Source organism: Ursus maritimus, unplaced genomic scaffold (genome assembly GCF_017311325.1).
Source record: "Ursus maritimus isolate PB19 unplaced genomic scaffold, ASM1731132v1 scaffold_9, whole genome shotgun sequence".
NCBI lineage: Eukaryota > Metazoa > Chordata > Mammalia > Carnivora > Ursidae > Ursus > Ursus maritimus.
The window spans coordinates 54,354,102-54,426,190 of NW_024427107.1; positions in this window are offsets into that span (position 1 = coordinate 54,354,102).

A 72,089-nucleotide genomic window follows, 5' to 3' on the forward strand; every position below is an offset into this window, starting at 1 on the left:
TAAATGCTATTAGTGTATATATATACATATATGCATACACACACACACAGAGACACACATACACACACACACTGTTATGCTGGTACCGCATTGTTTTGATTACTATAGCTTTGTAATAATTTTGGAATTGGGAAGTGTGAAGCTTCCAACTTTTTCCCCCCAAGGATATTTTTCCTATTTGATGTTGCTTGCAATTTCATGTGAGTGTCAGAATTAGCTTTCTATTTCTGTAAAAATGGCCACTAGGATTTTGCTAGGGATGTCATTGAATTTATAGATTGTTCTGGGAAGTACTGTTACCTTAACGTCTTTGAACACAAATATCTTTCTATTTACTTAGGACTTTACTAAATACTTTAGTTACTTTCAGCAGTATTTCCTAGTTTTTAGTACACATGTTTTGCATCTTCTTGGTTATTTTTATTGCTACATGTCTTATTCTTTTTGTAGCAACTGTAAATAAATTGTTTTCTTAATTTTCTGTTCAGGTTATTTATTGGGAGGGCATAGAAATACAACTCATTTTTATATATTGATCTTCTATCCTACAACCTTGCTGAATTAGTTTTTTAACTCTAATATTTTATACATTTTTTATGATTTTATATCAATCTATTATCTATCTATCTATCTGTCTACCTACTTACCTACCTACCTGCATACCTACTATATCTTCTTTATCCATTCACCCATCAATAACCATTAAATGTTTTGGTTGTTTCCATATCTTGGCTATTATAAATAATGCTGAAATGAACATGAGAATGCAGATATCTCTCTGAGATTCTGGTCTTCATAAAAAGAGAAAATGTGAAAGTACTGAGGTAGGGGAAACAGGGACTATTGTGTGAGGTGGCTGTGTGTAAGAGGGCTAGAAATGTCATTTTTCCTATGAAGACTCCAAGAGCACTCTTCTCCCTTCCAAGAAGAAAAAATTTCCTGTTGTATGTGAGAGCTATGAGATGGAGCTTGGGCTAGAACTCCCTGCGTTTTTATAATGGACTATGCACCCACATTTTAGCCCTTATCACAGTTTACTATTCCTGGCACATAATGAACATGTAACAATTATTTGGAGGATGCATGAATGAATGAATAAAGATGAAGACTGATTTATTTTGCCATATAACAACATAATTATGGGTGTGACATTCCACCACCTTTGCCATATTCTATTGGTCAGAAGCAAGTTGCACATACCGTTCACAGCCTCAAGGGAAGAGATTAAATAGGATGTTACACTAGGGTCCGGAGATCAAGAGGCCATCAAATGTATCTGCCTACCACTCCCTGTCTCATTTTCTGTACTTCCTCTTTTTGTGCTTCCTAGGAAGACTTTCCACATAAACTTCTACATTTACATCTTTTGTCAGAATCTCCTTTTCTGAAAATCCTAACTAAAACAATGTATTCACTTTAGAATACAGTAGTAACTTCATGCTCCTCTTATTCATTATTTTTCTAGAAAAATTTTAACTATATATTATTTGCCTGATCATATCATTAATTTGGCAAATGTTTGTTATAGGCCTACTTTATACTAGACTTTAGGTTTGTGATTTCAGTGAACCAGGTAAAGTTGATGCCACTAGATCTACTCTCTTAAACTATATACACCTCAATTTATTGTATCCCGTCTTTCAATTTAATCATGCCAACGTAGCACTCAAATTTTACAGTTCCTTCATATTTGACAAGTAACATGGTCACCTATTACTCATCATCTTATGGGATGTAATGGTATTTGCAATTACTACTATGCTCTCTTTTCAAAATTTTTATAAAATCTATTTTCTCCTGGTATTTCATACTACACATACATCTCCATGTTTGTTTGTTTTTTACTATTTTAAAATATTTTGGTAAAAATCTATACATATTCTTGCAGAAATCAATTAGAAGTAAAGCACAAATATAATTCATATTTCCAATGCTTGTACATAAATTAGAAACAAGATACCCGTATTATTTTGCCATTTTTTTCCTTTAAAAATATATTGTAAATATTTTATTGCCAATAAAATTATTTTATATTTGCTATATTGTATGCATAATATTCCACTCTATGAATATACTATAACTTAAATACTCTCTTAATATTGGTCATTAATGTTTTTGAAGTTTATTTTATTATAAAAATGAAATGGTGCCATTGTATATGAAGATTTATAAGTATCTTATTTCTATTCTGATATTTATTTAAATTAGTAGAGTGAATTGTTTTCAACATCTGTGGTGCTCAATTGTTTTTCTTCATATATAAATTTCATATCGGAATGTCAGTCTTTTTTGTGTTTCACTTATTGACTGCTAAATTCTGTTAATGATTATTGCATTTATTTTTGACCAGGCTCATACTTCACTTTAAATTTTGTTTATGATGATTTTTTATTGAAGTATAATTGACAATACAACATTATATTAGCTTCAGATGTACAACATAACAATGCAAATTTGTATGCATTATGAAATGATCACCACAATAAGTCTAGTTACCATCTGTCACCAGAGTTACAAATTGTTTTTTTTTCTTGTGATGGAAACTTTTAAGATTTACTTTCTTCACATCCTTCAAATTTGCAATACAATATATTGACTAAGCCAGTCTGGGTGGGAGTCCTTTAAGAGCTATATTTCAGTTCCTCCAGTCCTTCGTTCTCCTGGATATACCCCATTGGTTTTCAAAGCCCAACATTTTTGGGGCTCATCTCTTTGGGGCAGGTCTCATGGAATGACGTTCCTTATGTGGAGCATAAACCCCTTGCTCCTCGGGGAGAAACTCCATATTTGTGAAATCCTTCCCAACAGGGGGGGCCACTGCACCGGGTATGGGGTTTTTGGTGAGACCTTGTTTCTGCCTTTTCTACCTGTCTGAATATGGTCCTTTTCCTCTTTGTTTTGGTGGCACTGTTCAGCTAGTTTTCAGATCTTTTCAGAAGGAATTATTTCACATGTAGCTGTAGATTTGCTGTGTCTCTGGGAAGGCATGAGTTTAGGATCTTCTATGCTGCCATCTTCAAGTTGGAATTTCATGACAACTTTGATTTCTAGCAGTTTTTTAAAAATATATATAGAATGATTTATACTTTTGTTTGTAGCATCGAGAAAATTCCCAAATTAGAAAGTTACCTATACCAACATAATTATTTCTCTTTTATGGTTACATTCTTTTATGGTTACATTTTTATATTGAGGTAGAATTCCAAATCATTAATACCCATTCCAAATAATTTTCTTGTTGAAAAATTTATTTTCTTAATATTTGTACTATAACAATATTTTTAAATTATATTGTTTTGTGTAATTTGATCTTTTTCAACATTCTAATATTCTTATAGGACCTGAAGCAGATGTTGAATTAGAAAGGCAGGAATATAGCTTGAAGGAATAACTTGAAACAGTTTCTATAGTGATTACAGTATTTCTCCAATCACTATGTGGTCATTGTTCCTAACCATGTGTCTCCAAAGTAGACTGCTTCTGAGATCCAGATCTACAAATTCCGTAGCCTAACAGTCATTCACCTCGATGATACTCAAGAAAGAGATATTAAATATGTCGCACTAAGACCATCTTCTTTCTCCAGAATTGCTTATCCTTCTGTATTTTCTAGAATGGTGAAAGGCACTACCAAAGATTCTTGCATATGGCACCTATTTGTTATTTCCAAGGTACAATTGATTCTTAAATAATTTTAATTTAGATTTTGAATATAGTTTATATTCATTCCTTCTACTATATTCACACTGCTCTGGACTGACTTTCAGACATCTTCCTTTCTCAACTAGATAATGACCTTTTTATATTCTCCTGCCATCTACCCCCAGCTCCTTTCCTCCTTTTAATGCATTGTTGCCAGAGTAATATTTTTAGATATCCAAGTTAGTCCCTGTAAAATATGGAATGAAATCTAAAGGTCTGTGTATTCCTCATCACTTAAAGAATAAATTTTACATGTCTCTGCATTGTTTTCTGGAACCTTAATGATTTAGAACTTTCTTTATACTGCAACAATAAGAAACTGCTGATGGTCTTCAGAATAAATGTTCTTTTTTTGCCTTGTTGCCTTTATGTTATTAAATTTACTAGAAAAAGTCTCCAGTTGATTGCCTACTTAGCAAATTCATTTTTGTTGTTTAAGTCTCAGCAAAATATTACCTCCTCTAGGCAATCTCAGTTATTCTTTCCCTTATGCTTCCACTGCAGTTTTTAGAAACATCCATTAAACAATTATTTTATTGTATTTAGATTTTTTTTATTATTTCTTAGGAATGCAGACTTCATGAGAACAAAAATAATGAATTTTCGTCTTTAAATCTCTAACTCCTAAGATAGTGCCTGGCCATAAGAAGTACTTCATATATACATTTGAAATGAATAGCCTGTGGATACTTAAATCAAATTGTAATTTCTCCAAGTAATGAGTATCAGTGAACAAAACCAGAGCTTCATGTTTCTAAATTAAGTGTCTTCATATTTCACACACAGATTCACTGACTCCAGAAGTCAAGTAATTCTGTTTAGCTACAAACCATGGTAACTAAATTTCCCCAAGATCTAAGCATGGTGGGATTTAATGACTGTTTGATACATTATCAGCTAATTTCTTCCATCAAATATTATTAAAATAGACAAACTTTCTGGAATGGAAATATATGCCCCCACAGATACTTGTACATAAATGTTTATAGTAGCATTATTCATAATAGCCAAGAGTTGCAATCAACCCAAATGTCCATCAGTGGAGGAGCATATAAAGTATGGGATATGTATACAATGGAATATTACTCAGGCATAAAAAGTAATTTAAAACTGCTACATGCTACAACTCGAATTAATCTCAAAAATATTAAGTGAAGGAAGACAGACACAAAAATTGCATATTATATGATTCCTTTTGTATGGCATATCTAGATTAGGCAAATACTTAGAGACAAAAAGGAACATTTGTGATTTATAGACATTGGGGGGACAATGAGGAGTAAAACATACAGGGTGTTCTGAGATGATAAATAGTTTTAAAACTGAAGAGGGGTGGTGGTAGCACAATGGTATAAATGCACTAAAAGCCACTTTAAAATACAGTTTAAAATGGTCAATTATAAGTTAAGTGAATTTCACATTTAAAAAAAAAAGGAAGAAGGAAAAGGAAAGAAAAACTGCCTGGACTCTTCTAGTACATGCTTATGTATTTCTTTCTGTGTGACCTCAGTTACTTAACTTCCCTGCATTTACTATTATAAAGAATAATGAGATTTATGAAGTCATTTTAATACTTAAATAAGAGCATGTATATATGCCTACAACTGTGGGTAGAGAATTATCACCCAAAAGTATTTAAATAATTAGTAATAATACAATAATGGCAGATTATTTTTCATTAAAATAAGAAATCTGAAGGTCTGTCATGTGCTGGCAACTGAAGGCAAGGGTCATATTCTGAGAATATAATGGGGGAGGTTCTGTTTCACTTTAAACTAATTACAATAATTAAATCCCTCCAACAATCTGCCTTCATGTGTTTACTACTCCACATGCTCATATCAATGCTTTCTGTATTTTATCTTAAGCATATAGTTGTTATCAGTGGATGAGCTGGACTGTTGTAGACCTACACAGATATACTAAAAATAGAAACCCTGATAAATGAATTTATTGATTGAGTCCCTGAACCTGTCTGAAAATTTTATTAGATTTATAATGAAATAAGCAAAAACTTCTTAAACCAAAAATGATTTAATTAAAGAAATTTAAATTATACGAAACCAACGTCTTTAGGTTTAGCATACAGTTATGCAGGCTACAGACCTAATTGTCTTGATTGCTGCTTACATAGTCAGCTCACTGGAAAACCTGATGCCCAGTAAATATATATTTGTTATTTCAATGAAAATGTCAAATACATGTTATAATGAATTGCACTAATAAAATTTTGGATAGTAATTCCTTTATGGCAAATTCTGCTATTTCAGTAACCATGCTAGTAAACATATTTATGGATCAATATATAGAAGCCCAAACTCTTTGATATTATGCAGACAACCAAGTTATATTTGAGGTATATGTATATTTTGGTCTGTTTGTTGCTATATCTGTTAACTGCTATCATACGGGATAGATTCCAGAAACATAATTCAAGTATCCTAGAGACATATTGGGACTCCTTAGAATGTACTCCCTTAAGAATGAAAAATTATGGGAATTTCTATGCTCTTACAAGAGTGGTAGCCCATAAAAGTGCTATACCCATGTTTGTGTTGAATTTATACTCAATAGAATAAGAGAGAGTGACTATATATTGAAGCAGAACATGTTACCCTAGCCTCTCCACATGTGCCTATTAAAAAATGAAAAATGGGGCACCTGGGTGGCTCAGTCGTTAAGTGTCTGCCTTTGGAGCAGGTCATGATCCCTGAGTTCTGGAACTGAGGCCCACATAGGGCTCCCTGCCTAGCGGGAAGCCTGCTTCTCCCTCTCCCACTCCGCCTGCTTGTGTTCCCTGTCTCGCTGTCTGTCTCTGTCAATTAAATAAATAAAATCTTTTTTAAAAAAATGAAAAAGCGAAGAATGAATTTTCAAGTGAGTATACGTACTGGTAATTATGACAGCATTCTTCCGTCCCACAATTGGCAAGTAGTCTATTTTGAACATCAGTGTAATTGGTTCTTTTATTCAACATTTGCTTTCAGAGCAGTCTCTATGCATCAGACTTTATGCTAGATGTTACAGATAAAAAGATCCATGCTCTTTTTCACAGAAATGTGTAACAAATATGTGCAAATTAAAATTATTTCTAGATGTTACAATTATCATTGCTTTAATATATGGAAATTTATTAGATATTTATAAAAAATAGTCCCCTCTTTTTTTTCTTTTTACTGATGATCTATTATCTCCTTTTCTCCCTCTTTCCATTTCTTTATCATTAGTTTCACTGTTCAGTGAAACTCTTTTCATCTGGTGGCCTATGACAATCCCAAACCTTAAAATTGTGAAGCAATATCAAAAAGAAAGAAATTTCCTATCAGTCCTAAAGTTCACCTCTCAAATTTCAGGAGTGGACTCTGAATGGCCATGAAAATGCAATTACTGTGATTGAAAATAATGCTAATATAATTGATACAATGTGAGTCATTTTTACTCCTGTGGTGAATTTGGGGATAAGGGAGGGACACTGAGATCAAGAACTCAAGGAATTGGGAATTATTGAATTTCCTGAGGAAAAAAATCTTCAAAAAATCAAGCAAACAGCCAAATAAAATATAGCACTTTGTGTTAATAATGGAGTATTGAGATAAATTGTTTGCTGAGAACTTAATTTCTCTGGGTTTTTTAGAGTGTTTGTTGATCATCAAAGTATTTCCTCCATATTCATCAGTCAGTGCCACTGTGGTAGAGGAGGATACATATACATTTTTAAAACTATTTTTTTATTTCAGTAATGTTGGCAAAATTAGGCAGAGGATAACTTCTCTGTTCTCTTAGGTTTTTCCTACTCCTGCTTCCAAATTGATCAAAATTTAAGGCATGGATTGCTATGTGACTGAGACATGCCTTATGCCCTAGGGCTCACATGATAGAAAGACTATTCTTCAAGAAGCTGTACTTCATGAGTTAGACTCTTTTTATTTCCTTGATCAACTTTATTAAGAAATAATTTACATAAATACCATGTATTTAAAGTGTACAAATGAATTTTGATAGTTAATACATCAGTGAAACCAGTAGCACATTTAGGATAAAATATATTTACCACTCCTCAAAAATTCCTCATATCCTCATCCTTTCCTCCTTTTGTGCTCTGATGTGCTTTGTTTCAATGTGCCAGTCAGGATTCTCCAGATAAATAGAAATTTAAATAGATATAGAATAGAAAATCTAAATAGAAATTTATATATATTTATTATTTGTATTATATGACTGTTTATTATATATCATATAACATAAGTATGTTATATAAAAATAGATAAAATATATATACTATATATAGCAAACATATTGCATAACAATATATAAATGTGTATTTATTATATAATATGTTAATTTAATATTTTATATGTAATATATTAAATAGAATTCTGATGGCTCATACTTTTCTGTGATGTTTGGGCCCATTTTATGTAGGAAGATAAATTTCCAACTTGCACATTTGCCCAATATAACTTACCATAATTTTTCATTAGCATTTTTATGTCTTTCTCACAATGAAGTTGTATGTAATTTTTTTTTGCTTTCTGAAAATCTGTCTTTCTGGAATCTTGTTTGTGGTAATGATAGGTAGGGACTTTAGATAAATCTCAATTAGATCAGTGAGAAAAAAATACCATATTGATAACGAACTACATGCAATCTTGATTACTACATTTTTATTATGTGATTTAAAACAAGTTTGTGCACAAATGCACAGTAAATTAGAAAATGATTGTCATTTCATATTTCAATAAGAACAAATGAGAATCTGGGTGAGAAAGAGTGTATATTTTGAAAACTGATAGACTAAAACTATCCAAAGAAATAGTTCAACCAAGTAACGTAGAAAGTACACTTTGCAAGAATGCCTAGTGTCATTTTATCGGTTCTAGATACAACCAGGAACAGTAAATCATCAGCAGACATGTTATGCCCTGACATCTAATGGTAGTAATAAATATGATATCAGAAGAGTCTATCATGATGATTGTCTCATCATGGCTGAACTGTAGTGTAATCAGAAAGCTCAAAATAGCCACCTGAAGGAAATGTTAAAACCATATGAAATCTGTGTATATAATGCCAGACTTGTGCAAATTCTTGGATTTTATATAGAGAACATTACATGAAACTTATAGAGTTCATTTGATAGAAAATAAAACCAGGAGAGTTGACCTACAAGATCCTGCCATTCTGATTCCATAACACATATGAACTGTGTGCATAGGAAAGGAATAAGAGACTGAATTTGTTGAAAAAATAGGTTAGTAATTTCTTTCTTAGAAAATACATCATGTACCTATGTATGATATTTTTCCTACCTCCAGACTTATTTCTTCTTTCAGAGATTTCACATTTTTTAGGATAATATAATATTTTACTATCATGCTATTTGTTTTTAACACAGATTCCACCTTCTATTTTCTATAATGCACTAAGATTTTCTGCTCTTGGGGATAGGTGCTATCTGAAAGAATGTGTCACGTATCCTTCCACACAAGAAAACAAAAATCAATTAATTTGTTATTAAGCACTTTTTTTAATAACATCTGTAAAACTCCAGATTTTAAGCTATCTGATGACCTTTCTATAATATAGTATTTTGTGATTTTCATGTTCCTGGCTTATATCCTGCCATACGTATTCAATAGATGTTCACAGTTATCTCTTCAAATTATCTCTAGGTGCCTTAAAATATATAATTACTGAACCCATTAGCAATTATATCATTTTAATTCACCTGCATTGCACCTCAAGTACCTTTCATTAGTGGTCTTTGGAAGTTGTCTACACAGCATTTATTCTCTCCTTTTCCACAATAGAATCCCGTTTTGTTCAGATATCTATCCTTCCCCTCTTCAGTCCTGTGCCTTAGGGAAAGTTCTAACCCAGTTTCAGCAGAGTGTTTCATTAGTCCAAGAATATTTTCACTTGCCATGACAGTAGTTGATTCAGAGATAGGTAGATAATCAAGTTCTGGCCAATGAGGTGCAAGAGAGTCTCAGAGAATGAGACACTTTGTATTCTTTCTCTGGATAGTGTCAAGCTTGTTATGAATTCTGAGAATGCTGTAGCCATCTTGTTATAAAGCCAGAATTTAAGACAGCAAAATGGAAGGAAAGAAAGAATGAAACTGGGTCATGGATGATATCGTTGATCTGTTAAATCAGACAATTCTGGAGCCATTGCTCCCACTACAATTATAGATATATGAGGATAAAAGCCCATTTGGAGTTGGGTTTTCTTTTATTTGTAGCTACAAGTATCAAAATACATAACCATCTGCCATTCATTTTGTGCATTTGTAAACTCAAGGAAATGACTTTGGTGCCAGTTTTGCCTTCATAATAGTAAACTGTCCTGATCCCATGGTCATTTAATTTTAAGTAGAGAAACTATACATAATGAGGCAATTTGCAGAGAAGTTGAATAATACATAGAAAACAAGCTTAAATCTTGTGATCATCTTACTTAAAAGGTATAAAAGAAAAAACCCTCTTTCATGTGATCTGGATTTTCAGTCATTTGTTAATCATGTCAGTCATAAAATTTCCAGAATTATGCTTTCTGCAAGTAGTAAAATCTTTATTTGAAAGCTTAAAATGATGACTTGTGCCTATAGCATCTAACATATTACTCATAAATAAAAAATTGAATACACACACATAAGAATATGTGTATGTATATGTAATCTGTGCATTTATGAATGCATGCATATATATTATATACATTTTATATATATCTTACATCTGGATATACTGTAGCTGGAAATAAATTTGCAAAATTATAATTGTTATTCTAACAGTCCCCCTACTACTGGACAGCTTCAACTGTAAAGTAAATTTATTTCCTAAACAAACAAAAAAGACATTATCAGCACCGTGAGCTTTGTAAATTATGGAATTTTTTCCGGAGTCATAAATTTATGGCAGACATTTCCAAAATACAGAGAGTATAGCATAATGTAATAAAATTATATTCATTAGTTCCTTAGTAAGCACTGTTTGAAATAACAATCTGACATGTTATGCAAAAATTTTCAATCTTCTAAATAATCTTAAATTCATATTCAGATGTTTTAATAACCCAAACCCTTTCTTAGGATAAAACTGAGCTCAGGATATCTGAGTACCCCTTGCTTTCTCAGAAATATTTGCATATTAGGTTAGACAGTTTTTTAATATATCACTCTTGAAGAACTCAGTTCCTTAAACTTTCTTCTTTTTTAAAAAAAATATTTATTTATTTATTTATTTGAGAGAGAGTGCAAGAGAGAGAGAGAGTTGGGTGGGGGGCAGAGGCAGAAGCAGACTCCCTCCCAAGCAGGGATCCTGACACACTGGACTCAATCCTGGGACTCCGGGATCATGACCTGAGCCAAAGGCAGACACCTAACTGACTGAGCCACCCAGGCATCCATCCTTAATTTTCTTCTTTACAGTTTTTTCTAGTTATTATTTTGGGAAAACATTGTTTTCTGACACGGAAATTTCTCCCTATGAGTATCTTATGTATTTTAAAAGGGAATGTATGCAGGAGAAAGTATAATATAAAATGGTTATTTAACATGGACATTTTATAAGAAAAGTCAAGAAAAAAGAAATCATAAATAGGTATTTATATGTCCTAGTTAATCTTAAAACAACGAGACTAGTCTTTAACATAATAAAGGAAATATTGGTTAAATATTGGAAATATTGGTTAAATGATGCAGGGTGTTAATTAATATTACTGAGCTATAGTTTATGCAAATCTTTATTTAACTTCCTGTCAATTAATTTAAACTACTTATAATAATTAAACTAAACACACCAAAATTTATCTTTTATAACTGAGATTAAAATATTATTCCATGCTACAGTGTAATTTTCTATCAGGCTTAAACTATAAATTTGGGAATGGCTGGGTGGCTCAGTCAGTTAAGTGTCTTGGCTCAGGTCTTGATCCCAGGGTCCTGAGATTGAGTCCCTATTTGGGCTCATTGCTCAGCAAGGAGCCTCCTTCTCCCTGGGCTTACTGCTCCTCCTGCTTGTGCTCTCTCTCTCTGTCTCTGATAAATAAATAAGTAAAATTTTTTAAAAAAACATATAAATTTGTTCAGTAGATATTTAATATATAGTACAAAGTTAGCACTTTAGCCTAGTTCCTATCTGATAATCAAAAAAAGGAGCAAAGAGATAATGAATATTCAATTATTTTAGATTGTATGTTTAGCATATAGAATAAACTTATTATTAGGATATACAAAAAATAAAACTGTCACTATTGGCTCTTTGAATCAGTAAGTTGACATCTGTTGATCTGGTGTCTGATTTATGTTGTACTTTTCTTTTTTTAATATGCTACTTGTGCTTTCTGGAAAATGTTCACTTTGCCAAGAAGATATTCTTCCCACATAGAGAAAAGTTATTCTTTGATAAAAATCATGCCTGAGCTAAATTTTCCAGGCTGGTGCCATTTGGTAAGTGATATCATTATTATATAGCTATCTCATTTTCATATTCTAAAATTTGAGATTACAGTATATTCTAGAGTACCTGAAGACTCAGATCCTTAGTTCAAAAGATAGTATCTGCACTGAATATGTCAGTTTCACTCTAAAAAAATTGTACCTCAAAGAAATCTGTCCTCTAAAGTGAGTGTGATAAAGGTAAATCTGGGTATAAAACCTTGGGTTTTGGTTTTCAATCAAAAGATTTTAAACAAAATTACTTGAGCCTTGACGACTTTAACAAATGTATCATTCTCTGTTTTACTAAGTATTTAGTGAATATAAACAGTATAATTCTATATTTAAACCTTATATCCAACTAGGTAAGTAGGTAAAGGGAAACATTAAAAGGCTAAATTCTTTCTCTGTTTTGGAATGTTAACTACATACACATTTCCTCCACAACTGTCTTTTGAGATCATGTGAGAAAACAGTAATTTATTCCTTCTCTGAATTATCTTATGCTTTAATAACCATTTGCTGTAATTATCCCTTTGTAATTGACATTTATTTGTATAATTTAATAAATAAGGTACATTTAAATTATTAAATGTGGGAAGTTTTACTTTTTTTCAAATTGAGATATAGTTGACATACAATGTTACTTTAGTTTCGGGTGTATTACATAGTAATTTGACAAGTCACTACAAGTGTAGCTACAATCTGTCACCATACAACACTATTGCAACATCATCGACTGTATTTCCTATGCTCTACCTTTTATTCCTGTGACTTATTCATACCATAACTGGAAACCTGCATCTCCCACTGCCCTTCACCCCTTTGCCCATGCCCCCACCCACTCTGTTTTTTCAGTCATCCCTCGTTATCTGTATTTATAGACTTGTTTCTGCTTTTTGTTTGTTTGGTTATTCATTTGTTTGTTTAGATTCCACATATAAGTGAAATCATTGAAATTTGTCTTCATCCGTATGACTTATTTTACTTAGCATGATACCCTCTAGGTCCATCAATGTTCTTGCAAATGGCACAGTTTCATTCTTTTGTATGGCTGAGTAATATTCCAGTGGTGTGTGTGGGGGGGGTATGGGTGTGTGTGTGTGTGTGTGTGTACCTATGCATCGCATCTTTACCCATTCATCTATTGAATGGATGTTTGGGTTGCTTCTATATCTTGGCTATTATAAATAATTCTGTAATAAATGTAGAGGTGCATATATCTTTTTGAATCTGTGTTTTTGTTTACTTTTTATTTCATCTTTTTACCCTTTGTTTTTAATGTACTCAATATTACCTCACAACAACAGAGGAAGTGTTAAATGCTGTACTTAATGAGTTTGACTCTGTTATAGCCTAACTTATTCCATACATTAAATAAAGTATATAAAACAAATAAATCCACTTTCTGAAGAAATGTTTAACTGTATGGTTGAAAATCTTTCTCATTAAGGATTGATCACAAAGATGTCTTTAAAACAACATACCTGGGTTCACTTGCATCTATTTCAATAGTTTTTTCCTTCTTTGAATGGGAAGAAATAAAACATCCTTGCATTATAGTATTATATTTCTATGAATGGGTTAATTATTCCATTTTATTAAGATAGAGGATTCTACAATGATAGTAATACAATTGAATAAAAGTTTAAAAAATTAATGGAATTTGTGGGCACCTGGGTGGCTCAATAGGTTAAGCATCTGCCTTTGGCTCAGGTCATGATCCCAGGGGCCTAGAATCAAGTGCCAGTATGGTTCCTTGCCCTGCAGGAGTCTGCTTCTCCCTCAGCCCTTCCCCCCACTTGTTCTCTCCCCCTCTCTCTCTCAAATAAATGAAATCTTTAAAAAATTAATTAACTGAATTTGTCTTATACTTGATTTTTGTCAGCAGTAAAAATTCAATTTTCAGGACACCTGGTTGGCTTAGTTGGTTGAGTGTCCAAGTCTTGGTTTCAGCTCAGGACATGCTCTCAGGGTTGTGAGATCAAGCCCCATGATGGGCTCCATGCTCAACAGGAAGTCTGCTTGAGCTCTCTCTCTCCCTCTGCCCCTCCCTGGCTTGTTTTCTCTCTCTTTCTCTCTCTGTCTAAAATAAATAAATCTTTTAAAAATTCAAGTTTCAAATATAAATCAGTATGGTTTCAATAATGAATATGAAAATGTATTTCCTAGATTAAGAAGCAGTTGTAAAAGGAGAAGAAATTTTGAGTAATGTTGAGTAACAATTAAACAAAAGCCTACGTAATTAAATAAAAAAATACTACAGAAGTTTCAATTGAACACTTTTCAAAACCAAAAATATCAGTTTTTAGATGATATTTTATGCAGTGCTCTGTTGTACTATTATAATAATGAATGTTATGTTAGCTATTTGAGTAAAATCCAGTCTATGTAACAGTGATGAAATTACATCAAGACTGAAAAAGATGAAATAAAACTTAAATCGAAAATTCCAAAATTCTAGAAAAACATGTTTTTCCCCTAAAAGATGAAATCAAGATTTATAATGGTAGCTGAATATAAACACTTCAAATTCTGAAGCAGCATTTCTCCAGCTACTACTGGTGTCCCGCAGAATGATAATGTTATAACAGGTCAAGGGTAGAGAAGAGTTAATGGTCAAATGAATTTAAGAAATTCTTCATTAAGCACCACTTTCTGTAGATTTGCTTTAAATATTAGCATATAAAGTACCCATAGTGGTCAGCTTTAAAAAAGGAGCTTATCTTTGTCCAAACTAATATTTTAGAAATATATGTAACCACAGGAATTTTTAAAAATTGATTTTAAACTCTAGTTTTGCCCCACAGCTTCAGTGTCCCAAGACACATCAGTTTGGGAACTGCCATTAAAGGCAATTTAATTAAAGACAAATAATTAGCTATGACAAATGTTACTACATCTCCAGAGAAAAATTCTACCCATGTAAATGCTTAAGCAAAGTCTATTTTGCTATCTGGAAATAGTAAGATAACTAACCATTATAGAGGACTAACATGCATCAGGTATTGTGCAAATATATGTAAGCAATATTTCTTATATTTTCCTGACCATCACTTGCTCTTTCTGTTGCATGCTCCACTGCTAAAATAATTATCTACAAAACAATTTTATATTTTAACAACATCAGTTCATTTTGATCATTTGTCATTTAACAAAAACAAAAACAAAAATTCCAAACTCCTTAATAGGATATACAAGGCACCTCATAATTTGTTTATATATTTATATTATATCCATTTTACCATTTCTTTGTATTTTTTTTTAAAGATTTTATTTGAGAGAAAGAAAGAGCATGAGTCGGGAGAGGGGCAAGGGGAGAGGGAGAAGGAGGCTTCCCATGGAGTAGGAAGTCCCACTGTGGGGCTTGATCCCAGGACCCTGGGATCATGACCTGAGCCAAAGGCAGATGTTTAATGGGCTGAGCCACTCAGTGCCCCTTATCCATTTATTTTTAATAGGATATACTGTGCTAGATGTTTTTTAGGTGACTAGTGATCCAGAACTTAAGTTAGACAAGGGCATCCCTCCCATTTTATGCACATTTCACAAGTGAGGAGAGACAATAAACCTATTATTACATGATGAGTAAGTTAATTTAAAATGGGAGCAAGTATTCTAAAAGTAATACATTAAACAAAGTGATAGGAATGAAAATTCCTTTAGATAGGGTAGTCAGGGAAGACCTTATTCAATAGATGATAATTGAGTGAAGACTTGAATGATGAAGAGAAATTAGCCCCAAGTCCCAGAGAAATTAGTAGTGGTCAAGACAAAGGAAACATAAAGTGCAAAAGAAGGCCTTGAGACAATAGCAAAGGTGATGATTAGGCTGGACAGTTAAGACCAAAATCCTATGAAGTTTCTAACTAGTCCCTTCTCAAACACACTCAACAAAATCATTTAGGATTTTCCCACCAACTAAACCAAATGATTGCAAGTTCCTGGTTTTCTCTTAAGGCTCTGTACCTTTAAATATGCTACTCACTCTTCTTGGAATATTTTGCTACCCTCCTTCATCTACTCACCATTAACATAGTCTTAAAAAATGCAAGTGCTTAAAGATGCAGATCGAGTTCCAAAACAATTTTTTCCAAATAATTTATCTTCCATATAACTTATTGTTTTTTCCAAAGATTTCAGAATTTTATCATTCTATATACATTTCAAAGTTGTTTAGGTTTGCATTAATCCAATGTAAGCCTTAATTTACATTATAATAATAAAAACATCACTTTGTATATTTAATATACAGTAAGTTGCCATATATCATATTGTAGCCAGATTTTTGGACAAATAAGGATTAAGGGTTAAATAAATTAGAATTCTTCTAGACATAGTCTTCAAGGATGGATAACTAAAAGTTTATCAGAAATGTAAATAGAGGAAAAAATAAATAGTTCTTAAGTATTTGGGTTATTTATATGTTGCCAGCATAATTCATTTACTAGTAATAATGCAGTGAATTTTTTCTGATTTTCATGCTGCTCGGCACCAGATGAGGGATCAAAGCCATGTAATTTCATAAAGAGTAGGGTGACTAAAGACTTTACTTTCTGGGGGAAAAAAAGACTTCACTTTCTGGTCATATAATTGAAAAGAGGGCCACAAGGAACAGAAACTATCTTGGAGATCATAACAAAGAACTTGGAAAATAACCCCATTCAGTATTAAAAGTATAAACTCTTGAGCCCACCATGTGGATCCCATCTTAATGAGCCCCCAATCCCATCCCAAGTAATGTGAGTAGTGAACCAACAGGTAAATCAATACCTTGGTCAGTGATCCCCAAGTAGAACAAAACCAAAGAAATCCACACATGAGCACATCATAAACTACTAAAAAGTAGAGACAATGCAAAATCTTGAAAGTAGCCAGAGAAATATGACTATTTACTTAGAGCGATTAGTGATTTGAACAACAGAAGATTGCTCATCAGTAACTAGGGAAGTCAGGAGGAAATGACATAATATCTTTAGAATGCTTGAAGAAAAAAAAAAAAGGCAACCCAGAATTCTATAACTGGTTGAAATATTTTCCAGGATGAGGGAGTAGAAATATTAGCAGATGAAGAAAGGCTAGGAGACTTAATTTCCAGCAGAATTGTTCTAAAATAATTATCCCTCCAATTCTTTACACAAAGGACACTACACTTCTATATTGATACTTTTCTTTATATGTGATAAAATACATTCTGTATCCTTTTTGTTTTTCTTATTGACATAAGAGATGAAAGTGTTCTATTTTCGAAAAAGAAAGAATAATATTCATTAGCTGAAAATAGAAATCTTCATCAGCTAAAAATAAATGTATCCACAAGTTATCCAAAATCTATCAAAGTAATGGTGAAACTTTTCTCATTTTCCTTTCCTTTTCCTACCTTCCTTCTTTTTACATCTTTCTATACTTATTTCCATCTCTCCTCCCTTCCTTCCTTCCTTCTTTCCTTCCTTCCTTCCTTCCTTCCTTCCTTCCTTCCTTCCTTCCTTCCTTTCCTCTTTCCATGTTTCAAAGTTATTTTTTAAATTAGAAAATCTTTAATTATTTGGCATGCAAATATCTCCTTAGGAATAATCTTTATAATTTTAAGAATGCATTCAGGGAATGCTATAAAACAATGTAGCTTGGGGCACCTGGGTGGCTCAGTTGGTTAAGCATCCAACAGTTTTGGCTCAGGTCAGGATCTTAGGGTCATGAGATCAAGCCCTGCATCAGCTCTGCACTCAGCCAAGTCTTATCCCTCTCCCTCCCCCTCTGCTCCTCCTCCTACTGGCTCATTCACTCTCTCTCTCTCTCTCTCCAAAATAAATAAATAAAATCTTTAAAGAATGTAGATTAAGTAAAATGGAAAATCTATGAGAAAATTTAAGAAAAATGGGATTATAAATAATCTTTAAACCACCTGAGTTTGGCCATGCTTTATATAGACTAACACTGTCTGTCTTTTAATTGTGTGTTTAGATTATTTAAATGTAATTTTTGATATTTATATCATAAATCAAATGTACCATTTTGTTTTATTTCCTCTGTTTTTCATTTACTTCTACTTTTATATTTTGATTACCTAATCATATTTACTATTCCATTTTAATTTATGTATTGTGTAATATACATTGTATATATCTATGCATAGTATTGTTTCCATTTGTTATAGGGACTATATATAGGAACTGTAGCTTTCAGTCTATTTAGAATCAACGTTTTACCACTTCAAATGGAATGTAGAAACCTTACCACAATGTGTCCTTTTACTTTCCCTCTTGATGTTTTTGTTTGTATATATTGAACCCTCATCTATTGAAGATCCCATCATACAATGCTATATTTTTTTACTTTTAACTGAAAAATATTTTTCAAATAACTTAAGAGGATAAAATAGTCTATTTATATTTTCCAGTTACTTGTGATTTCTGATGTTCTTTATTTATTTATCCCCCAAAACTATCTGGGCCCAGAGGTTTTCACTAAATAATTCTATCAAATACTTAAGGAAGAATGAATACCAGTTCTACACCATCTTTTCCAGAAAATGGAGAGGAGGGGATTTGTGTAAATTCTTTTTATGAACTTAATATTTCCCTGCTACCAAAACCTAACAAACGCAGTATGAAAAACAAACAGAAAACCTACATATGTAGACAGAAAAATCCTTGACAAATATTAGCAAATATAACTCAGTAATATATAAAAAGAATTATACAGCATAACAAGTGGGGTTTATTTCAGGTATGCAAGGCCGGTTTAGTATTCAAACATCAATGTAATCTACATTGACAGTCAAAAGAAGAAAAAGAACATAATTATATCAATCGATATGCATTTGACATATGAATAACATATGCATAGACATATGTGTAGACATATGCAAAGAATGCATTTGACAAAAATTCAACAACCACTCATGATAAAATCATAAACAAGTATAGAGAGAACTTTCTCTACTTGATAAAGAACATCTGGGAAAAAACCTTACAATTAACATTACACTTATGGTGAAAGACTGAAGTTTTTTCCCCTAAGATCAGAAACAAGGCTAGGATGCCTACTGCCTCAATTTTTATTCCACATAGGGCTGAGTGAAATAAGGGGACAGAAAGACATAACATGTATACAGATTGAAAAGGAGGAAATAAAACTGAGTATATTCGCAATTGAAATGATTGCCTATGTAGACACTCTCAAAGAATCTATTTTAAAATCCTAAAATTTATAAGTGTGTTTAGTAAGGTTTCAGTGTACTTAGATCAATATACAAAACAAATCGTATTTCTATATACTAGCAATAAGTACACGGACACAAAAAGTGAACTTAAAATACTATGTACTATCATAAAAAAGTTGTAAATTTAATAAAACATACAGAACTTGCATGCTGAAACCAAAATATTCTGATGAAAGAAATCAAAGAAAATCTAAATAAAAGGAAATACGGACTGTATTCAAGAATTGGAAGATTCAACAGAGTAAATATGTCAATTCTTTCCACATTCACATATAAGTTTCCTGTAATTACTATCAAAATCCCAGCCAGATACTTTGTAGATTAGACAAGATCATTCCAGAATTTATATGGAGAGTGAAAGAACTAGAACAACTAAAATAATTTTAACAAAGCACAAGTGGATGGAATCAGCCTCCCTCAGTTGAAAAGGCATAGAGATGGCAAATCAGAACATAAAGAGATGTTCATCATCATTAGCAATTGGGAAAAATGAAAATTATATCCAAATTCTGACAGTACTACAAACTAATCAGAGCAGCTACAATAAAACTTAAGAAAATACTGACAACACCAAGCACTGGTGAGGATACTGAGAAATGGGATCACTTTTATATTGACCATGCGAATACAACATGAGAAGTCTACTTTGGAAATTAGGTAGGCAGTTTATTACATGACTAAACATGCAGCTACCATATGAGTCTGCAGTTGGAGTCTTAAACATTTATCTCAGAGAAATAATGATTTATGTTCACACAGAGATTTGTACAGTAATGTTCATAACTAATTTATTCATGATAGTCTCAAACTGAAAACAACCCAGATGTCCTTGAGTGGATAAGATGATAAACTGTGGTATGTCTCTACCATGGAATACTACTCAGAAATAAAAAGGAACAAAGTATTGATAGGCATAACAAACTGTATGAATCTCTAGATAATTGTAATGAGTAAAAAAACAAAAAATCAAAACAAAAACAACAAAAACAATGCTCCCCTCCGAACTCAAAGGTTGCATAGTATGATTCCATTCATATAAAATTCTTGAAATGATAAAATTATAAAACAATGGAAATAGAGAACAGATTAATGATTGCTGGTTTATGTTAGGTGTCTCCAGAGAAACATATACATGTAGATATGAAATTAAATATAGGATATATATAAAAGGTAAGTATATTATATATTATATGTATGTATTATAAAGATATAAATGTACAAACATACATAAAGAATTATAATGTATGATATATGTATGTATAATATAATGGGATATATATCTTGAGAGAGAGGGTGGGTGAGAGAACTAGAAGAGAGATTTATTTTAAGGAATTGGCTCATGCAATTCTAAGGCATGGCAAGTCCAAAATCTATAGGTAGGCTGAGACCAAAACCCAGAGAGGGTTGACGTTCCAGTCTTGACCTTAATATTGTAGGCCCAGTAGGTAGGCTGGAGGCTCAGGCAGGATATCTTCTTTGGGAAAAGTCAGGTTTTGTCCTTAAGGTTTTCAACTGCTTTGATGAAACCACTCACATTATTGAGGATAATCTTTACTTAAAGTCCCTCATCGTAGATGTTAACCGCATCTACAAAATACCTTAAATAACAGTAGTATAGACTACACAAGTTGACACAAGATACTGACCATCACACAACAGTACAGTGCATAAGCTTAAACAGAAAATAGTCTGCTATGATTTTATTTTCACAGCAATATTTTGACTCCTGTTAAACCAGTTATTTTACATTTTATGGTAGGGGTAGTAGCAATAACTCCTTTAGTATTTGTAAATCAAACTCTGATTAGAGATTGTGTACCATTTTAAAGACTATCTGATATAGAGATTTTAAAAGGCAAACAGCAAACGTAAGTAATACATTCACCATCTGCAGTTTGGCTTGGGACCATGTAAATTGCTGTGGAAGAATGCATGTCTTCCAAAAGGGTCTTGTGAAGAGTTGCTTAAAGAGTGAACTTTCTTGGTGCACTTAATATGTAGTTTAATTTGTAAAATTGAATCAAGACAAATATACTAAAACTCAAAGTTTTTTAAAATAGTCCTAGGGTCCTGGAGGATAATCAAAGAGAATTTCAGACCTTCACAAAATTGAACTTCAGAAGGCTTCCTGCTGTTAAGCAATAATAAACTAATAGTGACTTCCAAGTAGAAAACCCCAGGGAAGATAGCACATCCGAGAGAAATTTAAATCTGAAGTTAGAATCCAGCTTCTTATTGTAGTTATTATCCTTCACTCAGTTAACATTTTTGTCACTTAATAAGACCATCTGGAATCTATTGTGACCTCAAACGTAGATTTTGCTTGTCTTCATTTCTATCCAGGGATGCTTTACAATTAAATTATATGGTTTTAAATTACTTTTACTAAACTATATATGATTTAGCAATGATTACACTAAGCATACAGATTATGCTTATTTGTACTTTTGACTTTTGGGGAGGTTTCTGATAAATACTCATATCAGTCACTGGTGCTGATTTTTGTATTTGGAAGTGATATATGACTACTTCTGGGTAGTTCAATATATTTTCACTGGTTTACATACTTTATATTTTATTTTATCTCTCCTTTACTTATAACATCCTATGTCCTGTGATTAAAGGTGTTTGTTATTACATACTTTAAATACATGGCAAAGGACAAATGCAATTCACCCAAACGGAAATTGCTCCCAGCTTTATTGTGTTCAAAGTATTATGCTCAAATAAAATTTCATACACAATAATGTTTTAATTTGTATGAAGACCAAAAAGACAATGACAAAAAAGTTACAGTGGAGAATATATAAAATTAGATAAACCACTTACATTTTTCTTTTATTTCACATGGTACATGTTTAAAATGAATGGCACTTTCAGAAAGATGTGTATGTAATATTTAGATAGTATAAATGCTAACTAAATAGCAGTCATGCTAATTATACAAATATAATCCAAATGAACAATGAAGTAAGCTTGTTAATTGTGAATCTGACTTGATATGGATTGTAGTACATAGATAGAAGTTTTGTTAAAATGCATATTTCCTGAAGGATTATTACTCCTTTTATTTCTACTGATACTTGTTATAATGATCTCCAACATTTATCTTTATGACTTTTAAAGTTATAAACCTCTTAAAAATTTAAACTATTATTTATTACATTTTAAAAATATTTGGCTATTTAACACGAAGTTTTAGAAAATTTCCAGTGAAAAATTGAAGCAAATTATTTAGATTCCTACAAACATATTCATTTGTTCACAAAGAGTTAACACAAGAGATTTTAGCTATATCATTTTGTTCTGATATAGAATATACCTGCAAGTTCAAGTCCAAATAGAACTATTAAAATATCTGGAAAAAGGTTTATTACAATATTTTATTTTTTAATCATAAGCTATAAATTAGAAATTTTCTGGGAATTTTTTAACTGATACCTGAAGAAATGTAAGACACAATCCTTTTCAGATATTTCCTGGCATATTGACTATAAAACTGGGCAAAATAATTAAATCTAAAATCTATAGAAAGTTTTGATTCCAAAAGAAATGCTTTCTACCTCTATCAATTTACAGTCCATAATATTAAAACAAATGTTTAAGTATATATTCCTACATAAAGAACAGACTTGATTTTTTAAATTATTCCTTTCCATAGAAATCTGATTATGTTAAATAATAGTACCCTCAGAGAAAGAATACTACCAAACTCTAAGATATAGGCAGAATGTTATTTTATAATGTTTTAAGCAAAATAAAACACATAATTGCAACTGCATATTTGAATACTTCAAAACTCTTCTCCTATTACACAGTATATTTATTGCTACACATGTTATCCAAAAAGTAATTAATAAAGTAATTAATTAAAGTAATTAATACTTTAAATAACATTTTAAAAATGTTGGTGTATAACAGAAGAGTTTAATACTCTCAACACAGGAAAGTTGACAGATGTAACCCTGAGTTAAAAATCAGTAGATAGAAGTTCAGTGTGGCTAAAGTTTAGAAAACTAAGTACTACCAGATGAGGTCGTTTTCAGGAAAGGAGCAAGTAATTTAGAATCTTATTAATTGGAAAATGAGTGGAGGATTTATGATTTTTTTAAAATATGCCTTTTTTGGGTAGAAAATAGACTATAGGTTTCTGGGGGCAGGGGGGATAAATTAACAAATATTAGGATCATTAACAAATTACAGAGCATTATTGTTTTGGAGGTGCTAAAAACGTCCCCTACCCATTTCTGCTTTTCTAGACAATCTGCGTTCATTTATTTGCCTCGCATTTATTTGATAGGAACTAAAACATTGTATACAGAAAATTGAAATTAAGTTTAAAATATAAATAATCCTGGTAAGTATAAGTTTCGGGTGATTTGGATAACACATCTTTTCAGCGTTGGGAATAAAAATGGCATTTAGACATTCACAAATGAATAATTCATATATTACCTTATGTGTATTATATAAAAGTTAAAATAAATTAAAATGGCTATTAATTACTTAATAATATTTATGTATATTGATTGGTTTCTGGTCCTGAATCAAGAAGGTTTGTTATTTATGGCTATTTTCTTCATATCGGTTTAGAAATCACCACTTTTCTATAGCAAACAATCCTATGCTTTCTATAACACAGTAATGAGCAAATATAGCCACTGAAGATTTAATCTTAACAAGACGTTCGGGGAACTCATGGGGATTTTTCTCTTAATTGGAAATTGAATGACAAACTCTAAGTGTCTTATTTACCAAAACGCACTGCTACCCTAGTCTACTGATGAGAGATTAAAGTTTCACTGTTAGAAAAGCCTGTTTCAGTGTAAATATTTTAACATTTTTATTTTTAATGTCTGAAAGAAAGCTGACAATGAGTTAAAGAATCTGTTTTCTTCAAGTTCAGACTTAAATTAATCGATCCAAAGAATAAGTCTGCTTAGTAGGAATAAAAATGCTGTTTAAATAATATATAATTTCTTTGTCTAGAATTAACTCGTTTTCTCTTATTAGCATCCATTCAGCCTGGTGGCAAAAACAATCTCAGAACACTGTTTTTCTGTAATTACAATTTTCTACTGTACTTTTCCAACCCACATCAGTTTATTGGGAATCTCTAAGCTCTTGTCTCCTCGACAGGTTCTACTTGGAATCAGGGTACAGCTTGTCTTTGCCAAATGAATTAGCTCCTATTGTTGATGTAACAACATATGACAAATTTGATGGCTTAAAACAACACAAATTTATTCTTTTACCATTTTGGTGGTCAGAAAACTAAAATGAAAATGTTAACAGGACTGAGTTCTTTCTGGAGGCTAAGAGGAGAATCCTTTATGTTGCCTTTTTCAACTTCAAGAGATCACCTGCATTCCTTGGCTCACTGCTGTTTCTCAAAGCACTCCAACCCTTATTTCTGTTTTGTCAGCTCTACTTCTTTTTTTTATTATGTTATGTTAGTCACCATATAACACTTCATTTTCTAGTACTGTGTTGAACAATAGTGGTGAGAATGGGTGTCCTTGTCATGTTCCTGATCTTAAGGGAAAAACTCTCAGCTTTTCCCCATTAAGAAAGATATTTGCTGTGGGCTTTTCATAGATGATTTTTATGAATTTGAGGAATGTTCCCTCTATCCCTACACTCAGAAGGGTTTTAATCAGGAAAGGCTGCTGTATTTTGTCAAATGCTTTTCTGCATCAATTGAAAGGATCATATGATTCTTGTCTCTTCTCTTATTAATGTGTTCTGTCACATTGATTGATTTGCAAATGTTAAACCACCCTTGCATCCCAGGAATAAATCCTACCTGGTCGTGATGGATAATCCTTTTAATGTATTGTTGGATCCTATTGGCTAGGATCTTGTTGAGAATTTTGGCCTCCATATTCATCAGGGATATTGGTCTGTCATTCTCCTTTTTGATGGGGTCTTTACCTGGTTTTGGGATCCAGGTAATGTTGGCCTCATAGAATGAGTTTGGAAGTTTTCCTTCTGTTTCTATTTTTTGGAACAGCTTCAGGAGAATAAGTATTATTTCTTCTTTGTATGTTCAATAGAATTCCCCTTGAGAATCTATCGGGCCCTGGACTCCTGTTTTTTGGGAGGTTTTTGATCACTGCTTCAATTTCATTACTGGTTATGGTTCTATTCAGATTGTCAATTGCTTCCTGTTTTAGTCTTGGTAGTTTATATGTTTCCAGGAAGGCATCCATTTCTTTCAGGTTGCTTAATTTATTGGCATATAGTTGTTGATAATAATTTCTAGTAATTGTTTCTATTTCCTTGGTGTTAGTTGTGATCGCTCCCCTTTCATTCATAATTTTATTAATTTGGGTCCTTTCTTTTTTCTTTTGGATAAGTCTAGTAGGTGATTTATCGATCTTATTCTTTCAAAGAACCAGCTTTTAGTTTTGTTGATCTTCTCTACCATATTTCTGATTTCTAATTCATTGATCTCTGGTCTAATCTTAATCATTTCTCTTCTCCTTCTTGGCTTAAGCTTTATTTGTTGTTATTTATCCAGTTCCTTAAGGTATAAACTTAGCTTGTGTATTCGGGATTTTTCTTTTTCTTTTTCTTTCTTTCTTTCTTTTTTTTTTTTTTTTTTTTTTTGAGTGAGGCTTGGGTGGCTATGTATTTCCCTCTTAGAACCGCCTTTGCAGTATCCCATAGGTTTTGGACCAATGTGTTTTTGTTCTCATTGGTTTCCATGAATTGTTTAAGTTCTTCTTTAATTCCCTGGTTGACCCAAACATTCTTAAGCAGGATGGTCTTCAACTTCCAAGTGTTTGAATTCCTTCCAATTTTTTTTCTTGTGATTGAGTTCCAGTTTCAAAGCATTGTGGTCTGAGAATATGCAGGGAATAATCTCAATCTTTTGGTATTGATTGAGACCTGATTGGTGACCCAGTATGTGGTAAATTCTGGAGAAAGTTCCATGTGCATTCTAGAAGAATGAATATTCTGTTGCTTTAGGGTAGAATGTTCTGTATATATCTATGAAGTCCTGGTTCCAGTGTGTCATTCAAAGCCCTTGTTTCTTTGTTGATCATCTGCTTAGATGATCTGTCTATTGCTGAGAGTAGAGTGTTGAGGTCTCCTACTATTAAAGTATTATTATCAATATGTTTCTTTATTTTGGCTAACAGTTGGCTTATGTAGTTGGCTATTCCCATTTTGGGGGTGTAGATATTTACAATTGTTAGATCTTCTTGTTGGATAGACCCTTTAAGAATGATATAGTGTCCTTCTATATCTCTTACTACAGTCTTTAGCTTAAAATCTAATTTGTCTGATACGAGAATTGCTACACCAGTTTTCTTTTGAGGTCCATTGGCATGAAAAATGTTTCTCCATGCCCTTACTTTCAGTCTGGATGTGTCTTTAGGTTCAAAATGAGTCTCTTGTAGACAGCAAATGCAGCATATCTCTGCCTTCTGGACACAAATGCTTGTTTCCTTCCCCAGATAAGGGTAGTTCTTAGCTACAATTTGCTCAAATATATCTTCTAGACCTCTCTCTCTCTCCACCCCCTTGGAGATCACAATAATTCTGACATTGGAATGTTCCATGGAATCATTAATCTCTCTCAGTCTGATCCCTTGGGCTTTAATCTGTTTTTCCCAGGCCTCCTTGGTTTCCTTCTTTTCTATCATCTTATATTCTATCTCACTAATTCATTCTTCTGCCTCATTTACCCTGGCAGTCAGAGTATCCAGTTTAGACTGCATTTCATTCATAGCATTTTTAAGTTCAGCTGATTAGATCTCTTCTCTGCCCTTAGAGATTCTAAACTGTCACTAATATTTTTCTCAAGTCTAGATATCAACTTCATAATTGTTACTCTGAAGTCTATTTCTGATATCTTGCTTATACCCATATCCATTAGGTCTTTGGCAGAGGCCACAGTCTCTGATTCTTTTCTTTATTGGGGGTTCCTCCTCTTAGTCATTCCTTTGAAGGGTGGTTGAGGGAATGTACAGAGTCCAGAGTATTAACCACGACCCAAGCAAGATGCACCTGTTTTATAGGGACCCTAGGGTTGTCATCCTCTTGTTTTTCCAGTCTGTCTTCTGAGGGAGGGGTCTGCTGCATGGTTACTCAGGCAACCCTGCTTGGGCAGAGTTGCTCTGCCCCCTGTGTGGGTTCAGTGAAAACCATTTGGGGGGGGGGACTTTTGTTCTCGCAGCTTTTCCTGACAGCTTTCTGCATCTCTTCTGAGAGTAAGAACAGAACTGACTGCATTCAGACCTCCATCTCAGAGCAGAGAAATTGCAGTCTGCTCTTCACTGAGCTCTCCAGGCCACACTGTCTCCATTTCTGTCTGTGCTGCTAAAAACCACAGCTGCTCCAATTGTGTGCCCCACAGCAACACTCCTAGCAGTGGAATCCAGGGCCAGGCACATCTCTGGCCTTTGTGCTTCTAAAACCGCAGGCCACCCCTGGTTCGCGCACATGCAGCTCCTGGATCCTGTCTGGGGGCTGCACTAAAGTCCTTTCCCTCCCCACTACTGGTCTGCAAGTCTCTGCCCAGTCCCCAGTGTGGGACGCTTTTGCACGTCAGTGTTATATTACCTTCCCATGTGAGCTCATGGCGGCTCCCTCCCCCTTCTGTTTCTCTTCCAATATCTGCACGCAGAATTATGGCTACCTGCTTCATACCTCAAGACCATCAGAGATATTCTGTTTGTAGAGATCCAGATATATATCCTTACATCTCAAGCTGATTTTGTGAGTGTTCAGAATGGTTTCATAGATAACCAGCTTAATTCAGGGGACTGGTTGAAATAGGGTCCCCTATTCCTCCACCATCTTTTCTCCTGTCACATCCACTCCAATCTTCCTGCCTCTCCCTTATGAGGAGTCTGGAGTTTGTGGATTACATTTGGCTCATCCAGATAACCCAACATATATCCCCATTTTAAGATCCTTAATCACATCAAAAAGCCTCTCTGACAATGTAAAATAATATACTCACAGGGTCAAGGGATTATAATGTGGGTATCTTTGGGAAGGACATTAATTAGCTTACCACACCAAACTGGTCAAGATTTTTATTCTCTCTTCTTCTTTTTTTTTATTTTAATGTTTTTTTATTATATTATGTTAGTCACCATACAGTACATCCCCGGTTTCCGACGTAAAGTTCGATGATTCATTAGTTGCATATAACACCCAGTGCACCATGCAATACGTGCCCTCCTTACTACCCATCACCAGTCTATCTCATTCCCCCACCCCCCTCCCCTCTGAAGCCCTCAGTTTGTTTCTCATAGTCCATAGTCTCTCATGCTTCATTCCCCCTTCTGATTACCGCCCCTTTCTTTATCCCTTTCTTCCCCTACCGATCTTCCTAGTTCTTATGTTCCATAGATGAGAGAAATCATATGATAATTGTCTTTCTCTGCTTGACTTATTTCACTTAGCATTATCTCCTCCAGTGCTGTCCATGCTGGAATTTGGCCCAATCATCATAGGGTGGCTATTAACAGGGAGAATCTTTCCTAAGAATATCATTTCTTTCTTTATTTCCATATTTCATCTCCTTCCCCTGATTATGTACAATTTTCACCTGTCTGAACATGAACTGATCTTGCTTTTTCTATTCCTTGAGACATAATGCCTTAAATTCAACATCTTAAATGTCCATGGTAAGAATTGATTTCTGTATACTCTTTGGTCTCCTGTGTCAGAGCCAGTAAATATACAACATCTTATAGAATATATACCACCTAGCATGAACAGTAAGTAAACTATGGACTTTGGGTGATTATGATGTGTCAATCTGGGGGGTTATCAATTATAACAAATGTATCCCTCTCATGAGAGATTTTGGTGATGTGGGAAGCTATGCATGTGTAGGAGCAGGGACTTTATGGGAAATCTTTGTACCTTTCTCTCAATTTTTCTGTGAATCTCAAACTTCTTTTTAAAAATAAAAATTAGTTACATAAAGGAGCACCTGGATGGTACAGTCAGTTAAGCATCTGACTCTTGGTTTAGGCTCAGGTCCTGATCTCAGGATTGTGAGACTGAGCTCTGCATCAGGCTCTGCACTCAGCACAGAGTCTGCTTAAGACTCTCTGCCCCTCCCCCTGCCCTCTCTCTCTAAAAAGTAAACAAATAAATCTTTTTTAAAAATTAGCTACTTAAAAATCACACACTCTAAGTCTATAGTTTAATAAGTCTTATAAACCTATATAGTCATGTAACCACTGCATAGCCATGATATACAATATTTCTATCACTGCATATTTTCCTCTGACCTGCTTTTCATTCAATCCTGTCCCCAAGTTCTGAACTGGAACCTAGATCCCTAGAAACCACTACCCTACTTTCTATCTTTATAGTTTTGTTTTTCTTTCTTTCTTTTATTTTTTTTTAATTTCATATAAATGAAATCATACTATATGTAATATGAATCTGACTTATTTCCTTCAGCATGTCTTTTAGAAATTAACTATAGTGTTTGTTTGATTTTTCACTATAGTGTTTTTGAATCCATAGTTTATTTTATTGCTAAGAATTATTCCATTTATATATTAACCACAATTTTTTGTGTGTAATCCTTTTTATTCAGAAGTTGATGGACATTTTGGGATGCTTCCAGTTTGGGGCTGTTTGGAATAAAGCTGTTTTGAATGTTCACATATCACATTTTGTGTGAATATGTTTTATTTTTATGGGCTAAACACCTAGAGGTAGTATTACTGAATCTTACAGCAAATTTATATTTAGCCTTATGAGAAACTGCTAAATTATTTTCCAAAATGAATGTACTATTTTGCATTCCCACAAGCAAAGTATGAGAGATTTAGTTCTCCAAATCTCACATAATTGGCATTTTCAAGATTTTTAATAATGAACTTTTAGTAGTGTTTATTGGTGTTTCTTTGTAGTTTTAAGGTTCATTTTCCCTTATGGTAAATAATGTTGAGAATTGTTTCTTATGCTTATTTGCCACTCATGTTTCTTCTTTGGTAAAGTGCTTGTTCATTCTTCTATTGGATTTTAAAGTTTTTTTGTTTTGAGTTGTGTTAACTTTTTATATATACTAGATTGTATTAATCAGGGTTCTCCAGAAAAACAGAACCAATAGGATAGGACAGGATAGGATAGATAGATACAGATAAGAGATTTATTATAAGAATTGGCTCACACAGTTTTGAAGGCTAAAAAATCCCATCATCTGCCAACTGTAGGCTGAAGAACCAGGAAAGTCAGTGGTATAAATCAATCTGAATAAGAAGGCCTGAAAACCAGTTAAGCCAATGTTAAAACTCCCAGACTAAGGCTGATGGTCTGAGAATGGGGGAGTTGCTGGTTTAAGTCCTGGAGTCAGAGACCCAGGAACAGGGTCACCAATGTCTGAAAGCAGGAGAACATCAACAACTCAGCTCAGGAAGAGAAGAGAATTTTCCCTTGTTCCACTGAGACCCTCAGTGGATTGGATGAGGCTACCTCACATTAGTATGGCTAGACCTTTTTTATTCAATCTACTGATCTTCACAGACATACCCAGTAATAATATTTTATTAACTATCTGGGCATACTTTAACGTAGCCAAAGTTGACACATAAAATTAATCATCACATGGATGCAAATCCATTATCATATATGTGATTTGTAAGTATATTCTCCTAATAGCTGGAGTTTTCATTTTCTAAGAGCATCTTTCAAATAGCAGAATGCTGGATTTTGATGAAAGGCAGGTTAGTAATCATTTGTATATTGTTTGTGATTTTGTGAGTTATCTAAGAAATTTTCTACTAGCAAAAATTTACATAAACTTGAAAAGGTAGTCTTCTATATTTTCTTCTAAATGTTTCAGATTTTTACCACTTATAGTTAGGAGTATAATCACTTTTCATTTTTATAGTATATCAGTTAATAATTGAGGTTATTTTGTTGTGTATGGATATTACATTTTTCCAGCGTCATTTGTGGAAAGAATCATACTGTCCACACTGAATCCCCATGGTCCCTTTGTCAAAAATCATTTGACTATATATAATTTGTAGACTCCTATTCTATTCAGTTAATCTGTGTGTTGTATTTGTTTTTGTTTTTTTAATCTACAAGCCAGTACCACAACTGTCCTGATTTCCAAAGCTTTATAGTAAGTCTTGATATCAAGGAATGTAAATCATGTTTGTTTTTCTTTTCTACAATTGTTTTAGATCTTCTCAGCTACTTGAATTTCCATTTAAATTTTAAATAACTTGTCAAATTTTACCCAAAAAAATTTTCAAAAAGCTTGTAGGATGTTTCTTTTCAGATTGAAACTATAGATCTATGTAGAAGGAATTGAACACTTAACAATTTTGAATTTTACAATTCATTTACATGGTGTATCTCTCCATTTAGATCATTATTAATTTCTCTCAACACTGCTATTTTAGTTTTTAATTTATAGGTTTTGTATATTTCCTTCTAAAGTCTCCCTTAAGTATTTTGTGCATTTAGATGCTAAAATATGTGATCTTAGAACTGTGGAGGAGCTAAGATGTCAGAGTAGTAGGAGGACCCTAAGCTTGCCTTGTCCCTCCAACATAGCTAGAGAAACATCAACTCATTATGAATATCCAAGAAATCAATCTGAAGACACACAAACTACACAAACAGAGTGAGAGAAGGGGCCACATAGTGGAAGGTAGGAGGTACAGAGATGTGGTTTGGGGGAGAAAAAGATAATGGATGCTGTGAACGGAAGGAATCCCTGGTCACAGAGAAAGGCGTGCACATGAGAGAGGAATACACAGGCAGTCCCACAAAGAGATACTTCACCAAATCCATTGCCTGGGAAAGCAAGAGGGGCTGATCGTTGTGAGTTTTTATGAGTAGGGCTCAAAGACTGAAGTTTTTAGAGGCATGGCTATTATAGAACCCTAAGGGCACTGCAGTGCTTCTGTGGAGAAGGCAGGCAGCTAACCTGGGGGCAGTGAGCATGATCTGAAGATTGCCTAAGACACACTGGAAGAGACTGTTCCCTCTTCTTGGAGCACATCTGAGAGGGGTGGCATTGCCTCTCTGAGGACAAAAAAGCCAGTGGGTGCCATTTCCCTCCACTCCTCAGCATAGGCACAGAGACACCTGCGGAGGGTGGCTAGTCCAGACACTGGCTGCTTAGTGTGCTTACTCTAAATTCCACACTCCTGTGCTCTGGTGCCACAGCCCTTCTGCATCAATCTCATTGCAGTGAAACCCTCCCCAAAAGACCAGTGCATGTCCCTGCTACACTAGATACCTAAATTTATAGGTTTTAAAACTCAGCCAGCCTGGCTAGGCTAGAGCCCAAAGTACATGGCACTGGTCCAGGCAGACAAGCAACCCAGACACAGACAGTGTGGAAGCAGCAATCTAAAAAGTGTCTAGGATCCATAAGGGAAAATTACTCATCTAGGAGAGCTAGGAGGGCTTCTCTAACAGCATGAAGCACAAGCTTCTCTCTCCAGGGACAAAGGAGCTGGCTGGCACCATTTCATTCCCTTGCCCCTCAGCATAATAGAGCACAGCACAGCACCAACACTGGCTGACTAACCTACTTACAGCTACTTATCACCCCTATGCTAAGTTAGTACTGTTTTTCTTAGGCAAGCATGCCTAACAGACTTTCGTAGCACAGAGAGAAAGGCAGGGGCATAGACAAAATGCCAAGGTAGAGGAATTCATCCCAAAAGTAAAAACAAGAAAAGTTACAGCCAGGGAGATAATCTAATCAGATATAAGTAATATACCTGACCAAGAATTTAAAGCAATAATCATAAGGATACTAGCTGGGCTTGAGAAAAGCACAGAAGACATGAGGGATATCCTTACAGCAGAGTTAAAAGGGCTTAAAATAATCAGGTCAGAATGAAATATGCAATAGCCCAGATTCAAAACCAACTGGATGTAATGACCACAAGCATGGAAGAAACAGAGGAACAAATAAGTAATTCAGAAGATATGGAAAATAATGAAGCTGCAAAAAAGAGGGTAAGAAAAATCTTGGATCATGAAAGTAGATTTAGGGAACTCACTGATGCCATCAAATGTAATAACATTCTTATCATAGGAGTCCCAGAAGAAGGGAGAGAAAAGGGGCAGAAGATTTATTAGAGGAAACTATAGCTGAAAACCTTCCCAATCTGGGGAAGGAAACAGACATTTATATTGAGGGGGCACAAAGAATTCCCATCAAAATCAATGAGAGTAGACCAATACCAAGACCTATTGTAGTTAAATTTTCAAAATATAAAGAAAAAATCCTAGAAGCAGCAAGACAAATGAAGTCCCTAACTTGCAAGGAAACACAAATAAGGTTAGCACTAGATCTTTCCACAGAAACTTGGCAGGCCAGAAGAGAATGGCATGATACAGTCAACGTGCTGAATGGGAGAAATACGCAGCCAAGGATACTGTATCCATCAAGGCTATAATTCAGAATAGAAAAAGAAAGAATTTTCCAGACAAACAAAAATTAAAGGAGTTCGTGGGGTGCCTGGGTGGCTCAGTTGGTTGAGTGTCTGCCTTAGGCTCAGGTCATGATCCCAGAGTCCTGGGATCAAGCCCCACATTGGGTTCCCTGCTCAGTGGGGAGTCTGCCTCTCCCTCTCCCTCTGCTGCTCCTCCTGCTTGTGCTTTCTCTCCGTCTCTGTCTGTCTCTCTCTCTCTCTGTTTCTCTCTCTGTCTAATAAATAAATAAAATCTTTTTTAAAACTTTATAAAAAAAATTAAAGAAGTTCGTGACCAGAAACCATCCCTGCAAGAAATATTAAAGGGGACTTTTTGGGGAAGAAAGACCAAAGTGTCAGACTAGAAAGGAACAGAGAAAATCTCCAAAAACAACAACAAAAGAAGTAGTAAATGGCACTAAATTCATATCAATCGATAATTACACTGAATTTAAATGGACTAATTGCCCTAATCAAAAGACATAGTTTATCAGAATTGATGAAAAAAATAAAAACCATCTATATGCTGCCTACAAGAGACTCATTTTAGACCCAAAGGCACCTCCAGATTGAAAGTGAGAGGATGGAGAAACATTTACAATGCAAATGGATGTCAAAAGAAAGCCAGAGTAGCAATATTTCTATCAGACAACTAGATTTTGAATCAAAGACTGTAACAAGAGATGAAAAAAGGCACTATATCATAATAAAGGGGACTATCCAACAAGAATATCTAACAATTGTAAATATTTATGCCCCCCACTTGGGAGTACCCAAATATATAAAATAATAACAATCATAAAGAAACGCATTGATAATAATACAATAATAGTAGAGGACTTCAACACCCCACTTACAGTAATGGTCAGCTCATTTAAGCAAAAAATCAGCAAGGAAACAATGGCTTCAAATGACACACTGGCCTAGATGGACTTAACAGATATATTCAGAACATTTCATCTTAAAGCAGCAGAACACACATTCTTTTCTACTGTGTATGGGAGATTCTCCAGAATAGATCACATATTGAGTCACAAATCAGGGCTCAACAAGTACAAAAAGATTGAGAACATACGATGCATATTTTCCAACCACAATACTTTGAAACGTCAAGTCAACCACAAGAAAAAAATTGGAAAGACCTACATGGAGGTTAAACAATATGCTACTAAACAATTAATGGGTCAACCAGGAAACTTAAAAAGAAATTAAAAATACATAGAAACAAATAAAAATGAAAATACAATGGTCCAAAACCTTTGGGATGCAGCAAAAGCTGTCATTAAGAGGGAAGTAGATAGCAATACCGGCCTACCTCAAGAAATAAGAAAAATCTCAAATACACAACCTAACCTTACACCTAAAGGAGCTAGAAAAAGAACAATACTAGAATGGATCAATGAAACTAGGGGCTTGTTCTTTGAAATAATTAATAAAATTGATAAAACCCTAGCCAGACTTATCAAAAAGAGAAAGAACCCAAATAAATAAAATCACAAATGAGAGAGGAGAAATCAACAAACACCACAGAAATACAAACTATAAGAGAATATTATGAAAAATCATATGCCAACAAATTGGACAATCAGGAAGAAATGGATAAATTTCTAGAAACATAAAAACTACCAAAACTGAAACAGGAAGAAACAGAAAATTTGAATAGCTACATAACCATCAAAGAAAATGAATTGGAAATCTCCCAATAAACAAAAGTCCAAGGCTAGATGGCTTCCCAGGGAAATTCTACCAAACATTTAAAGAAGAATTAATACCTATGCTTCTCAAACTATTCCAAAAAATAGAAATGGAAAGAAAACTTTCAAACTCATTCTTGGAGGCCAGCATTGCCTTGATTCCAAAACCAAAGAACCCACTAAAAAAGAGACTTATAGACCAATATCCCCAATGAGCATAGATGCAAAAATTCTCAACAAAATAACAGCGAGTCAAATCCAACAGTACATGAAAAGGATCATTCACCACAATTAATTGGAATTTATTACTGGGCTACAATTGTGGTTCAATATTTATAAATCACTCAATGTGATATACCACATTAATAAATGAAAGGATAAAAAGCACTTGACAAAGTATAGCATCCATTCTTGATAAAAACCCTCAACACAGTAGAGATGGAGGGAACATAACTCAACATCATTTCTTTTATTTATTTAATTTTATTTATGAGAGAGAGAGCATGAGTGTGGGGAGGGATGGAGGGAGAGGGAGAAGCAGACTCCCCATTCACTGGGGAGCCCGATATGGGGCTTGAGCCCAGGACTCTGGGATCATGACCTGAGCCAAAGGCATATGCTTAGCCAACTGAGCCACCCAGGTGTCCCATACGTCAACATCATAAAGGCCATATACAAAAGACCCACAGCTAATATTTCCCCCAGTAAGGAAAAACAGAGCTTTTCCTCTACAGTCAGGAACAAGACATGGATGTCCTCTCTCACCATTGTAATTTAACATAGTACTGAAAGTCCTAGCTTCAGCAATCAGACAGCAAAAAGAAATAATAGACATACAAATCAGCAAGGAAGAAGTCAAACTTTCACTCTTTGCAGATGACATGATACTCTATGTTGAAAACCTGAAAGACTCCACCAAATAATTACTAGAACTGATACACGAATTCAGTAAAGTCACAGCATACAAAATCAATGTGCAGAAATCTGTCGCATTTCTATACACCAATAATGAAGCAGGAGAAAGAGAAATCAAGGAATCAATCCCTTTGACAATGACCAAAAAACCATAAGATACCTAGGAATAAACCTAAACAAAGGAATAAAATATCTGTATCCTGAAAATTATAGAATATTTATGAAAGAAATTGAAGAAGACACAAAGAAACAGAAAGACATTCCATTCTCATGTACTGCAAGAACAAATATCATTTAAATGTCTATACTACCCAAAGTGATTTACAGATTCAATGTAATCCCTATTAAAATACCACCAGCATTTTTCACAGAGCTAGAACAAACAATTCTAAAATTTGTATGAAACCAGAAAAGACCCCAAATAGCCAAAGTAATGTTGAAAAGGAAAAGCAAAGCAAGAGGCATCACAATTCCAAACTTCAAGCTGTATTACAAAGCTGTAATCAAAAAGACGGCATGATACTGACACAAAAACAAACACATAGATCAATGGAACAGAATAGAGAACCCCAACAATGGGCCCACAATTATATGGTCAACTATTCGTCAATAAAGCAGGAAAGAATATCCAATAGGATATTCTTTAGGAAATAGGAAAAAGACAATCCCTTCAGCAAATGGTGGTGGGAAAACAGTACACCGACATGCAGAAGAATGAAACCGGACCACTTTCTTACACCATATACAAAAATAAATTCAAAATGGATTCAAGACCTAAATGTGAGATAGGAAACCCTCAAAATCCTAGAGGAGAACACAGGCAGCAACTTCTTTGACATTGGCCATAGCAACTTCTTAACTAGATATGTCTCCTGAGGTAAGGGAAACAAAAGCAAAAATGAACTATTGGGACTTCATCAAGATAAAACCTTCTTCACAGTGAAGGAAACAATCAACAAAACTAAAAGACAACCTTCAGAATGGGAGAAGATATTTGCAAATGTCATATCTGATAATGAGTTAGTATCCAAAATATATAAAGAACTTATAATACTCAACACCCAAAAAACGAATGATCTAATTAAAAAGTAAGCAGAAAATATGAATAGACATTTTTCCAAAGAAGACATACAGATGGCCAACAGACACATGAATAAATGCTCAACATAACTCATCATCAGGGAAATACAAAACAATTAGATATCACCTCGCACCTGTCAGAATGGCTAAAATTAACAACATAGGAACAAACGGATGTTGGCAAGGATGTGGAGAAAGGGGAAATTGTATTGAGGTTCCTCAGAAAGTTAAAAATAGAACTACCCAATGATCCAGCAATTCCACTACTAGGTATTTACCCAAAGGATACAAAAATACTGATTCAGAGGGATGCATGCACCCCAATGTTTATAGCAGCATTATCAGCAATAGCCAAATTACAGAAAGAGACCAAAAGTGCATCAACTGATGAATGGGTCAAGAAGTTACACACACACACACACACACACACACACACACACACACACACACACAATGGAATATTACTCAGCCATAAAAAAGAATGAAATCTTGCCATTTGCAACAACATGGATGGAGCTAGGGTATATTATCCTAAGCGAAATAAGTCAGTCAGAGAAAGACAAATACCATATGATTTCACTCATGTGAAATTTAAGAAACAAAACAGATGAACATAGGAGAAAAACAAAAGAGGAGCAAACCATAAAGGAGATCCTTAACTCTAGAGAACAAATTGAGGGTTGCTGAAGGGAGATAGGGGAGGTGGGTTAAATGGGTTATGGGTATTAATGAGGGCACTTGTGATGAGCACTGGATGTTGTATGTAAGTGATGAATCACTAAGTTCTATGCCTGCAACTAATATTACAGTGTATGTTAATGAAGTGAAATTTAAATAAAAACTTGAAAAAAGAAAATAATAGATAAAATATGTGATATTAAATTATTAGTGTTAAATTACTTTCAATTTCCATTTTTTATTGCTAACATATTAAAGTAGACATTTTATGATCTTCCTAAACTCACTTTTTAGTTGTAGTAACTTTTTGGTAGATGATTAAACAGTTTCCTGCATAAACAATCAATCATGCCATCTGTGAATAAAGACCATTTTACTTCTTTTATAATTGTATGTCTACTTTTTTCCCTGCTATTATAACAATGGTTAGGACTCTCAGTATAATGTAGGATAGAAGTGAGAAAAGAGTTCTCGCATTTTGTCTCTGTGTCTTCAAGTTTACTGACTTCTGCAGTGCTTAATGTGCTTTTCATGATAGCTAGTGAACTTTTAAAAATATCAGTTATTTGTATTTCTAAAACATATACATCTAAAAACATTGTCCATTCTTTTCCTCACTGTGTTTCTTTTTTCTTTACCTCACTGAATATATGTAGGTTCAATGCTGTTTTAAGGTCTTAAATTACGAATTACGTTTTCCATAATTTCTGTCCTTTGGTTCAGTTTCTATTCATTGATTTAAATCCTCATGGGTCATATTTTTCTACCTGTTTGCATGCCTGCTAATTTAGTTGATTTCATTGCAAATACAGTGGATTTAATATTCTTGGGTGTTACATAATTTTTTCTTTTATTTTTTTTTAAAGTGTGCTGAAGTTTGTTCCAGAATGCAATTACTTACAGATCAGTCTGATATTTTTAAGGCTTGTTTAAGCTTGGTTTTGACTCTCTCCAAAGACTCATGTATTATTCTATCTCTCCATCAAAGGTGGAGTCATCATGAAACATTCCCCACCCTTTGTGAGATCTTGGAAACCCAATTCTATTCTCACAGGCTTCAGGGTGTTTCCTCCCATTCATACACAGATCAATACACAGCCAAACATGTTCTCCTTCTCATCCCTCTCATCCCTTTCTTTTCCTTCTCTTCTTTTTCTTCCCTCTCCTCCTCCTCTTCTTCTTCATTTTTTTCTTCTCCCCTTCCTCCTACCTCCCTCCACCCTTCATCTCCTCCTCCCCTCTTCCCCTTCCTCCTCCTTCTGCTCCTCCTCCTCCTTTCTTCTCCTTCTCCCCCCACCCCCCGCCACACCGCTTCTGCCTACTCCTCCTCTTCCTCACTCTCCTCCTCTTCCTCCTCTTCCTTTCCCCCCTACTCTCTCTCTCAAACCCTCTTTCCTCCCTCTCTTTTCCTACCCTCTTTGTGCACTCCTCTTATCTACTATTATGAACTATAAATTCTATCTCCCTTGGCCTTCCCAAGATCTAGTCTTTATTTCCTCAGTCCTATGCTCCATGATCTGAAAACTGACTCCAGTGATTAAGCAGTAGCAATTCTAGGATTTACCTCATTTTAAAAATCTTTTTTATCAGGCAGAAAGTTCTCTGATGCCTGTAGTTCAGTGTCTGAAAATTATTGTTTCATATATGTCCTGGTTCTTATTGTGCAGAACAGGAGAGCAATTCTCATATCAGTTATTCCTTTATTGAAGAAATTACAAATCATAAAGTTGACTAGACTTGTAATTGACCCATTGTGCTTAATTTTAAATGTAGCTATGGATTGCTATAATATTAAAGCTTATATAAGTGTGTCCCTTTTTTAAAAGATTTTACTTATTTTAGAGAGAGAGAGGAAGGGAGAGAAAGAATGCAAGCAGGGGGAGGGGCAGAGGGAGAGAATCTCAAGCAGACTCCACACTGAGCTCAAAGCCTGATACAGGGCTCAAGCTTACAACCCCAAAACTATGACCTGAGCCAAAACTAAGAGTCAGATGCTCAACCGACTGAGCCACCGAGGTGCCCCTAAATGTTTCCCATTTTTAACAAAGATATTCATACGCTAAATGAGTAATTGCTATTTATCAAATTGCAGCATCAAAGTATACTGCTTTCCCATTTTTAACAAAGATATTCATACGCTAGATGAGTAATTGCTATTTATCAAATTGCAGCATCAAAGTATACTGCCAGTCTCTCCTTCATCCTCTCCCCCTTAAATTGGGAGAGGTAGTATTAGTAGTTTGAAGCTGATAACTTTCGATGTAAAAATCTCATGACTACTCTGAGGAAATGCTCTTTGAGGAACTTTATTCACTGACATCATGTAAATGTAAGTTTACTAATTTATAGCAAAGAAATACACATTCACCAATGCCAGTTACAAGCAAGCAATCAATTGCAGCATTTCATCTTGAATATAAGACTCCGTTCAATTCCGTTGACACCAACAACCCTTTCTATTGCTTGTATTGTGCTGATGTTCCACAAGTTTTCAAGTCCATTCCTAATTTCTAATTTTGAGTCTCAATTTCAGATACTGTGCTCATACTTTTGCTTTGAATCTCCATAGTCATAAGGACTTAGAGGAAGTTCTTCCTATCCACACACTTTAATACAGACTGCTTTACATATGTTTATGTCATATACAACTGCATGAAATTCTGGTTGAATTTATATAGATCCTCAGTAATTTTTGATGCACAAAACAGAAATTTCAATTAGTGTGTTTCAGCCACTTTGTTTTTTATCTACTGTATTTCTAAATGGAATAAATCTGTTTCTCATACTTGCCTATTGTTTCCTATGTCTTGCCCTGCATCCAAATGATCAATGGAAACCATGCTACAAGCATTTTATTGTGACCATAGGGAGAAAAGACCCTGAAAAGACAAATTGCTTAATTCAGAGATTTCTAAACTTACTAAGGCATGAAACAATTTGTTCATAGCACACCTAGTCATATCCTGCAGAAACATGTTCTACAGAGCATGAGTCTGGGAATAGTGATTAAATAAAAATCCCATAAAATATACTAGGTTTGGATTAGATGTAAAAGGAGTGAAAATCTATAAAATTAAAACAGACTATAAATAAAAATGTCTATACAAATATCTATAATTCTTTTAAAAATGTTTCTTCTTTGAATTAAGGAGAACATTTCCGTGTTTTTCAAAGGTTGTAGAGTTAACAGTTGAGTAGAAAAGATAGCATGAGGGAATTATTTGGGTAGTAGAGTAATTCTATATCTTCTTTGTAGTGGTGATAACATACCTCTATATGTATTTGTCAGAACTTGCAGAACTGTAAACTAACACGAGTATGGTTTATAAATTACACACAAATTTATATATATATATATATATATATATATAAATTAATGTAATTCTGTTTTAGGGGGATAAAACTGTCTTTGAACTACATTCACTTGTAGGAATGAAAGCATAGCTATTTTATCATCCCCCTAGTTGTATTCTCCGTGAACAGGGAAAACACTATTTAGAGATTTCTTGCATATGAAGTAGCCTGAAGATATTGAAGAAGAATAGCAATTATTTCCAATATGCATAATATTACTTAGCTAAAGAAAACATGTAAATTTCTATCTTTTTTCACCTCAAATATATAATCTCATATTTGGAAAACAAGTGGGGGGCAGACAAGGGCTAAATTATCAGCATTTTATTTGTGTAATAGCATTAGAAGAAATGCTATTAGTTTAAATTAAAGCACAGCAAGGCACTTCTGCATAATTCAAGCAAACAATTTAACAAATAAACTCCAGCCTTCTCATTACTGATTCCTAAATTGCCAGGCAGCTTGAAGACGATGCAAAAACTATTTTATAATGAAGGGTGATCATGAGAGGGCAGAGGTGAAAATCTAGGAAAACTTGCTTTCCAGAAAACAGATGGGAAGATGCAGCCAAGTGTTTAATTCTCAGGACAAACTTTACATGCTGTAATTATAGAATGAAATACAAAATCATATTTCTGAAGATGAATTTAATCATTTGAAAGAAAAGTCTTTCTGAACTCTTTTGCTCCCATTTATGTTCTTTGTTAATGCTTCAAGTAAGCAAAGTGAATAACCTCAGAAAGGTGATGTTTAGGTAATACAGACGATGAATACATAGGCCAATTATAGAAATCTGCTGTTAGATCTCCACTTGCAATGCAGAAACCAATTATTTATGCAGTGGAAGACCCAGGAAAGACATATTGTTCATTCAAATGTCCTTATTCCTGCATGAGGAATTTTTTCCTGGGAGCTTCTATAGCAAATTGAATTGGGAAAAAAAACTGTATATGTACGTCTCTTTTCCAAACTCCTATGTGTACTATAAAGCATTTAAATAATAATGAGAACTACCATTTATGTGATGTGTTTACATCTATTTCTTCAATCCTGGCTATATCCAATTTGCATATGACAAATTGAGAACATTGAAAACATGAATAAATTATCTAAGATCCAAATTTAGTGAAAGATATAATAGGTTTTCATATCTAGATTCATCTGACTTCAAAGCCCATGTTCCTTCATTTATTGATGCTCTTCTTCAGTAAATATTTATTGAGTGCCATTCATGCCCCAGGCATTCTATAATAGGGATCAAAACAGACACAGTCTCTGGCCCCATTTAGGACCCATTAGAGAAGGAGAGCAAAACACTTAATAAATACTTATAAAAGTTATTTTGTCATTGCAGTGGTTGTCGATGTAAAGGAGGAGTGAAGAGGGCTTTGAGAATGTATTACAGAGGGATATAACCTAGTGGGTGACAGTGAGGGGAAGGGGGTTATCCAGACAGTCTGACATAAAAATATATAAGATCATAATATTCCAGAGATTAACAATAGAGATTACAAACTGATTTAGGGAGCTACAAAGTGAAGTTTTTATCTTTTAAAAACACACAGTAAACTTTATTGTATCACTCATCACCACACTGATAATTATTTTGGAAATGCTTTTCCCAAAGCTTTTCTCCAATTTCATTACCTATATTGGTAATTACATTATTTAAGTTACCAGTCAATACATTTTCATACTCCATTACACTGATTGAATTGATAAATATAAGATAAGGATCTAGGCAGTTCAGTTCAAAGTCAGCTCATCATTCAAGGTCCAGGTGAAATGTCATCTGCTCTGTCATGCTTTGCTTAACATTTTACTCTAATGCAGAATTAATTATTTCCATTTGACTGTTCCAATATGTCTTAACTATTCCTGCAATGATATTTTGAAACAAATCACCCACACCCTGTGGCTTTTACAATTGGTACTTATTTCTCACTCATGATCTATTGTACTTGACCTAGATCCAGACTGTGGATCTGGTTTAGTTCTACTTTACCACTCCACATTCTCCTTGAATCAACAAAAATCTGAAACACACTCTTCTCATGGCAGATCACAGGACTAAAGAATAGTTGAACAGAAAAACATAACACCTCTGTGACTTCAGCTCAGAACTAATGTACTGTAACTTCTTTCCATATTCCTTTGGCCAAAAAAGTCATGGCCAAGACCAGTATAAATATTGGAAGGAAATATTGTGCCCACCTGCACAAGGCAGAAGATATCGAACAACTGAAAACAGTAACCCAAATTAACACAGCATAGCATTTAATATGTAAATAGGTTTAGTATTCTCTATACTATAGTCAAATATAGCTTAGGTAGTTGTTAATATGTACCCCTGTTGGTGTAAGAAGAACCTGCCAAGTTGCATAGTGCAACTCAGAACATTTTCTTCTGTCCCTGAGTTAGCCAGTATCCCCATTTTTGTGATAATTATACCATTGCTTTTCTTTGGAGTTTTACAATCCATGGGTTCAACCTTAAACAATATAATTTCATTGTGACTTTTTAAATGTTAGACAATTAAAAGAACACCGTATGAATTATTTTGTGATCTGTTTTTTCACTGTTCTGTTCTGTTTGGGATTCATCCATATCGACATATGCAGCTATAGTTCATCCATTTACATCACTATATACTTTTTATTTTGTTTTATTTTATTTCAGTTATTTTTTTTTAAGTAGACTCCATGTCCAGTGCAGAGCCCAACTTGGGGCTTGAACACATGACCCTGAGATCAAGGCTTGGGCTGAGATCAAGTTGGACACTTAACTGACTGAGCCCCCCAAGTGCCCCTATTTTTATAAACATATCAATTTATATTTTTCTTTTTTAAAAGATTTTATTTATTTATTTTTGAGAGAGAGAGGGAGAGAGCGAGCACGATTGGGGGGAGGGGCAGAGGGAGAAGCAGACTCCCCACTGAGCAGGGAGCCCGACACGGGGCTCGATCCCAGGACTCTGGGATCATGACCTGAGGCGAAGGCAGATGCTTAGCCAACTGAGCCACCCAGGCGCCCACATTTATATTTTTCATTTTGCTTTATTAGAGTTTTCATGTAACATACCAGTCCTATATTAAGCATTTTTGAAGCCAAAATCTTCTCTAATTGTTGATCTGTTTTTACAGTTGTAATGCTGCTATTTGATGAGCAGAAGTTCTCATCTTAATGTCTTCAACTTTATCAAAATTTTCCTTTCCTCTTAGTGCATGTGTCTTTTAAAGTATATCCATAATTTGAATGCATAAACATTTTTCCATTATTATCTTTATTTCATCTGAGGCTGTTTCTGTCTAGTATGAAGTGGGTGTCCAGTACCATTTTTTTCTCTTATAAATGCCCAGTTGTTTCAGCATCATTCATTGAGAAATTAATCCTTTACTCACTGATCTGTACAAAGAAGTGTTCATATTGCAACTGGGTCTATTTTGGGGTTTTCTATTCTATCCTAATGTTCTGTTTACCTCTATGCATTGATATATATTCTTGATATCTGTTAGAATTAGTGCTACTATATTGTTTTTATTCAAGAAGAATTTTAGATCTTTTTGTCAATGTCCACAGAATCACCATACATTATTATGATTGGGATCATATCAATACTACACATGATTATGGTGGAAATTACATTATTCTTCCAGTCTTGAACATGGCATATTTATTTATTTGTTCTTCCTTGATTCCTTATTTATCCATGATAACATAACAATTTGTTTTATAATTATTGAATTATAAAATTATAAATTCAGTAAATTATTGAATTTATTACTAAGCATTGTCATATTTATATACTATTGTAAACAATATACATAAAAATATATAATGCCTTTATAATGGATTTTTAACATGAAGTACGTTGACTTTCATTATTTCCATTCTGGAGCAGAGAACTGATTAATCATAATCCTTGTTTCATAGTCTACTCTTGGCATTGGTCTTCACTTGACTCTTCTATTTTTTGTTTGTCTTATTTATTTTTAATTTTACTCTTAATATAATTCATGTCCATGTACAATGAAATGATTGTTAATTTGTGTATGTAGTTAATATGCATTTAGATATGTTAAAGTACCTACCCCATTTTTAGCTATTCCTTTTCATTTGTATCCTGCTTGGAACACATTCCTTCTGCCTAAAGTACATCCCATAGAATTTTTCTAGTACGGTCTGCCAATTTTAGTCTCCAAATTTTTAACTTAATATTGTCTTTATTTCATACTGGTTTTTGAAACATATTTTCACTGAGTGCAGGATTCCCTCTTGGCATTTGACCTCTTCAGTACTTTGAAGATATTCTCTGCATGATAAGGATTCAGAATGGATTTACTCCTGGTTGGCCTCACAATGAGGTTGTAGGCATTTGGAGTCCCAACTTTAAGGAGGATGGCTTCCTATATGACTCCCCTAGTAGCGTAGTGTCTGGGCATTTTGTTCTGCAAACCAAAGCTCAAAGCTCAAGATTCACAAGTTTTGCAACCACCCTCAAAGCAATAGTAACTTTAGTATGCTGCTGACCTTTGTTCACCACTGTCCATTCCTCCTTGTGCTCCAGCATTCACTTACCCTCAAGCTAGCTCTTTTATGTGTTTGACAAAATTGCATAAAATATTTTAGCCAGAATTTTATGTTATTTTTTAAAGGGAGAATGTCTTAAGATATCTAGCCAGGAATATTACTGGAAACAAAATTGTCTAAATTCACAGGTTGCAAACAGTGAAAAATTCTTTAATTATTTAGGAAACATTAAAAAAAATGTTGACAGTTTTACTATTTATATATTTATGAACATGTGTTCTTAGGCATTATTTCTGAGTTTCATTTGCTCCTTGAAGGACAACATGGAAGAATCTATCTGGAATACTTTTCTTCCTTCAAAACTGGGATGGCTTAATTCTCATCTATAAATCATAAGCTGTCTCTGGCCTAACCCTACACTAAGGGGCTAATTAAGCACATCTTACACAACACTTTATCTCTATTTGGCCCTGATTTTTCCTCTAATTATTATAACTGGGCTTTCTTCTAGATCCCAAGTTGCTTTCTCCATGTTTTAGCTGTGGGAATTGGATCCCTATGTGTGTTCCTATCTCTGAGCTTTGGCTTTGCTAATTTGATCAGTATTCCAATATTCCATGTGCTGTAAGTGGTATCTTGCCACTTGGATCCTAGCCATGATTATCTAGAATCTAGATGTCTAGGGCCCTTCTATTGGTAGCCTGCTGTCTAACCTACTTGGTCTCAGGCTGGAAGCAAGCATTTCTGAGAGTCTCCTGGTCCTGTGAGTTCTGCATTAAAAAAAAAAAAGAAAAAAGAAAGAAAAGATTATGCAGAAGACAATTCTGGTATTGTATATCCAAATGACTCAGGAGATTCTGTGGCATTCTTGTATTAATTTAGAATCAAAGGAGTATGAGAGAACTAGAGAGGAAAAGATCATTTAGAATCAAAGGAGTATATAAAAGCTAGGGAGGAAAGGAAATTCATGAGAAATTCCTGGGGAATAATGCGTTTATTATTAGCATGATTTTGAACCTATTAACTTAGTTGTTTTCCATTATACAGATTAGCTTAAAAATAGATCAGGTTATTTAATTGGTTCTGAACTTTTCAAGACTTGAATTTCTCAAAATCGTTCAAATGCCTTAAATCAGGAAGAAATTTTTTAATTATTAGAACACTATGTAATTCATATTTTATAACATGATATCAGAAATATTTAATTTTTTTAAAAAAAAGATGTAGGTCTTTTCAATGGATGCAATTATCATCAATGAAATCCAAACCTCGAAGGCTGTTGAAAACTGCACTGGATGATTAATTGTACGTGACTGATACCTAATTTAAATTTCATGCTTTCCCTTTCAAGTTACACATTTGCATCAGTTTTGTTTGGCTATATTGACCAACAGTTAACCACTCATTTGAAGTGCTTGCATATTTTTATGTTAGAGCAGTTTAGTGAGAGTAATTTTGAAGTCTAAATAAATAGAACTAAATAAACTAAATAAAACTATATTAAAAATAGCATTAGCTTATCTCTACAGTTCAATGACACACGTGTAAAGATTTTTTCAATGTAATTTCTATGACCCCTTAGAAATATTATTAAATAGCCATATTTTTAAGTGTGGTTTTGTGGTGTTAAATATAATTTTATGAATAAAAACTAAAAATTACTCTTGATTTCCCTTTTTATCCCTACCCCTTATATTTCCTTCAACCACAAAGGTGAATTCTAAATCCAAAATGTATCCTGAATTATCTGTATTTATCCATCTCTAATCTCTTCAGTCTAATCTAAACCAGCATCAAATCTCACAAGAACTATTGTATTTTCCTAATGGTTCTCCTACTCCATTCTGGAGATCCATCTCCTTCTTTACACAGCAGCAGTGAAGGTGATTTTTATTTAATTTGTCTTTACATAAATCATATCATGGCATTCACCTGTCTGTAACTGCACTATGGGTTCCATTATACTTTATATAAACAAACAAACAAACAAACAAACAAAAAAACCCTCAAATGGTCTGCAATATCTTACTAGATCTCACTCTGCCTCTTTTATTTTTTTTTTAAGATTTTATTTGTTTATTTGACAGAGAGAGAGCAAGCCGGCAGAGTGGCAGGCAGAGAGAGAGAGAGAAGCAGGCTCCCTGCTAAGCAGGGAGCCAGACATAGGGCTCGATCCCAGGACCTTGGGAACATGACCTGAACCAAAGGCAGACACTTATCCAACTCAGCCAACCAGGTGCCCCTCTTTTATTATTATTATTATTATTATTATTATTATTATTATTATTATTCCATTTTCTTCCTACTTTATTATATTTTAGCCCCACTGACCATTGTTTTCTCTTTTAAGACAAAGTGTCTCTCAAAACCTTTGTCATTGGCATTCTCTCTCTCTGAAGTGTCTTCAGTTTTTGCGTGTTTTTTGTCTTAGTTAAAATGCCAAGCTTAGGTAAGGCTTGCTTATCTAATGTTAGTCTCCCTTCCACATTGACCATTTTCTATCAAATTATCTTATTTAAAATACGAAGTGATCATATTTATGTATTTCACTTACTTATGCTGTCTCCTTTTCAAAAACTTTTGAGCTTTATGAAATTAAGGGCTTTATCTCTTTGCTACCTTCTCTACCCTTCACAATTAGAAAGAAACCTCGCACATAATAGGTAGCGTTATTGAATAAATCAATGCACAGATTAATATGATATCACCACATTTTTTCAAAACAAAACTGTAAAGTATGAATACTTAATAGATTAGAAAACCAATGATTAATGACTTGCCCAGATCTAATGAGCATTAAGAAAGAAATGAGGATGATTTTTTGACACATAGTTCTCTTCTGAGTATAGAACACCAATGTCATAAGGACCAGGGCAAAAATGATTTAACTAAAGTAGGAATAACATAAGTCTCTCAATTTCTAATTTAGTCTCCACACAGAGAACATGTTCACCTCCAAAACTAATGTATTTTTCATAAATGCTATTATTCCTGTTTATTCTTTTTGTTTTTAATCATTTTTCTAGTAATTGAAATATATATAATTAGAAGAGTCAGCCAGGGCTAGCTAGCTTCTATTGGCCTAACTTCTTATAGAAAGGACAAAGTGTGTACGTGTCCCAAGTTTTTTAAAACAGTGGAGAGAAACCAGCAAAGGCAGAATGGGACAGGCTGCAATCCCTAAGGGAAGGGAAGATTAGCTCCACATTCATCCTGGGGTTTTTCCCCCTAAGGAAATTATTGCTGACAGTTCTAGAAAGCAGAGTTACAGCAGAAAACTGTAGTCTTAATTAAGAAGAAAGACAGGAGTTCAGGGCAGCTAGTCTGTGATTTGAAGGGTCACATCAAAGGGAAGAGGGAATTCAGCAACATGAGCCCCAAACTCTGTGTTCAAATTCTCCCTCAAGGTTCTTACTGAACCCTAGAATGCAAATGCGCATAACCAAACTGGTAAAAACAAATACCTTCATAGAAAGCGGCATTGAAGACTAAAGTGCTGAGCAGAAATTTTAGCTACTATGTGATGCCAGTGGCAGGAGTTGAGTTTAGAGCTCACCCAAGGTAGAGGTGTTGATTTTGTTAGTTGAAATCCAGGAAGGGCCACATCTTAGAAGTAATGGATTAAGATGAAATATAACAAATAAATAATTAAGAAAAAGGATCAAGATTAAATATGACAACCATTGAAAAGCATAAAACCAAGGTAGGAAGAAATGACGTCCTTGTGTTCTTTCTGCATGGCAGAAGAAAATATAATCTTCCGTAGAGGAAGACAATATCTTCTAGAAACTTAACCAAATTTCAGACTCAATATTCTGTGTTCAATTCAAAATGACTTGCTAAAAAATGATTGAACAAGAAAAATTGGCAATAGAAATAAATTCAAAGGGGATTCAGGTATGGAATTTTAGACAGGGATATTACAATAACTATGTATATTCAGAAAAACAGAGGTAAACATGGATAATTACAGAAGAAACCAGAATCAATAAAATATGAGTCAATTGGATATTCTAAAACTGAAAATAATAAATCAATAGACTAATTAGATATCATATTAGAAATACATAGTCACAAGAAGAGGAAGGAAATTAGTGAAATAGAAGATAAATCAATGGGAAAGAGCCAGGTTTGTGTGAATTATTAAAATATAAAGATGATGCGGAGATATGTTGTGTTTCAGTTATTCTTCCACTTATTTTAGGGGTTTTGAAAGTATCTACAGGATGGGGAATGGCAGAAGATATGTAAAACTTTTAGACCCTCCTTGTCTCTAGAGTACACAGGAGACCCTCTGGGCAGGAATCAGAAAAACTACTAGCTTACATAATAGCAAGCTTCTCCCCGTTGAATTCTGATACCTGGTCACATAGACATTCAAACCGTATTAGTTGTCCAAGCAGCTTTATTTCTATTGAAGTTCCTCATTCTCATTTAGAAAATGGGAAAGATAACTCCCTTTTCTCAAAGAGATAGAACTGAATGAAGTATTTTACGATTTTGAACTATATTACAACCTCAATTCCTGGCACATAGTAAGAGTTCAGCAAACCCATGTTTGTTTTGTTTTGGTTTCCTTTCTTCCCTCCGAGGTAAAAGTGCTAGTTTAGGGATAATTGGTTTCCTAATGGTGAAATAAATGGTCTCATAAACTCAAGATTTTTTTATTTTATTTTCCAGTAAAAAGCTTTCCTCTGCTTTATGTGAAGTACTTTCCACTGGCCCCCCACTTTTCCATCCTTTATACTTCCTACATAAGTAATTGAGTTAACAAATAGCCATTCATTTGAAGCCAACTAACTGATTATCTTTAGAAATAATATCATGAAAAATCCTACAGTTTAGCTGAACACCATTCACAATTCACATTCAAAACCGATTAGTGTATTTGTTCTGCCTATCTGAGCAAACAAACACAAAACCAACTCTAAAATTGCTTAGCTGTAAGGGGAAATTAAACATATTGGGAAAAAAAAGTGTCAATATTCCTATCAAGTAATTTGGTTTGAGACAGAGCCAGCCAAATGCACATGCATAAAATCACAAATACTTATATCTAATGCAAAAAGAACACTCAAGATTTATACACAGAAAAATAAAACAAAATATAAAACAAATTAATGTTCCATATTTTGAGGCATTGAGGGCAATAAATGAATACTTCCGGTAACCTATGTTCAGTACTACTAAATCTCTCATAATAAATACCTGAAGTTTTTCATTGCCATAATTTCTAGTATAATAAATTTTATACTATATGTATAATCTAAGCTACATTATAAACTAATGCTCACCATTGTCCTTCAAACTAATTTTCTACCTTTCTACTTACATACCAGCCTCTACCTTGAACCTCCTATATTCAAATTGAATATTATCCCCTCCGTGAAGTTTTTTTTGACCACTGTCTATACCCTCATCCCTCAGATTCTTAATGTATCTGTGGCTTTATTTATTTATTTATTTATTTATTTATTTACTTACTTACTTACTTATTTATCACCGCTGCATTGTGCTGGATTTTTTTTCCTCTAAGTTTTTATTTAAATTCAAGTTAGATAACATATACTATAGTCCTGGTTTCAGGAGTAGAATTTAGTTATTAAACACTTACATATAATACCCAGTGCTCATCCCAATAAGTGCCCTTCTTAATGTCCATCATCTATTTAGCACATGCCCCCGACCTCTCCTCCAGAAACCCTCACATTGTCCTCTACAGTAAAGGGTATCTTGTGGTACACCTCTCTCTGTGTTTCTATTTTATTTTTTCTTCCCTTCCCCTATGTTCATCTGTTTCGTTTCTTAAATTCCACATATGAGTGAAATCATATGATATTTGTCTTTTTCTGACTGATTTATTTCATTTAGTATAATATTGTCTAGTTCCATACACATAATTGCAAGTGGCAAGATTGCATCCTTTTTTACAGCTGGGTAAAATTCCATTATATATATTTATGTCTTCTTTGCAGAAATGTCTGTTCATGTCTTCTTCCCATTTCTTGATTGGATTATTTGTTCTTTGGGTGTTGAGTTTGGTAAGTTCTTTAGAGATTTTGGATACTAACCCTTTATCTTATAAGTTATTTTCACATATCTTCTCCCATTCTTCCAGTTGTCTTTGGTTTTGTTAACTGTTTCCTTTGCTGTGCAAAAGCTTTGTATCTTGATGAAGTCCCAATAGTTCATTTTTGCCTTTGTTTCTCTTGTCTCTGGAGACATATCTAGCAAGAAGTTGCTATGGCCGAGGTCAAAGAGGTTGCTGCTTATGGTCTCCTCTAGGATTTTGAGGGTTTCCTATCTCACATTTAGGTCTTTCATCCATTTCGAATTTATTTTTGTGTATGGTGTAAGAAAGTGGTCCAGTTTCATTGTTCTGCAAGTTGCTGTCCAGGTTTCCCAACACCATTTGTTGAAAGGACTCTTTTTTTCTATTGGATATTCTTTCCTGCTTTGTCAAAGATTAGTTGACCATATATATTTGTAGGTCCATCTTTGGGTTCTCTGTTCTGTTCCATTGATCTATGTGTCTGTTTTTGTGCCAGTACCATAGTGTTTTGATTACTACAAGTTTGTAATACAGCTTGACATCCAGAATTGTGATGCCTCCTTCTTTGCTTTTCCTTTTCAACATTATTTTGGCTATTTGGGGTCTTTTCTGGTTCCATACAAATTTTAGAATTGTTTGTTCTAGCTCTGTGAAAAATGCTGCTGCTATTTTGATAGGGATTGCATTAAATGTGTAGATTGCTTTGAGTAGTATAGATATTTTAGCAATATATGCTCTTCTAATCCATGTGCATGGAATGTCTTTCCATTTCTTTGTGTCTTCTTCAATATCTTTCATAAGTGTTCTATAGTTTTCAGAGTATAGATCCTTTACCTCTTTTGTTAGGTTTATTCCTAGGTATCTTATCATTTTTGGTACAATTGTCGATGGGATTGATGCCTTGGTTTCTTTTTCTCCTGCTTCATTATTGGTGTATAGAAATGCAATAGGTTCTGTATGTTGATTTTATAGCCTGTCACTTTACTGAATTCATTTATCAGTTCTAGCAATTTTTTGGTGGAGTCTCTCAGGTTTTCAGCATAGAGAATCATGTCATCTGTGAAGATGAAAGTTTGACCTCTTCTTTGCTGATTTGGATGCCTATTATTATTTTTTTGTTGTCTGATTGCTGAGGCTAGGACTTCTAGTACTATGTTGAACAGTGGTGAGAGTGGACATCCCTGTCATGTTCCCGACCTTAGGAGAAAAGCCCTCAATTTTTCCCCATTGAGGATGATATTCACTGTGGGTCTTTCATATATGGCCTTATGATGTTGAGGTATGTTCCTTCTATCCCTATTTTCTTGAGGGTTTTTATCAAGAAAGGATACTGCATTTTGTCAAATGCTTTTTCTGCTTCTATGGAGAGGATCATATGGTTCTTATCCTTTCTTTTATCAATGTGGTGTATCACATTGACTGATTTGCAGATATTGAATCACTCCTGCAGCCCAGGAATAAATCCCAGTTGATTGTGGTGAATAATTCTTTTAATGTACTGTTGGATTAAATTTGCTAGTATCTTGTTGATAATTTTTACATCCATGTTCATCAGGGATATTGGTCTGTAATTCTCCTTTTTAATGGGATCGCTGTGTAGTTTTGAAATCAAGGTAATGCTGGCATCCTGTAATGAGTTTGGAAGTTTTCCTTCCATTTCTATTTTTTGGAACAGTTAAAGAAAAGGTGTTAACTCTTCTTTAAATGTTTGGTAGAATTTCCCTGAGAAGCCATTCAGCCCTAGACTCTTGTTTTTTGGGAGATTTTTTATTACTGATTCAATATCTTTGCTGGTTATGGATCTGTTCAAGTTTTCTATTTCTTCCTGTTTCAGCTTTGATCGTTTATATGTTTCTAGGAATTTATCCATTTCTTCCAGATTGCCCAATTTGTTGGCATGAATGAATTCTATATTAGAACAGATTGTTGCCTTCCAGGAGAGCCATATTACAAGATCTTTACATTTCCCAAAGTATGCTAATATAATATGTCTAACTAGAACTTTGTCTTTTCTCCAAGTCACAGTTTTGTTGAAATCATAAGATTTTCTTTGTCTATCTTCATTTTATAATATTTGCCATTTCAGGGGCACCTGGGTGGCCCAGTCATTAAGTGTCTGCCTTCAGCTCAGGGCGTGATTCCAGGGTTCTGGTTTCGAGCCCTGAATCGGGCTCCCTGCTTCTCTGGGAGCCTGCTTCTTCCTCTCCCACTCCCCCTGCTTGTGTTCCCTCTCTTGCTAGCTGTCTCTCTCTCTGTCAAATAAATAAATAAAATCTTTAAAAAAAAAATACTTGCCATTTCATCACCCATACAGGTCTATCTTTTACCAATGACATTTCATACATAAACAGTATTTGTGTTCCTCCATGAGAATCTATGTATATATAAGGGCAATAAAAGAATAGCACCTGGTGATGTATTAATATCTGCGGTTAGGTTCATTCTTTAGTTCAGTGAGTTGGTCCACCAAATGGACCAAGTTCAGTATTTTGCAATTCAAATGCAGACTTCATTAATTATATAAAATGCTCTATGTCATTAGCCAATAAGTTTGCTTGTGAGTACTGGACATAGTAAATATTAAATTTGTCTGTTCCACAGTTCTATTCTACTTTTCTTACTCTAGAAGATTTACCTTCTGTTGTCTATCTCCCTTTCAGCTTCTAGATGGTAAGGTTTTATATGAGAGGCTGTAAAATTTGTGTCCCAAACTGTATTGCATAAAAAGGTAAAATTGGCCCAAATATTTATATTAGCTATCATTGTTAATCATATTAACTATTCCAGTGGAAAAATAGATGGCCTCATAAACTCAAGACTTTTTAAAAATTACTTTATTTTCCAGTAAAAAGCTTCCTCCTGCTTCATATCATTAGCCAATGGGTCAAATTCAATGATAACATTAACTATCATTGCTTTTCTATGTAATTCATTTTAGTCAGTTATAAATTACATTTAATAAAGTGCACAAATCTTAGCAGTACAATTCAATGAAATTTTATGCATTTAAACACCGCTGTAAACTTCCATCTAGGTGGACCTATAGATCTTTCCCATCACCCCGTCATCTCTGTCCTCTATTTACACATATATTAGACTTTTTTCCCAATGGCCCATTTCTTATCTTTTCCCTCTGTGTTTCTGTTTCGACATTTTCTATTGTTCAGCATTGTGTTTACTACTCTTCATCTTCTGTAGTTAGTTGTTAATTATATCTAATGATTCTTAATTTTAGTCATACTATTTAATAGAATGTTTGTTTGAACTATTTTTGTAGATGTTAAATATCTGTTGAAATTCTCCATAAGTTAAGCTATTTGGTCCGTATTTTCTTCAATTCTCTTTCTTTTTAGTGTTCTTCCTCCCAGAACTGCATTGTCCCACCTTGTACATGGACACCTCAGAAGTCAGCCAAGTAACCTGAAGTAAATTTTTACACAGAATCCTGGGTCTGCTTTAATGCATTTTCCTTTAATTCAGTGTCTTTCCCTACGTAACTTTCCCTTCCTTCTCTTCTCAGTAAGGCTGGCACTCTGTGCTTGGGATATACATTTTGCTACTGTTCGAAAATTACCCTGAAGAAGAAAGCTGAGGTGAATGTGAGGCTCCTGTCACATGTTTTCTTTCTCTTAAGAATGGAAGTTTCCAACTGATTTCTTCCCAATACCTGTAAACCTTTTATTTTATAAATTTTGTGCAGCTTTTATACATTAATTTTGGTATTTTTAAAATCTAAATAGAATCATGAATTACATGGCTTCTGTGATTCCCTTCATCCTCTCATATATTGTGTCAAGTACAGTTTATTTATTCATCTCAAACTATGAACATGCCACAATTATTTCCACAGGTAGTATTATCAGGTAATTTTTAATCTAATTTTATACCTCTGGCATGATTTAATTTATACTTTGGCTTTATTTTATACTTCATAGTATAATGAGCTTGATAACTTTTAATTGTTTACTAGATGTTAGCTTATTCCCTTTGTGAAATACTTAAATTTCTTGCTCACTTTTCTATTCTACTCTTTTCTTATAGATTTACAAAAGTTCATCATATGTCCCAGATATTTTGTGTTTTGCAAATAATCTCCTCAGTATCTACAAATTAATAGCGTCTTTTAATGAACAGAATTTTTTAATTTTTAAGTAGTCCATATTCTCCATGTTTCTAGGGATGGTTTGTCCTTTTTGTGTCCTATTTAAAAAATATGGTTTTCAAATCATGTATCTGATAAGGAGGTAATATCCAAAATATATAAAGAATTTGTACAACCCAGTAACAAAACAAAAACAATTTTTTTTTAAGATTTTATTTATTTGGGGCGCCTGGGTGGCGCAGTCGTTAAGCGTCTGCCTTTGGCTCAGGGCGTGATCCCAGCGTTCTGGGATCGAGCCCCACATCAGGCTCTTCTGCTGGGAGCCTGCTTCTTCCTCTCCCACTCCCCCTGCTTGTGTTCCCTCTCTCGCTGGCTGTCTCTGTCAAATAAATAAATAAAATCTTTAAAAAAAAAAAGATTTTATTTATTTATGTGACAGAGATAGAGACAGCCAGCGAGAGAGGGAACACAAGCAGGGGAAGTGGGAGAGGAAGAAGCAGGCTTCCAGTGGAGGAGCCTGATGTGGGGCTTGATCCCAGAATGCTGGGATTCCGCCCTGAGCTGAAGGCAGATGCTTAACGACTGAGCCACCCAGGCACCCCAAAACAAAAACAATCTGATTACAAAATTGGCAGAGGACTGGGCATCTGGGTGGCACAGTTGGCTGGACATCTGGCTCTTGGTTTCCACTCTGGTTGTGGTCTCAGGGTCATGAGGTCAAGCCCCGGGTCATGCACCATGCTCAGTGCAGAATCTGCTTAAAACTCTCTCTGCCCCTCCCCCCTGCAATTTCTCTCTCTGTCTCTCTCAAATAAATAAATATATCTTGGGGAAAAAAATTGACAGAGTATCTGAATAGACATTTTTCCAAAGAGCACATATAATGGCCAATATTGCACATGAAAAGATGCTGAACTTTACTAGTCATTAGGTAAATGCAAATCAAACCCAATGAGATACTTCACATCTATTAAGGTGGCTATTATCAAATAAAGAAACAAATGAAAAATAACAAATATTGGCAAGGATTTGGAGAAATTGTTATTCCTGTGCCTTGCTGATGGGAATGTAAAATGTTGTAACTCTATGAAAAAAGTTTAGCTGCTTCTCAAAAGCTAAACATAGAATTACCATATGACCCAGCAATTTCATGCTTAAGTATATACCCAAGGAATTGAAGGCAGGGTCTTGAACATATATGTGTATACCACTGTTCATTGCCGCATAATTCTCAATAGTCAAAAAGTAGAAACAACCTATGAATGAATAAAAAAGTATGGTGTATATAATATATAATGGGATATTAGTCTGATACATGGTATTATATGGATGAAGTTTGAAGACATTATGGTTAAGTGAAGTAAATCAGACACAAAAGGACAAATATCCTATGCGACCACTCATATGAACTACCTAGAATAGGCAAATTCACAGAGACAGAAAATAGATTAGAGGTTACCAAGGTTGTGCGGAGAGGGGATAGGGAGTAATTGCTTAATGATTAAAAAGTTTCTAATGAAAAATTTGGAAATAAAAATTTGGAAATAACTGGTGATGGTTATACAAAATTGTGAATATGATTCCACTAAATTGTACAATTTGAAATCGTTAAAATGAAAAAAGAAATAAAATGGCTAAAATGGTAAGTTTTATGTTATGCATACATTATCACAATTAAAATACCAAAAGTATGTTGTCTGTGATATGATGCATGATCACAGTGAATCATCAAAATGAGCCTGTATTCTCTAGAGCCACTCCAATTAGGATGATATCTTACTCTCACTGTGTCTTCACTCCTACTTAAATTTTATCATTAGAATAGTTGCATCTTTCCTTCGCCAACCAGATCTTGCTCATTCTAAAGTATTGGTCAAGCCCTAGATCTTCAATAAAGCCTTCTTATTTTCATTCTCTGTTTTCTCTAAAATATATCATTCCTAATTTCAAAGTAGCCGTAAACTGTTCACTCAATTTTCTTCTGATCTCTTTACTTTTTACCCACTACTCTTTCTTCTCCAGCAAAATCTATGATCCTTGTTTTATACTTGTGAAAGCCAGTGTTAGTAAGAATATAATTAATAGCAGTAGTAGTAGTAGCAGCAATACAAGTAGTAATTGTAAAGTAATTCATGATACTCACAGATACGCTTAGACACTTTTCATACAGTATTTCTGATTTTCATACTCCCTATTTTTAAGGTAAGGCAAGAGAGGAAGAGATATAGATGATAGATATAGATATAGATATAGATATAGATATAGATATAGATATAGATATAGATGATATAGATAGATACAGATATAGATACAGATACACAACTTTCCCAAGTTACTCCTAAATGAAGGACCTAAGTTTTGAAACCAGATCTACCTGCTCCAAAACCTGTGCTTGTTTCAAGCTGTTTAATATTCTCTAGAAAAATTTCTGAATATATTAATCTTAAAGTAAGTACTCATTCATGCTTCTTAATTGATTGACTTCATATAAATCATTTTGTGTTTTCATCCTATTAAAATTTGTGTGAAATTATTCAAATTATTTTACATAATCTTTTATTAAATTTTTTATGTTCAGTTAGCCAACAAACAGTACATAATCTTTTCTTAAAATTAAGTAAATAAAATAAAGCTGCCAAAGTTCTCTTCTTTATTTCATAAATAATTTGTGATTTTTTTTCTTCTTTTTATTATTGAACAAATATAGCCTTGATTTTTCAACTATACTGTTAATTTAATTATATGGTTTAAGTAAGTTGTTATTCTAAGGTGTTTAAATGCTGGACTAGGAGCTTATTTTCCCAGTCTGTCTCCTAACTTAGCATTTTTCAAGTACCCACACCCCTTCTCTCATCAAAACCTGCTTCAGAATAAAATCAGACACTGATTATTTCTAATATATTAAAATATATACCAGTGATCAGACTTCCAGTATGGATGGTTGGTGCCCTCAGTGGTTGGGGAATGGAAGGCTTGTCCCATGGCTACAAGAATTCCATGGATCAATGACTACATGAAAACGCTCTGTGTCTTTATTCTCTCTAATATTATATATTTGCTTATTTACTCTCTGATGCCATCTGTGATAGTGTGATTTATAATTCATATTTATTTTAATTTCTCATATATATCTGGTCTTCATCCACAGTTCCTATCTCACAGCTCCCCAAACTCTTGGAATTTCCTGTGTTGAAAGTGATAAAGGTGTCTTTCTTATGTTAACAAGGTGACTTTTGGATCCCACCAAAGGATGGGGGCTAGTTGCCAGGAGAACCAACCATTTGATTAGAAGATTGGAACTTTCAGTAACCCCCGCCCCCCCAGATTTCTGGGGAGCAGAGGGGATGTCTAGGTTGAATCAGCCTATGGCCAATGACTTAGTTAATCATGACTATGTAATGAAGTTTCCATTAAAGGCAAGGGGGGAGCTTTTTGGTATTTCTGGAGAGCTTCCACTCTTGGGAAACCAGAATGCTTCCACATGCCACCAAGCCAGGCTCCCAGCTCCATGAGGACAGAAGCTCTTTTGTTTAACCTTGCTCTTCATATCTTTTCATCTGGCTGATGATTTGTATCATTATCATATTCTTTAATAAACTGGTAAATGTAAGTCTTTCCTTGAGTTCTGTGAGCCCTTCTAGAAATTAATCAAACCTAAGGAGGAGGTCATTGGAACCTCTAATCTGTAGCTGTTGAGCCACAAGTGCAGGTAACAGTCTGGGGCTTGTGATTGCCATCTGAAGTTAGAGGGTGAAGGGCTGACTTGTAGGACTGAACCCTTAACCTGTGGAATCTGATGCTGTCTCCAATGGATAATGTCAGAATTGAGTTAAATCCTTGGACATTCTGCTGGTGTCTGAGAATTGCTTGGTGTTGCATAGGTCACAGACCCCGAAAGACTATCCCATACCTATGTAGCTCTATGTGAAAAAAGAGTTTCCGTGTAAGAAATGGGGGTATCAATCAAATCTCTTTTGTAAAATGGAGACTTAACTAAATGATGTTTGGTTATATGTTCTTTCATTTCTATGGTATCATTCCACAGCAAAGATTTCAATAATCTTTAGATTCATTTTTACAATTTGTTTACACCAGTAATCTTATGAAAAAGAGGAGTAAAACTCTTACTTTCCAATTTCATTAAATGATTTAATCTAGGAAAATTGGCTAAATTCATTCAGTTCTTGTACACAGTATACAAATCTTTGTGTGACACTTATTTGAAGTGTTAATACTACTGGAATTTATATCAAACAAATTTTTTTGAAATCAAGCAGTATGTTCAAGGTTCCTTTGAATTTAATTATAAATGAATTTAATTTAAACTCTATTAGTTTTCAGTAAATGATTTATTATAATATCTGATGCACAGTCTTTTCAATAGTAGAATAATTTTCTAGTTAATTGCTGTCATTTGAAAATGACATTAAAGCTTAGTTTGCTTAAAATATCTTCTTATTGCTAATGATTGTTGTCCTTCCTAGGTATTTCAAGTAGTTAATAAAATGTTCTTATTTATCACCACAGTTTTAAAAAATATTTTATGAATTTGGGGTCACTGCATCAGTCATTTACATAAAAAGAAACCATCTTTTTAATTGGTAATAGTTGGTAAAACCAAGATAACAAACATATAAACAGATAGATAAGGTATATAGATATTTGTTTAGCATATATTATATATCAAACTCTGTGATAAGTACTTCAAATATATAAATGGATAAAACAAAACTCTGTATTTAAGGAGCTTAATTCTAACAGATTAAAAATCAGAGGAATTTAATAGTCCTCTTATCCTTAAAAGTTCCCAGGGTTAATGACAACAAATTAGTAAGTCATTTTAATAAATGGAGCTAGAAGTTTACCTTCAAGTCTTAATATACATTGTCTGTCTTCAAATTTTCATGGTTGTTAGTACTTCTCATTCTGCTTTTAAGTAGAAATTTGATTTCTTATATATCAATCTTATATTTTATACAAGAATTTAACATTTTAAGAATGCCTGGGTAGCTCAGTCAGTTAAGCATCTGCCTTCTGCTCAGGTCATGATCCCAGGGACCTGGGGTGGAGTCCTGCATCAGGCTCCCTGCTCAGTGGGGATTCTGCTTCTCCCTTTGCCTGCTGCTCCCCCTGCTTGTGTTTTCTCTCTTTCTCTTTCTCTGACAAATAAATAAATAACATCTTTTTTAAAAAGAGTTTAATATTTTATTTTACTCCATATAACAGTATTATCTCATATCAAAGCCAATCTATAGAAGCCTCACAAAAATTCCTTCATGATCAAAGTTCCTGATACCTGTCTTAAATTGTATCCATGAAAACTATGTGTTATGCATATATATGACAGCATGCAGCATGAGCAAGAATACAAGTTGTATTTCTAAACACCTTCACACTCTGACTTCGCATATCTACACTATATAGATTTTGTAAGCAATGTTAGAAAATATGCTCACTCCCAAAATTGTGAATAATTAACAACTAGAATGTGATTCTAATGCAACAGTTGACAGATAATTGCCTAGGACATTTAATGTTTGAGATAATTGACCTGTTGGACATGCTAAGTATTCATTTGTTTATGTTCTCTTAACTTTCTTTCCTAAAATTCATTTTAATTAGAATGTCTGGAAATAATATACCTAACTCAGTTTCTTGCAGTAATTCCTTTACCAAATTCCAAGTAATTCCTAGCCATTCAGTTTTAATAGGAAGCCAGTATGAGAATTTTAGATTGTAAAGAATGTTTTCGAGTATGTTGCACATATGTGGTTGCAGACATTAACATTTTGATAAGAGTCCACATAATAAACTTTCAAATGTGACTGGAAGAAGTTTGTTCATGCGGATAAACCTATTTACTTTCTTTCATCAGATAGAGAAAACTTATAATGAAATATGCTTCCATTTAAGGGTTAGTGGCCAAGAGAGACAGCATTAACTCTTTGTTTAACAATATTAACTACCAGAATTCATCTGCGTCTTATTCCTTTTACTGTCGTATTTTGTTTAATTTTCTTTTTTAGAAGAGTTTTAATGAGATATAATTGTCTTATAATAAACTGCAAATTTTAAGATGCTTCAAATTTATGAATTTTCCTCTATGTTTATACTTAGGAAAATATAATCATAATCAAGATTAAAGAACATATCCATCACCACCAGAAAGTTTCCTAATGTCTATTTACAATCCCTCTCCTTCTGCCACTCCTGGCACAACCACTCTTCCCTTTGTCCCCAAACAACTATTGATCTATTTTATCCCTATACAGATTAGTTTGAATTTTTTAAAATTTAGTATTAATAGAATCATATACTTTATAGTCTTTTTTCTCTGTACACTTTCAATCAAAATAATTATTTTAAGATTTATCTATATTGTAGTGTATATCAATACTGAATAGCTTCTTTTTGATGAGTAAGATTGCACCATATGGCCATACTATAGTGTTGATGAATATTTGGATTATTTCTAGTTTTACACTATTGCAAGTAAAGATAATAGGGACACTACTATAAAAGTCTTTGTATGAGCATATGCTTTTATTTTTCTTGGTTTTATATCTAAGAAGTGATATGAATATATAATTTGTATATTATTTGTATTGGTATTACTGAATTCTGAATCGCTTGTATTAGCTATGGTACAATATTTTTATCAGATATGTTATTTGAAAATATATTGACTCACTCTTTGGCTTGTCTTTTCATTCTTTCATCCGTGTCTTTCAAAGAGCAGAAGTTTTTAATTATAATGAAGTCTAATTTATCAATTTATTCTTTTATTAATTACACATTTAGTTTCATACTTAAGCAATCTGTGCCTAATCTCATACAGGTGGCTGAGAATCCTCCCCCAGTCCCTTGGCATATGGTGCCAGATCCCACAGCTCACACAAAGTCACTTTTTTTTCCAAAGATAGATGCCAAATTGTTGTTGTTGAGGGGCTAATACAATAAGGAATGTCTTATGAGGCCATCTTGCTGATGTCACCAAGGTAAGCACTTTTATAGGCATTAGAGTTGATATGATAAATAGACATTTCCCTCAAGGAGCTTATATTCTAGGGGAAGAAGACTGAATAAACAAATAAATATTAGTGTTAGGAGATGATATGTCTAGATGAAGAAAAATAAAGCAGAGTAAGAATAAAGAGAAATGGGCAGTACTACTCTGTTACAAAGGAGATCAGTGAAGACGTGTCTTTTAAAATGACATTCAAGAGAGGCTTGAAAGAAGAGAATGAGGGATTCACATGATTATTGGGGGGGGAAAAGACAGTATCAAGTACAAATATCCTAGGGTGACAGTTTTCTTATTAAATTAAGTCCTATAAAATAGCCATAAATTGACCATTTTTTTTGCCTATCTAAACCCCTATGTCACAATTCAACCTTACAACCTTCAAGGAACTGTGAAGGGGCCTGTAAATATGAACAATGATAAGTGAAATGTTCAGAAAGATAGGTTTATGAAATAGACCATTTAGCACCTTGTAAGTCCTGAGATGTATGTTTGAGTTCACTCTGAGGGAATTGGGAAGCTATTAGAGATTTGAAGGAAAGGAATAACATTATATGATTTGGATTTTCAAAAAGTCCCTGAGACCACCATGTCAAATCCCTGTTGCCAGAGGGATAAAGTGAAAGCGGGGAGAAAAATATTGTAAACTATTACAATAAAAATTCTTAGACTTTGGACCAAGAGTGTCAGGACTTTACATGTGTTGAGAAGTCTTTGGGTTCTGGATATGTTTAGGAGGAATTGTCGACAATATTTTTTGGCAGTTTAACATGAATGTGAGAGTAAAAGGGGAGTCAAGTATGACTCCAAAGTCTTCTGCCTAAGCAAGTTGAAGAATTGGAGCATTATTTGCTAATATAGGAAAAAACAAGAGTACAAAGTTTCGTCTAGGAGCAGAAATCTGAGTTAAGACAATTCAGATTTCAATAATTTTGAGAAATGTCTTAGGCAAATCTCTTAGTTGTTTCAAGATAGCATCTGGATATACAAGTAGAATTCAGGGGCTACATTTGGATGAGGATGTAGATTAGGAACTCAGCAGCACATAGCATTTGAACTCATGAAATTGGATGAAATCATCTAGGAAATGAACACATAAAATAAACCATACCGATACCACCAACAGCAAATGTACCTGGCTTTGAAAGAATGAAATGAAGTGCTCTAATTACCAGAAATAACAGGGAAAAACAATGTTAGATTGTAAGTATAAGTTCATCCTGGAACCAGTTGAAGTTCCAGATCCTGATACGGGTTCTAAAAGTTAGAGGCTGGAGGGGCACCTGGGTGGCTCAGTCGTTAAGCGTCTGCCTTCGACTCAGGGTGTGATCCCGGGGTCCTGGGATCAAGCTCTGCATCAGGCTCCCTGCTCCACTGGGAGCGCTGGGAGCCTGCTTCTTCCTCTCCCACTCCCCCTGCTTGTGTTCCCTCTCTCGCTGAGTCTCTCTCTGTCAAATAAATAAATAAAATCTTTAAAAAAAAATAAAAGAGGCTGAATATGTAACATCCACATGTAAATGTGAAACAGGTTTCTGCGTGTTGAGTGGAGGCAGTTGGAACTGAGACTCTTGTATAAAGATTGGTTATTCTAAAAAGGCTCCATCTCTGAAAAGGGAACTAGGAAAACTTTGTTCATATTTCCTGCAATATCACAAGATTATATACCATCTGCCTCATCTCTTTCTTGGGGAGAAATCACCCAGGAGCAATAAAAATTCTATACCCACACTGTATGGGAGTATTGGAGCTGAATTAATACTTCCTGGAAGTTGCCCAATTTCAAAGCCCAGAAATAATTAAAATTCTCCACTACCACTGAAAACTATAGGGTCCAGGGGTACCTGGGTGGCTCAGTTAGTTGTCCGATTCTTGATTTCAGCTCAGGTCATGATCTCATGATTATGGGATTGAGTGCCTTGTAGGGCTCCCCACTCAGAGGGAAATCTGCTTGAGATTCTCTCTCCTCTCCCTGTACCTCTCCCCCGACTTGTGCTCTCACACTCTCTCTCCCTCTCACAAAAAAGAAAAGAAAAGAAAACTATAGGGCCCAGACAGAAAAGAATGGAAAAATCCCTATTTGGACACTTGAACCATCAGAGTCCATGAATACTCCACCAGCAGAAAAAAAAAAAAAATGAACCCCATTGAAGGCAGAGTTTATATGCCCCTCAGGATCAAAGGGAAGGTTTGCCTATAGTAATGAAAGATAGAGATAGTACCTCCCTATGGAGCGAAGGATAGGCATGATTATAATAGGTTCTTGTTCTCCCAAGTCAGTATTACTTTCCTTTAATGAAACCCACTGTGTTTACAGGCGTCATCAGGTTCTCTTTACTTCATCTTGTAGGAATTGGGGCTTGGAAATCCAGTGCAAAAATGTTGATATCCTGATTCCCAGCATTCTGGGAATGAGAAATAGAGTTTTGTATCTGACTCTGTGGTCTCATGTCTTATATCAATATCTAGGAAGCTATGGAAGGCCCACTTGTTACCTTGCAAGTACGGTAAAATCTTATACTCCTCTCAGTTCTTGACAATATTATCTCTCATTTTAAAATATATTCATGAGCTATTCTGTCTGCCTTCACTGTCTTCTGTCATCTCACTCCTCTAAGCCTAGATTTATAGCTAGTTAACTTCTCTCTGACCTTCAAAATGTACCTGAGGTATGATTTCCCTTGAGAATAATTCTCTGTCACCATTCTAACTGGCTTTCTTTATACTCCCGTAACACCACATATCTCCCCCCCACCACCTTCTTAGGCTCTTCTTGGCTGTGACTGTTTCTCAAATTGTCCTTGCTTTTTTCTTAATTACTGAGGTAAAATTGACATATAACATTGCATTAGTTTCAGGTGTACAACATAATGATTTGATGTTTGGGTATATATATTATGGAATGATCACCAAAATTAATCTAGTTAACATCAATCCCCATACATAGCTACAGTTTTTTTTCTTTTTTATGATAAGTACTTTTGAGATCTACTCTCTTAGCATCTTTCAAACATGCAATATTGTATTATTAACTGTAGTCACCATGCTGTGCATTACATCTCCATGATACTTATTTTTAATATCTTAACATTGGCTTTCTTTTTGTTCCTATGAAGAAATTTTCTTATTTCTTTTCCTGTGGGTATTTGTCATCAAATTTGTTTATTCTTTTTTTTTTTTAAAGATTTTATTTATTTATTTGACAGACAGAGACAGCCAGCGAGAGAGGGAACACAAGCGGGGGGGGGGTGGGAGAGGAAGAAGCAGGCTCACAGCGGAGGAGCCTGATGTGGGGCTCGATCCCATAATGCCAGGATCACGCCCTGAGCCGAAGGCAGATGCTTAACCGCTGTGCCACCCAGGTGCCCCCAAATTTGTTTATTCTTAGTGTCCCTAGAACCAAATCCATGTAGTCTAGCATATGGATCTAATAAGTTTCAGTGAATTAGTTAATAATAGATCCCAACCCCTGTTAGAATGGCCTGAGGATCTTTTCAGTTTTTTTTCCTCACATTCACTCAAACCTTTTATCAACTATTTATCACAAACTGCCAACTAACAGGTTATAGGACTGATAGATTACTTAAATTTGACTGCTTCCTACAAAAAATTAGGTTTGTGGCTACATTTGTCTTGGAAATATGTTAACAAGGATAAAGTTACTACTTTTTCATATATTTATTATGATAGGAACTTAGTGCTCTGTCCACTTTCTGTCTGAAATCTGAAGATTTATATTCCATTTTCTCAAAACTGTTGCCTGATTAGGATTATTGCATTCCACTAAGCAAGCACCTAAAGTCATAGCTTTATTTTACCCTCTTAACTGTAGAACATTTGTGATATTATTATATTTATTATATTATTATATTATATATAATATATTATTTATATATAATATTTATTATATTATTATAAATTCCCTCCATGGTGCAGCAGCTTGTATATTATAGATTATAAATCTACCTTAACAGATAAGCCTCCTATCACCAGGAAATATAGTATGCCCCTTAAAAATAGGATGACACAATCTCTCCTCATAGATTCCCTTACTTTTGCTCTTGTATCAGTCTTGGATAATGACTCAGATAGCAGTGATACTTAGCACCATACTACAGATTTCTGCCCCTGACACAGGTTACTGCCAATGCATAATACTAGATTCTGGGGGAAAAAAAAACTGTTTACCTTAATTTTCTCTTCGGTTCAATTATGTGTTGCTCTGTTTTAAACATGGCTGTTTTCATATCTACTTCCTGGACTGTACTCTTGTAAGACTAGCCATTTATTCCCATCCACATCTTGGTTGTTCAGTTTTCAACAAGTCTAACAAGAACAATATCAGAGACACATTTAAGCTTTACCAAGAAAAATTCAATTCCATTTAGTGATTCTTCTTCCAGCATCAGATAAAGATTATCCAATGTTCTTTGTTGTAATGACTGTACACACCCATGCTTCACCAAAACTAATCAAGATACATGAAACACTAAATACACACACACATACATATGTGTGTGTGTATATGTGTGTGTGTCAACATTATAGAAAACATTGTATAAAAAATTTCTCCAAATATATGTTGTTTGCAGAATTTCAATTTTGCTGCATGCACACGGCTTTTGAAATAATCACACAGCAATTTTCTTCTTGAAGTCCCACTTTATATATGACTCTTTCATTTCTTACACATTCTTAAACATTTCTTGGTTTATTTCTTTACTTCGTGGTTCCTTGGGTGCTGAGTTATGACCTCTACTTTCTAGCTTTGTAACACCTTCCCCCCCCCCTCATTTTGGCAATTCCTATCAAGGTTTTAAAGATCATAAGGCCAAATTGCTGAGTTGCAAGTACCCTATCATTCTTTCACACCTGCTATCTCTACAAAAAGTTATACCAGTCATATAGTCCAGGTATATTAGATCAACACTTCAGTCCCTTCCTTTTGAGTGATATGAGAGTATCACTTTATTCAGAGACTTTTCCCTGTGAAGCTGATAATTGAGCTCTCTTTTAAGTATGACACTATCTTGCCTTGAGCTTGATGAGAAAACATGTATAATATTTAAATTATTTTAAATCATATTTTCTAAGTTAAAAATTAATTAAGAAAATTAATAATAATTACTTAATATTAATGAAGTAAATGATTAAGCACTTGGGTCTGTGGAGTCAGAGTAGCTGGCTGGAATCCTCTGTAGCTATGGTAAAATTCTGTGATTTGGGGCAAGTTACCTTACCTATTTCTTCCTCAGTTCCATCATCTGTAAATGGTGGCATTAAGGACACCTGTCTTAAAATGTTTTTATGAAGAAAAAATGAGGTAATGCAAATAAAGGATTATAATCACCTGACACAGAGTTATCATTCAGTCAAGTGACCTATTATTTTGTTTATGTGGTATCATGGAAATTTCACCATTCATAAATAAGAACTTCTAAATATCTCTGATGACTCCAATGATGATTTAATGTACAGTAAACTCTAACTATATTTACCAATCAGAGAGAGGCATATGTTATGCATATTAAGGTTTTAAAATACTAGCAAGAACAGATTTGGTTACTTAGAGATTTTTTTAATGAATCATTGGTAGGGTACAGCTGTGGTTTGAAGGTTTTCGTACAATATACAGTAATTAGGATTTTCTTCCACTTTCATTTACTGCAAATGAGACACACTAATTGATGGATTTCCCTTTGTGTACCAAAAGAAAGTCTCTCAGATACTTATTGAACACATCTAATGTGGTTTTAAAATTAAAGTAGAAAAATAAATATTTTAACTTCAAGACAGATACCCCAAATATTTATCCTAGGGAACTAAGCCTTGCAAAATTAAATGTCTTATCGTCTTGGCAGTAAGCATTAGCAAACACTTTACATTCCGCTAGAATTGACTCTCTTCCAGTATACTAAAATGGTATTGGGTCTTAAACTCCTTTCTCCTAAAAGCTGTAATTAGTACAATAAGCCTACTTCAAGTTTGATTAAATTCCTGCTAAATATTAAAATACCACAAATAGAAAATATTTTTATAAAAGCATATACTTCTGACATTATGAAAACTTCAAGGAAAAAATATAATTTTCTAGTGAAAGACAGATGAATCTGATTTTTAATTTAATTGATTTATATTTATTATAAACTGAACATATCTTTATCATTATATTACATTAAATATGTCACCTATTATGTCAAACAATTGGTAGTGTAAATCTATGCAGTTAACAATTACCTTAGTTCATTAATATAACAACTATTTGATGTAATAAATATCCTTATACTGTTTTGTATGTAAGAAAGCTGAGACTCAATTTGAAAAAGCCAGTAAGTGGTGGAGAATAAAATTGAAACCCAGGGCTATAGAACTCCAGAGTTCAAATGTCTCCACTGACTGCCATGTGCCTTCATCATTCACAACACAGCATAATGTAACTAAAACTGATATAATTTAGTTATTTTAGTTCACAAAGAAAGTTTCAAATAATATAGCCTACAATAACTTATTTTCTCTAGTCAATGTGATTACAGAATATTCCAAAACCCGCTACTTAACATAACTGATTTGATACCACATTTGTTTGGGAACTTTCTAATATTAGGAAAAGAAATATCTGAGCTTTCTGATTTATCTATCACTATTTTCCATTGTAATGTATTTGGAATAAAGGACAGAAAGAGACAGGGAAATGAAACACAGAAATGACCTGCTTTTGTTTTTTGTTTTTTGGGTTTTTTTTTTAATAAAGACCCCAAGAATTTCAGGAGAAAAGTTAATCATAGACAAATGTATAGAAATAATTAAATAAATATGGAAGTAAAGAGGGGTGGCTGGGTGGTCAGTTGTTTAAGCATCTGATTCTTGATTTCAGCTCAGGTCATGATCTCAGGGTGGGGTCCTAGGATTGAGCCCCTTGAGACAACCCCCCCAGATGCTCAGTGGTGAGTCTGCTTCCCCTCATTCTCTTCCTCTGCCCCTCACCCCCATGCACACTCTCTCTCTAAAATGAATAAATGAATCTTTAAAAAAAATACATGAAAGTAAAGAAAATCAGAGATAAAGCTGCCTTGTTCACAATCATGAATTATTTTAGAATTTTCTGTTTATTATTAAAATTTCTGAGTACCTCTGCAAGGAAAATAAATCATGACAGACTAATCCAATTTTCTTTGAATAGATTTGCTCTTCTGGGGAATGCCATAGTCAGGACAAATACTAACACAGGTTAAAACACATAAAACAAAACTTTTCAGAAATAAAAGGAGATATAAATCCTAAAGAATAATGGGATATTTTAACATATCTCTCTCAATATCTGATAAAAAAAAATTAACAAAAAAACAACAAATTTCTAGAGTATTTGAACAATGTGATTAATAATCATTTGACAGATACAGAACATTTAACCATCATAATATTCATTTTTTTTTAAATGCACAGAGAAATTTTATTTAAAATACCCAATTCTGGGCTATAAGACAAGTTCCAGCATTTTCAAATGACTTAAATAGTATGAATTATATTCTCTTACCCCCAATAACAGAGAGGCCTGTAGCCTAAAATACCAAAGGAAAAAGAAGGCTTTCTCACTGAATTCACAAAGGAGAACTAGTTCAGAATAAAATTTATAAACAGGTATAGGTCATGGAGAGAACATCAGAGCCATTGTTGAATCCATTAAGAAGAGCAGTAGACAGTTTCTTTACCTTTTCACTAACCTATTTTAATTATACATATCATATACACTAACTAAAATTTGAAAATATTTCTCTGAAGAAAATGGAGTATATCTCATCAATGAATCAGTTTTAGATATTCAAGTCTGTCAGAGAAGCTGAGATAACCTTGTGCATTCACATTAAACTGTGAGGCAAAAAAATACAATAAAATAAAATAGTGCCCAGAGTCATTTATTATAAATGACTTTCTCCCCTTCCATCAAGGCATTATCCTAAATTTAGAAATACTACAGAATTCAAATTTAACCATCCAGAAACTTAAAACTGGCCTCAACCTGTGATTTAGAAATTTCACTTGTAGAAATTAGCTCTAAGTTAAAAAAAAAAAAAGCAAGAATGTGTGGAAGATTTATATCTAAAGGTAATCATTACCGTAAAGCTAGAAGCAGGAAATGAAGATTTTAACAGTGAATTATTCTCTTATCAGAAATAGTGTTTATGAAAAACATTTAGTCTGGAGAGGACAATACATGATACCAATATGTTAGCAGTAGTTCTTTCTGTATTAGAGATTATGGATAATATCCTTCATGATTCTATATTTTCCAAAATTTTATAAGTATAATTACATATTACATTTTTAAAGGATAATTTTATCAATATAATATAATAGAATCATCAAAATCAGTAGATAATACTTAAGTAATGTTGCATCAGAGAAGTGTTGAGACTCTCCAAGACTACTCACTTATGACACAGAAGGCTGAAGTCCTCATTTTTGTACCAAAATTTCCAAAAGAAGTAAGTTCAAAGAAATGTAACAATCACTAATGTTGAAAGGGATGATGATAGAGCACAGGGAATTTTTACGGCAGTGGAATTATTCTGTATGATACTATAATGGTGATAAATGTCATTATAAATTTGTCCAAACTCATAGTACGTATAACACTGAGGGCAAACCCTAATATAAACTATGGATTTGGGGAGATAATGATATTTCAACATAGGTTCATCAATCATAACAAATGGTGAGGCTATGAATATGGGAAATCTGTACCTTCCTCTCAGTTTTGCTGTGAACCTAAAACTACATTTAAAAATACAAAATAGATTTTAAAAAGAGAAAATGGTGATGCAGAAATGAAGACTGTCAAGCAGGGTATCACAAATAGATCAATTTAG